Here is a 60,948-nt window from a genome sequence, read left to right on the forward strand (position 1 = left end):
AAGTGGTGGGTCTGGCAGAGTGAGCTTGCAGCCTGAGAGGGGCTGGTCCAAGGCAAGTTCACCTCCAGGGCAAATGAGTCTGAGAAAGTGCAGCAAACTCTCCAGAGGCAGTTCATTGGAGTGTGATTCTTTTTATCATTATTATCATTGACAGTGGGTACCGCTGGGGAGAGGAATAGAGCATGTGGGACTGTAAGAGGTCCATGGTATGCTATTATATTTTGTTCCACATAAATGTGGACCGTTTACATTCTTTTACATATAATATATCATGTTATTACTGTGGGGCAAAAACCATGAAAACCATAAAGGAATTCACTATAATAATTTAATGTAGCATGGTATATATTTAAGAACTAGGGAAATGAGCATGTTTCAGCTTTAGCTATGCCGTCTCATCACTGTGGGACATAGAGCAAGTCCATTTCCTCCATGGGCCTCAGTTTCCCCATCTGTACAATGAGGAAATGTCACTGTAACCTGCTTACTCTGAAGGCCTGGGACTCTGTAACCCTGAGGCTATCCTCATGTGGCCCATGTGCTTCCTCTTTCCTTAGTGCATCTTTACCCCTTCACCACTCCCAGGAGTTCAAATGGTCCCCATGGAGTGAGTGAAGGAGGAAGAGAAAAACTGTGCAGATGACTTTATGGAGGAGTTTTACTGAGAAGGAGCACAGAGAACCAGAGCTGTCATTAGAGGGAAATGTGAAGACAAAAGAGAGCCAGTATACGAGAGGCAGCCAGTACAGGTTTGGGACTTAAATGGATAGAGTGTGACACTGTAGTGGATGCTCGCTACATATTTGTTGGATTAAATTTACATTAAAGCAATCCTAGCAATGGAGATGCACAGTTGCAAAGCATGGAGAGAAGAGATGTAGTTGAAGTATTTACTTTTTAGGAAGGGATTTCAAGGGTAGTGAGGGAAATAATGTTTAATGTTTTATTTTGGACACACTAAAAATAAGATACTCATGGAATTTTCAGTAGTCTTAGAAATTTGTATTGAAAACTTGGGAGAGAGTTAGAAGCTAGAGGTAGAGATTTGGAAGACATTATTAAAGGTCATAGTTGAAGCCAGAACGAGATTATTCAGGGAGAGTGTAGTGTGAACTAAACACAAGGCAGAGAAGGGAACCTGAGAACTGAAACACTTCAGGGCCAGGAAAGGAAGAAGAACTGAAGAGGAAAGATAAACAGGAGACAGAGGGAAGGAAAGAACCATCCTCTTCATGGCTTGGAGAGGAAACATTCATCCAGGAGCTATAGTCTGCAAGAAAAGAGGGATACTGACTTGGAGTTAGTCAATGACTACAGGGAAAGGTAGAAGTTAGCAGAGTCTGATGACAGGATGGTTAAAGTTTGGTGTTTTTTAGGAAAGAGGGGAGGAGAATGATCTGCAAGTGACAATGAGTATCAGGTTCAGGAGGCGATTTGCCTCACATTCTTGTCCAAGTGTTTAAGACACATGTTTTAACTCTTAATGTTTATGAGCCTAGATTTTAGTATCATTCCCGTTATTCAGGTAAAGTAACAAGGCCAGAGAGTGAAAACTATAAATGGAAAATCTAGGACAGACGCCCAGGCAGTCTGGTGCCAGAGACTGGACTCTTACCACCATGTGGATTGCCTCCCAAGAGAAAAAAAGGAAACCATCTTGAATTAAAACAGTACTTCCATACAAATTATGTCACCCATAGATATTCATATAATGTACATAGAAATCAGGAGCCCCATTAGACAAATTGCTCAACAACACACTATGGGAATTGTTCACGGTAGGGCAGGTTATGCTAGTAAACTGATAGCCTCCAATCCTAGTAGCTTCTCATCACAAAACCTTATTTTTTTAAGTGTATTTATTTTTGAGAGAGAGAAAGAGAGAGAGAGAGAGAGAGAGAGAGAGAGAAACGTGTGGGACAGGGGCAGACAGAGAGGCAGAGAGAGAATCCCAAGCAGGCTCCATTCTGTCAGCGCAGTCCTGATGTGGGACTCAAACTCATAAACCAAGAGATCATGACCTGAGCCAAAATTAAGAGTCAGACACTTAACCTACTGAGCCACCAGGCACCCCAGAAAACCTTGCTTTTTAAAACTCATGCTTCCTGTTCCTCACAGGTCAACAGAGGTCCTGGATAATCAAAGAACTCCATCTACTTTGTACCTTCATCCTCTGGAACTCATGACGTCCTCATACTCAAAGAACAAAGCATACCAACTCTTAAATTCTTTGGTTTAGAAGCACTAAACATCATTCAAGCACTATTTATGGGCCACAGGCTAGCACTGATCACATGGCTCTTCCTAATTGCATGGGGTCAGGTCGAGGTGGAGGAGGGAGGGACTGGGAAATATAAAGAAACAAATAGGATATTTGCTGAGCACTACTGTGTGAACCACAGGGACCTTCTACTAGAGGGGCTTGGATGACTTGTTTCACATATGGCTTAAAAATCCTTGGAGGCTTGTTTTGTTGGGAAATGTTATGGCTGTTTTATTTGTGTGTGTGCCTGTGTGTTTGCAGTCATAGCTCATTGGAGACTTCACTATCTCTGCTATTTCTGTACTTTACTCTTACCATTTTATTCACTCATGCATTCATTCACTCATTCAACAACTATTTATTGAACACCTAATGTGGGGCAAAAATTTCTGCCCTCATAAAGGTGCTATTTGAATGGGATCAGATAATTGACACAATGAACATATGATGCCTGGCAAGTGGTGAAGAAAAATAAAGCAGTGAGGGGATATGAAGTGCCAGGCCTGAGAGCTGCAGTTTTCCATAGGCAGTCAGGGAAGGCCTAAGTGTAAAAGTTTTGGAGCTTTAGGGGCCAGTTATGTATGGCAGTCTGGATAGGTTAGCTAGGTTTTGTGAGATCTCTGTGGATTGGCTAATGTAAATAATTTCCTAGGTTCCAGGGCATAGAAGCTATCCTTAAGTGTCTGGTACCTGGCCCCAGGATAATTAGGACAGGTATCCTGGAGTGTTAGAGCATGGTGTTGGAAGTAGTTGGAGTACAGACTTAACCAGCTGCTCAAGAAAGAGAACTGACTGGCCTGTGACCAAAGCCTCAAAACTGGGTCAACACATCATTTTGGGGAAAAAAAACATACAACTATATTACAGAAGGTTGCAGACAAGGCCCTGAAGAAAAAGGGAATCTGATATGTTACAGAAAAAGCAATGAGGCTAGTGGGACTGAAGAAGAGGGAGTGCAGGCAAGAATGGGAGGAAATAAATTCAAGAGCTTTCGAGGGGCCATGATGTAGTGAGTTCTCTAGAGCATTGTAAAGGCCTAGACTTTGACTCAGAGCCAGAGGGTAAGCCCCTGGAGGTCTTTGAGCAGACAAGTGCCATGATCTGCCATAACATTTTAAGAAACTCTCTTGGGCTGTTGTGAGTAGAGTGTATCAGGGAGTAAAACAGAAGCAGGGTGACCAGTTTGGCTGCTCTTACAACAATCTAGGAAAGAGGTGATGGTGACTTGGACCAGGGCAGTGGCCCTGGAGGGGAAGAGAGGTGGACAGATTCAAGAGATACTCTGAATATAGAGCTGACAGGATTTGCTGGTAGGTCAGATAGTAGGATGTGAGATAGAGTCAAGGATGAACTTAAGGTTTTTGCCCTGAGCAACTGGGAGTACAGTTGACATAACTGAGATGGGGATGATGTGGCAGGCACAGGTTTGGGAATTTGAGAGTTTGAGAGTTACAAAGGGAGTTGAGAATTCATAAGCAGAACTACTGTACAATCCAGCAATTGCACTACTAGGTGTTTACCTAAAGAATACAAAAATACTGATTTGAAGGGATACATGCACCCCAATGTTTATAGCAGGATTATCTACAATAGCCCCACATTGGGCTCTGTGCTGACAGCTTAGAGCCACAGACCCTGCTTCGGATTCTGTGTCTCCTTCTCTCTCTGCCCTTTCCCCACTCATGCTCTGTCTCTATCTCTCAAAAATAAATAAACATTAAAAAAAATCATTGACTATATTCTCCATATACTACCTTTTATTGTCATGACTTATTCATTCCATATCTGGAAGCCTGCAACTCCTACTCCCCTTCACCCATTTTTGCCCAACTCCTTATCCTCCTCCCCTCTGACAACCATCTATTTGCTGTCTGTATTTAGAATTCAATTCTTTTTTTTAATGTTTATTTTTGAGAGGGAAAGAGAAACAGTGTGAGTAGGGGAGGTGCAGAGAGAGGGGGGGGCAGAATATCAGAAGCAGGATCTGTGCTGACAGCAGAGAGTCCGACGCAGGGCTCAAACTCATGAACCCCGAGATCATGAACTAAGCCAAAGGTGGATGCTTAGCCAACTGAGCCACCCAGGAACCCCTAGAATTCAAATTATTCATCAGTTTTATGAATCTTCTGTGAGTTAACACATTTTAAAAGTCATTTGCAAATCATCTCTTGGTCTTTTGCAAAGAGATGTCTATTCTAGTATTATAAAGTGTGTTCCAAAATTTTAATCAGCAGAGTCACTGCATCTTTGTGTTTCCTGTGTACTCTCTTTTCCCACAAAGGTAACTGTCCACTAGAATAAGAGAGGAAAATACTACTTGTATCCCTGAGTTTTTTTAAAATATAATTTATTGTCAAGTTAGCTAACATATAGTGTATACAGTGTGTTCTTGGTTTCAGGAGTAGATTCCCATGATTCATTGCTTAAATACAACACCCACTGCTCATTCCAAATCCCTGAGTTTTTAGTTTTCTACCTGACAATATGCAAGATTGACTTTGATAAATCAGGAGACTGGAGAGGAGGAAACTACCCAAGAAGCCATTAGAGAGACTCAGCACTGTACAGTCATATCTACCAGTCCTCCCAGTTCTGAGATCATCTTCTGCTGTTGCTTGTTATCTTCAATCCTTCTCTACCTCCTTTCCCATGGCTTTATTTCCCAGCTACTTTATGGCCTAGTGAAGCTCTCTGTCTTCATCTGTTTGGGTTCCTACAACAAAATACCACAGACTTGGTGACTTATAAACAACAGACATTTATTTTTCACAGTTCTAGAGCTGGAAGTCCAAGATCAGGGTGCCAGCATAGTTGTGGTCTGGTAAGGACCCTCTTCTGTTTGCAGAAAGTCAACTTCTTGCTGTGTCCTCACATGGTAGAAGGATGAGCTTAGCTGTCTAGAGCCTGTTTTATAAGTATAAGGACACTAATCCCAGTCCTGAGGGTTCCATCTTTATGACATAATTATTTCCCCAAAGTCCCACCTCCTAATAGCGTCACTCTGAGGATTAGGTTTCAACATATCAATTTTGCAGGGACACAAACATTCAGAACATAGCATTCTCCTTGGTATTCATTTCTCACGTACCATTTCTGTTATTTATCTGCCTGCTTGTACACATCTCTATTCTTTTTTTATGACTATAATTTACTGTCAAATTGGCTTACATACAACACCCAGTGCTCATCCCAACAAGTACCCTCCTCAATGCCCATCACCCATTTTCCCTGTCCCCCACCCCCCCATCCACCCTCAGTTTGTTCTCTGTATTTAAGAGTCTCTTGTGGTTTGCCTCCCTTCCTCTCTGTTTGTAACTATGTTTTCACTCATATGTGGATCTTGAGAAACTTAACAGAAGACCATGGGGGAAGGGAAGGGGGAAAAATAGTTCCACTTCTCTATTCTAATCCCATTTTGAATCTACAGAGGTGACTCTGAGAATTGTTGACACCATGTATGCCTTAGAGGTACTATTTTCCATTGCATGTCCCTGGCCCAATTGCCACTTTTGTATTGCTTTCAGACTGGGAATACAGACCTGAGACTAAGGATCAACTTCCCAGCAGGACATTTTTGAAGAAGATTCATTCCAGGGAGTGACAATAGAAAGACTGACAGGGAATGGTCCCTGGGACTCTGTGTTGCATGAGACTTGGGGATGTGAGGACCATTTAGAGAAACATTCAGGAAAAGTAGTCATATTGCACAAGAGCAACTTTAGGGAGGTCACTATTTATGAATGCAGTGCTTTTGAGGGAAGCTTCAGTCTGTAGTCAATTCTTGTTTCACAGTAGGGAATTACTACAGGAGAAAATCTCCTTACATGTGACACACATGGAGGGAGTCTGACACCAAATTTAAACCTGATTATTCAACAGGGCTTCTGTGCAGACAAGAAACTGTGGCAATGTAGTGAATGTGGGAAGTCATTATGTGACCATTCCACCTTCATTGGTCACTAGGGCATTCACAATGGAGAAAAACCCTTTATGTATAACAAATGTGTGAAAGCCTTCATTCAGAGCTCATCTCTTACAAAGCATCAAAGACCTCATACTGGAGACAAACCCTTTAAATGTAATTAATGTGAGAAACCCTTCAGCCAGACCTCATCACTCATTGACCAACAGAGAATCCACACAGGAAAGAAGCCTTATCAATGCAGTGAATGTGGGAAGGCATTCAACAATAGCACACACCTGACTCAGCACACATGCATACACACAGGGGAGAAGCCCTATGAGTGTCATGAGTGTGGGAAGGCCTTCAGCCACAGCACACACGTGACCCAGCATCGCAGTATCCACACTGGAGAGAGGCCTTATAAGTTCTGTGAATGTGGGAAGACCTTTAAAGATGCCTCCTCTGTCACTCATGACATTGATTCACAAAATAGGGAAACCCTATAAATAAATGTCTTGACTGGGAAAGGTTTCAATGCTCTTTCAGAGCTTGCTTAGCACAAAAGAATTCATACTGGAGACAAACCTTATCATGGTTGAATGTGGAAAAACCTTCAGCCAGAGCTCATCTCTAATAAAACACCTCAGATTTCATACATGAGAAAAGTTATTTAAATGCAGTGAATGTGACAAAACTCCTCTCTTTGGCCAGAACTCATCTCTTATTCACCATCAAGGTAGCTTATATTGGAAAGAATGACGCAATGAATGTGGAAGAGCTTTCAACCAGGGCATATACCTGACTCAGCACTTTCAAATTTATACCAGAAAAAAACTGTATGAGCGAAATAAAGGTGGGAAAGCATTAGCTTGGAACTTTACTCTTATTTTTTTTTATGTTTATTTTTAGAGAGAGAGAGAGAGAAAGACAGGGTGCCAGTGGGGGAGGGGCAGAGAGAGAGGGAGACACAGAATCCCAAGCAGGCTCCAGGCTCTGAGCTGTCAGCACAGAGCCTGATGTGGGGCTCGAACCCACAAACCATGAGATCACAACCTGGGCCGAAGTTGGATGCTTAACTGACTGAGCCAGTCAGGCGCCCCTGAGCTTGTCTCTTATTAATCACCAGTGGATCCACACTGGAGAGAAGCCCTATGAGTGCAACATTTGTAATAAGGCCTTTATCCAGAGCTCCTGCTTCACCAAACATCTCAGCATTCACACTGGAGAGAAATCCTATGGCTGTCCTGAGTGTGAGAAAACCTTCAGCAAGAGCTCATCACTTAATGAGCACCTGAGGACTCACACTGGAGAAAAGCCATAAGAGTTCTGTGAGTGTGGGAAGGCCTTCAACAAGAGCATGCACCTGACCCAGAATTACAGGATCCACACTGGAGAAAGACCCTATAAATGCAATGAATGTGGGAAGGCCTTTGTTGATACCTCATCTTTTTCTAGATGCCTCTTTGTTTCCACTGGAAAGAAATCCTATAGATGTGATGAATGTGGAAAAGCCTTTAGTAGCCCTTCAGGGCTTATTCAGCATCAAAGAATACACACAGGGAAGAAGCCCTATAGATGCGCAAAATGTGGAAAAGCTTTTAGTAGAAGTATACACCTTCTTGAACATCAGTGAATTCACACTGGAGAGAAACCCCACAAATGTAAAGAATGTGGGAAAGCCATCACTCAGAGCTCACATCTTACAAAACATCTGAGAACACACACTGGAGGGAAACCCTATAAATGTAAGGAATGTGAAAAAACCTTCAGCCAGAGTGCATCCCTTATACATCATCAGAAAATTCATACTACAGAAAAGCCCTGTGAATATTATAATTCCTTTACGGAATTGCACCAGAGTATTTACACTGGAGGCAGAGCCTATGAATGAATGTTGATGCTCAGAGGGACCATTGGATGTGAGGATTACTGAAATTAACTTTTAACATTCCTTCCCATTCTGAGATATCATTGTAGGAAATGTTGGGGTCCTCCCCTTTGCCTAAGATTGTGTTGCATGTTGTGTGGGTAAGATACCATTGCAAATATATCTCTTTCCGCTGTAAATTAGAGTGGACTGAGAATTAACATTTGTTGGGGCTTCAAAATCAAGGGATTAAATGTAAATGTAAATGTTGAGTATTAAAAGTATTATATAAGATACAGTTGGGATTTTTCAGGGCATGATGCTCTTACATATTATGTGTTTGTACTTCTGGTCCCTATAAAAGTCCCACAGTGACTGCCACTTGAGGTTTTAGGATGTGTAGGCTGGGACAGATGAAGTTATACTAACAGTGCGTAGAGTTGTGCAATGTGAAAAAGTGCGGTAAAGAACACTGAGAACTCTGAAATGAGAGAGAGAGGAAGCCATGGAGTTGGAAGGTTATGTGAGGCCATCTAATCTAGGGCTTTTCAAATGTTTTGAAGTGACATACTATATACATGTATACACATGTATATGCATGTGTGTATACATACATACATACATATGTATATATACACATATATGTGTATATACACATATACATATATGTATACATATGTATATATACATACACATATGTATATATGTATATATGTATGTATGTATTTATACACACACATAGTACATGGAAACTTGGTACATGGTAAAGTTTCAAATTAGCCAATATTAAGATAGCAAATTAGAGCTTAGGGGTTATAATGCAGTTTGTTGTTCTTGTCTTTGTTCCTTATGTAAATAATAGTCAAATAGATGTACCAACTTTCTCTTATATTCCAGATTTATTCTTATCAAGTTGAATACATAAAAGTCAAATTTCACATGTATTTTTTTGAAAATTACCTTTTGAATAAATAATTCTTCTGTGAGTCACACACATAAGTGACGTCTCTCTTTTACTTAATGTCCAAGGCAGTAAGTGTTGTCTGTATCCCAATGTAAATCTAACACCTTTGTCAACTATGGTTCTACTTTTCATTCTGAATTTATGCTTCCCCTTAGCCCACTGCTATATTTCAGTTGTCAGAATTCACCTTTCCTGACTTCCTAAAAGCCCATCTCCAAAACCTAGTTTAAATGGTTACCTTTTGGGTCCAGTCAGGAACAGAAGGTTAGGAAGAAACCTGGAGGCTTGGGAGGATTGGCAGTGAAATCCAGGTTAACGATCCTCCTTCTCTTCAAGTAGGCTTGAGCAGTTGTAAAGAGCTTCTGTTCACAGGGTCTGGGCCTACAGCACTGGTTTTGATGCTTTTAGATATCCCCTTCCAATATCAAGTTTGAACAACTTTCCTGTAGTTATCTGGCTGGCCATTAGTAGACCTAAGGCAAGAACAAGGGTGTATGACGCCCAAGATATGCTTTCTTCCATGATACGAGGCTGAGAAAAAATTCCTGGAAGGCTCCCAGGACTTCGAGAATAGTAGATATGGAGGATCCTGGAAACTGGAAAATTCATAGTCCCATGATTCTACTCATGTAATGGTCAGATTCTGTGCACAGGGCAACTAAATGAAGGAGACCCAAACTGTGATCAAAACAGTATGATACTGGCACAAAAATAGGCACATAGATAACTGGAACAAAATGGAGAGCCCAGAAATAAGCCCACACTTATATGGCCAATTAATCTATGAGAAAGGAGGCAAGGATATACAATGGAGAAAAGACAGTCTCTTCAATAAATGGTGTCGAGGAAACTGGACAGCTGCATGTAAAAGAATGAAACCAGACCACTTTCTTAACACCATACACAGCAATAAACTAGAGATGGATTATAGACCTAAACGTGAAGGCTGAAACTATAAAACACCTAAAAGAAAACATCAGCAGTAATCTCTTGGACATCGGCCTTAGCAACATATTTATTTCTCCTCAGGCAAGGGAAACAAAAGCAAAACCAAGCTTTTTTCAAAATTATTTTTAATCTTTATTTATTTTTGAGAGAGAGAGAGAGAGAGAGAGAATGAGCATGAGCAGGGGAGGGGCAGAGAGAGAAGGAGACACAGAATCTGAAGCAGGCTCCAGGCTCTGAGCTGTCAACACAGAGCCCGATCCGGGGCTCGGACTCAATGACGTGAGATCATGACCTGAGCCAAAGTCGGACGTTTAACCGACAGAGCCACCCAGGCGCTCCTAAACTGTTGGTTCTAAAAATAATTTCTCAATATCATTAAATATCCAGTTAGTGACAAGGCTTCTTCTATTGCATGAAAAACCATTCAAACCATTAGGTCAACATTAAGCAACAGTAAAAAAAAGTTTTTTAAACAGTTCGATTATTTGAATCAGAAACCAAATAAGTATCATACATTGTGATTGGTAGAGATGTCTCTTAAGTCCCTTTTAATCTGTAGGATCTTCCTTCATACTTTTCCTGTTACTTTTTCTTGTTTTACTGTGTTAAGGTTCACATAACATAATGTTTACCACTTTAATCATTTTAAAGTGTACAATCCAGGAGCATTTAGTACATTCACAAAGTTGTGCAACCATCACCTCTAATTAGCTTCAAAACATTTTCATCACCCCAAAAGGAAACGCTTACCCATTAAGCAGTCATTTTCCATTCCCCCAGTTCCCAGAATCTGGCGAACACTAATCTGTTTTGTGTCTCTCTCAAGTTGCCTCTTCTGAATATTTCATATAAATGGAATCAAACAACACGTGGTCTTTTGTGTCTGGCACCTTTCACTTAGCATAACGTCTTTAAGGTTCATGAATGTTGTAGCATACATCAGAACTTCACTCATTCTAATTGACCAAATAATATTCCACCACATGGGTATACCAAATTTGTTTACCCATTCTTCATTTGATGCAAACTTGAGCTGGTTCCATCTCTTGGCTGTTGTGAATAGTGTTTCTATAAACATTCTTGTAGAAGCTTTTGTTTAAGTGCTTGTTTTCAATTATTTTGGGTGCACACCTAGCAGTGAAATTGATGAATCATATGGTTATTCTAATTTAACACACCGGGGAATCACCAAATTGTTTGACATGATGCCTGCACCATTTTATATTTCTACCAGTAATATATGAGGGTTACAATTTCTCCACATTATTGCCAACACTTATTATTTTTATTTTTAATTAACATACAGTGTTATATTAGTTTCAGTTGTACAATATAATCATTCTATAGTTGTACACATTACCAGTGCTCATCATGGTCAGTAAGTGTACTCTTAATCCCCTTTATTTGTTTCATCTGTCCAGCCACCCACCTCCCATCTGGCAACCACCAGTTTATTCTCTGTAGTTAAGAGTCTTGTTTTTTCTTTTTCTTTTCTTTTTTACTTTGTTTATTTGCTTTGTTTCTTAAAGTTCACATATGGGTGAAATCATATGGTATTTGTCTCTCTATCTGACTTCCTTTACTTAGCATTATACCTTGCAGGCCCATTCATGTTGTTGCAGTGAAGCCTTCAATAAAGATGGGGGATATATATAAAAAAGAAGCTGTCAGAGATGTAGCATTCAATAACTTAAATACAAAATACACTAGAGTACTAGAAGGGGGACGCCTGGGTGGCTCAGTCGGTTAACTGTCTGACTTCTGATTTCGTCTCAGGACATGATCTCATGGTTTGTGAGATGGAGAACCGCACTGTGCTCTGCACTGACAGTGTGGAGCCTGCTTGGGATTCTCTCTCTCTCTATCCCTCCCTCTCTCTCTCTCAAAACAAACAAACAAACAAACAAACAAACAAACAAACATTTAAAAATACACTGGAGAGAGTCAATAGCAGATCAGAGGATGCAGAAGAACAGAATAGCAATCTGGAAGATAGAGTAATGGAAAGCAACCAAGCTGAACAGCAAAAAGAAAAAAGAGTGATAATAAATGAGAATAGGTTGAGGGAACTCAGTGACATCATCAGGCATAGTAATATTTGCATTCTGGGGATCCCAGAAGGAAAAGAGGGGGGGGGCAGGAAATTTATTTGAAGAAATTATTTTCCTCTTTAAAAAATTATAGCATTCTTAGTGTGAAGTGATGTCTCATTGTAATTTTGAATTCTATTTCCCTAAGGACTAATGATGTTGAGCATCTTTCCATGTGCTTATTGGCTGTTTGTAGATCTTATCTTTTTTGGAGAAATGTCTATATTCAAGTCTTTTGTCCATTTTTAAATGTAGTTGTCTTTTTGTTGTTGAGTTGTAAGAGTTCTTTATATAGTCTAGATACTAGATGCTTATCAGATATATGATTTGAAAATACTTTCTCCCATGCTACAGGTTGTCTTCTCCCTCTTTTGAAAGTGTCCTTTCATGCTAAAATTTTTATTAAGTCCTATTAATGCAGTTTTTCTTTTGTTGCTTGTACATTTGTTGCTATATCTAAGAAAATATTGCCAAATCCAAGGTCATGAAGATTTACCCCTGTGTTTTCTTTAAAGAGCTTTATAGTTCTAGCTATATTTAGGTCTTTGATCCATTTTGAGTGGATCTTTGTGTTCGTTGTGAGAAGAGGGTCTACCATCCTTCTTTTTGCATGTGGATACCCAGTTGTTCCAGCACCATTTGTTGAAAGGACTGTTCTTTTCCCACTGGATGGTCTTGGCACCTTTGTTGAATATCAATGGCCATATGTGTATGTGTTTGTTTTTGGACCCTCAATTCTATAGTCTACTGGTCTAAATGTCTAGACTTGTGACAGTACACACTATCTTTTTAAAAAAAATATTTATTTAAATTCAAGTTAGTTAACATGCAATGTAGTATTGGTTTCAGGAGTAGAGCCCAGTGATTCATCACTTATTTATACCACCCAGTGCTCATCCCAACAAGTGCCCTCCTTAATACCCATCACCCATTTAGCCATCTCCCTACCCACCTCCCCTCCAACAACTCTCAGTTTGTTTTCTTTCAGAGTCTCTTATGGTTTGACTCCCTTTCTGTTTTTATCTTATTTTTGCTTACCTCCCCCTATGTTCATCTGTTGTGTTTCTTAAATTACACATATGAGTGAAATCATATGATAAAGAATATGTATATTCTCTCTCTCTCTCTCTCTCTCTCTCTATATATATATATATATATATATATATATATATTCTTTAAATTAACATCCCAGGAAACAACAGATGTTGGAAGGATGTGGGGAAAGGGGAACCCTCTTACACTGTTGGTGGGAATTCAAACTGGTGCAGTCACTCTGGAAAACAGTACGGAGGTTCCTCAAAAAATTAAAAGTAGAACTACCCTATGACCCAGAAATTCCACTACTAAGTATTCATCCAAAAGATATAAAAATGCTGATTCGAAGGGGGCACATGGACCCCAATGTTTATAGCAGTGCTATCCAAAATAGCCAAATTATGGAAAGAGCCCAAATGTCCACGCTGTCTTAATTACCATAACTTTGTACTCAAGTTTTTTGTTTTCAAGTTTGTTTTGGTGTTGGAGTCCCTTACAATTCTACATGAATTTGAGGATCACATCTCCATTTCTACAAATAGGGCATTGGGATTTTGATAGGGATCACACTGACACTGCAGACGAATTTGGAGAGTGTTGCCATCTTAACAATATTACATCTTCCTGTCCATGAACCCAGGGTGTCTTTTCATTTATTTAGGTTCTCTTTAACTTCTTTCAACAATGTCTTGTTGTTTTCAGCATACAAGTCTTGCATCTCCTCAACTAACTTTACTCCCAAGTATTTTATTCTTTTTAATGCTATTGTAAATGGAAATGGAATTATTCTCTTAGTTTCCTCTTTAGACTGTTCATTGCAAGTATACGGACACACAACTGGATTTTGTGTACTGATTTTGTATTCTGGAACGTTTGTAATAGATTTCTTAGGATTTTTAAATAGATAAGATTCTGTGATCTGCAAATAGAGTTAGGTTTATTTATTCTTTTATTTTATTAAAAAATTTAATGTTTTATTTTATTTTTGAGAGAGAGAGAAAGAGAGAGAGAGAGCAGGGGGAGGGGCAGACAGAATCCGAAACGGGCTCCAGGCTCTGAGTTGTCAGCACAGAGCCTGATGTGGGGCTCAAACCCACAAACTGTGAGATCATGACCTGAGCCAAAGTCAGATGCTTAACCGACTGAGCCACCCAGGTGCCCTTAGGTTTATTTCTTCCTTTCCACATTTGATGCCTTTTATTTCTTTTCCTTTCCCAATTGCTCTGGCTAAAACTTTTCAGTACAGTGTTAAATAGAAGTGGCAGGAGTGAACATTTTGTCTTGTTTGTGGTCTTAGGGGGACACTTTCATTCTTTTACCATGGAGTGTGATATTAGCTGTGGGTTTTTCATAAATGCCCATTTTCAAGTTGGGGAAATTCCCTTATTTTTAATTTTTTAAATGTTTATTTATTTTTGAGGGAGAGAGCGTGAGCAGGGGAGGGTCAGAGAAAGAGAGGACAGAGGATCCAAAGCAGGCTCTGCGCTGACAGTAGTGAGCCCAATGCGGGGCTCGAACTCACAAACTGTGAGATCATGACCTGAGCCGAAGTCGGATGCTCAACTGACTGAGCTCAACCCAGGTGCCCCAGGGAAATTCCCTTCTAATTCTAGTTTTCTGAGTGCTTTTTACCATGCAAGAGTATTGGATTTTGTCACATGCATTTCCTGCATCATTTTGTTATAATCATGTGGTTTGTTCCCTTCATTTTATTAGTGTGGTGTGTTATATTGTTTTTCATATGTTGAACCACCCTTTACATTCCTGGGATAAATCCCACTTTACGATGATGTATAATCCTTTTATTTATTTTTTATTTTTTTTATTTAAAAAAAATTTTTTTTTCAACGTTTATTTATTTTTGGGACAGAGAGAGACAGAGCATGAACGGGGGAGGGGCAGAGAGAGAGGGAGACACAGAATCGGAAACAGGCTCCAGGCTCTGAGCCATCAGCCCAGAGCCTGACGTGGGGCTCGAACTCCCGGACCGCGAGATCGTGACCTGGCTGAAGTCGGACTGCTTAACCGACTGCGCCACCCAGGCGCCCCTGTATAATCCTTTTAATTAAAATTCTTCTAATTAAGGAAACTGCTGTTTTGTCTGCTAGTATATTTTTTTGGTGTTTTTGCATTTATATTGTTAAAGGATATTGGTCTGCACTTTTCTTGTGGTGTCCTAGTCTCACGTTGCTATCAGGGTAATGTTGGCCTCATAAAATGAGTTAGGAAGCTTCCCCCCTCTCTTCTATTCTTTGGGAAGCGTTTGAGAAGGATTTGTAGTCCTTCTTTACATTTGGTAGAATTCACCAGTGAGGCCACCAGGTCCTGAGCTTTTCTTTGTTCTGAGGTTTTTGATAATAGGTTCAATTTCTTTACTTTTTCATAGGTGTATTGAGAATTTCTATTTCTTCATCAGTCAGTTTTGCCAGTTGTGTTTCCAGGAAATTGTCCATTTCATGTAACTTATTTAAATTTGGTGCCATCTTTCATAGAATTCACTTATAATCTTTTTTTTTTTAATCTCTGTAAGGCTGATAGTAATGTTCCCAATTTTATGTCTTTTTTTTCTTGTTTTTCCCAAGGTTTATCGAGATTTAATTTACAAAAGTTGTATACATATAAGGTATACAACTTGATGATTTAATATACTTGCACATTAAAATAATCACTACATTTAAGCTGGTTAGCCTATCCACCAATGCACATAGTTACTTTTTTTTTCTTTTGCTTGTGAGTAATCTGAGTCTTCTCACTTTTCTTAGTACAGAATTAGCATTTCTTTTATTTTCTTATATTGTAGGGAGATAGCAGCTTTGTAGGCTTCCATGTGTGCCTTTCCATATAATGTCACTTGTGCTAATATGAAGATTCTGTCACCTACCAAGCACATTATTGCCAACTATATACTGAGAGTCTGGAGAAAAAAAAAAACAAAAACCCTGGGTGGACCCACAGAACCGTTGGATGTCCTGTCAGAGAGAAATGAGACAGAAGTCCATTATTGCCTAGACTTCATAAGTCCCTTTATAAGCAGAGAACTCATATTCAATATTCTTTTTTTTTTTAATGCAGGTATCCTCCTTACCACAGTGCACAATTACCTTGGTAAAATAGATAAGGGTTTTTTAGGAAAGGCTTGGCTGGGTTTTTCCACCACTTCACTCAGAGGGCTCTGTCTGGGCCTGGGGGATGACTTAGACCTGGATACTTGGTGGGAGACTACAGTTTTCCACTACAGCTGCTAACATCAGCTTTCTGCTTGCCAGCTCTCATTTTGTTTATTTTTTGTTTTCCTTATAAAAAGCAAATAACAACTCAGCTAGCTGTACACACATCTAGATCCTGGAACACTACTGTCTATAACATTGCCACAGATTCTGGTCAGTCAGATGAGACTGACCCCCACCTTGGCCTTGCTGCCCAGTAGGGTAATGATGCTCACCCTGTCCATGATAGTTTTGTGCCACCATTGGGACCCTGCCTTTTGAGAATCCTGTCTTCTCCATTGATTGCCAATTCCATGCCAGCATTGCTTGCTTCCAACAATGGTTTGCAGAGGAGAGTCAGCACTGAGTTTCTCAAAGATGCCAGTGCCACTTCACCAACACGTTCCTTATTTGAGCAGTGACTTCTCTGCCCTCCAAAGAAAGAGAGGCTGGAGGTAGGACATCTGATCTCACGTTACAAACCACAGCTAAAAACCTTCCGCCCTGGACCTTCTCGCCAATTCCTCAATTTTCCAATATTTCCATGCCATTTACTGTAGACTGTTGTTGTCCAAGCTTATATAACATGCATATTAGGCTGCTGGGTTGGCCCCTTTAAGGACATCAAACCCTGAGTCACATCTCTGTGCTCCCACGTTATTAAGTTCTCCCCCATATTGACTTATATTCTGTCCCCTGACTTGCAGGCTCAATATTCTCAAAATCCATTGGCACATATATTATCTCACTTCATGCAAGTAGAGGTGAGCCACGTCCTACAGTTTTTCTGAATGTAAGGCATTTCCCATCCAAACAAAACTTTATTTTGTTTTCCTGTGCTGTGATCTTACCTAGTCTTACCTGCCCTTGTTATTAGTCCGATAGCAATGAAAATTAGCAGAGATTAATGTTGAATAAGAGAAGCAACATCTGTTCAGGCAGCTGCCCTAGATGAGGTCTTTGCAGGCTCTCCACGAATGAGGCAGCTTCTCTCCAGTAGCAAACATTAGGGGGTTGATAATGCCCAGGTGAGGTTTCAGGAGGATTCTGGGTATTCAGTGTTCTCCTGCTGGTCACTATAGCGTGTCTCGGGGTTCCACTTTTTCTTTGTCAGATTCATACATAAATATGGAAACCTGTAAATTCTGTGCATGCCATCTCCATGCAGCTCTGCCAACCAACAGTTAGGATCAGGACCTGATATTCCACCATCTGCCTTATGACTGGAGGAGAGGAGGTCTCCTTAATCCAGTAGATTAGGGTGGGTGACAGATTGGGCTATCCCGTCAGACACACACACCCATGATAGAGAACCAGTTTAGGGCAATCTTAGAGCCACCTTAACAACTACAACTGTTTAAGCTGTAAGGTATCTCACAGTCTACACAGCCAGCCCCCAATCCAGCTGCATACCCCAAATGTGATCCTGGAGGAGAATAGATGTATGTCCTAGGCATGTCTTTCTTCTTCAGTGACTGCCTCTGGCATCAATGACACCCCAGGAGGGACCAGGTCCTTTCCCGTCATCCCCAACCAAGAGACACCCACGATCTCACAAGTACGGGAAAATCTGGGGTTCTGGTTTCACTTATAGGTCATCATTCCATGATGCCAATCTTCTTTCTGTGGCACCTGAAATTTATCCTCAGAGCGGTCTTAAACCACATCTTACTCTACTGACTCACAATGCTATGAATCAATGGACAGCTCAATGAATGAATGAATGAATGAATGAGGTAGTGAAGAAAATATTAGAATGTAGAGCCAAATATGGCTATATGAGAAAGCTGAAGTTGAGTGACACATTTGACTCAGCGACATGATGTTTATAGAGGAACTAACGTGTGTTGTTCCAGTGCACAAGGTCCACACAGAGTGTGGAGATGGTGTGTTTCCAAGTACTTTCCAGGACCATGAGAACGTCATGTGGACTAGCTCATGCAGAATGCCTCAGGAGTCATTGGTGACTCTCAGGCAGAGTCCCAAAAGGTTCTGTTGGGCCTGAAGCTTACACCATTTGGAAGGTTCTCTTCTAAAATTATGAAAACAAGTACAAAAGTGAATATTTAGGATTAGAAGAAAATTTATAATGAACCATAAAGGTGACAACTAAATTACTAAAATTCCAAAATATTATGTGTCTATCTATCTATCTATCTATCTATCTATCATCTATTCATCTATCTATATAAATATGATGAAGCAAAAGTTCAAGGTGAAAGATACAGTGGTTTTATTGTGAATCAAAACAGCTAGCTCTTGAAAATTTTACACACACACAAATCACATGGCCATGTGGACACATAACATGGGCCTGTGAGTGACAGTTGACTCTCTCTGAGAATAAAAATGCACTCAGGTGTATATTAAACCTTTAGTGTTTATTTTCACAACAAGTTTTAAAAGTAAACTAGCTTTCCCAACATTTTTTGTCTCAAAAAACTCTTGTTTCAAGTAGGATAACAATTCATGGGCTTCAGAATTTATCTTTTAGTTACATATGTTTCATTGTATTCTGACAACAGCCATATTTAGCCAAACGGATACTTTTCTGTAGCCCATTTCCAAGTTCCCAGATCCCAGTCCATCTATTGCTCAAGCAGCCTGGAATGACTTTCCAGCCTGCATAACTGTTGGAACCTGTCAGGGTTAGTCAATGAATAAGTCAAAAGAGAAAGCTTGCTTAGCTTCAGACAAACGACTGCATTTTAGGGCACACAGGTCCAGAGCAAAATGCGAGCTTTCCTACAATTTGTGCCAATCAGACGGGCTCTTAGCAGTGAGCCTGGACTCCTAGGTCTAAAATAGGTAAACGGTGTGTACGATTAGTCTAGTTGTCATCCACATGGGGATAAACCAGTATACGCAAAGGATCCAGTCAGTTAAGAAGACAGCCAGGAGCCTGTCTGTTTTAAGGAAACCATTCAGCCATTGAACAAGAGCTACTTCCGTTAAGTGGAATCTCAGGGAAATGTAGAGTTTAACAATCTTTCACAGGCTGGCAAAATGTTTACTGCACGTTGAGATTTCATTCACCCACGTGTGGACTACGTGCAAATGATCCATTAACTTTGGATTCCAGACTGCTTTTGCAAGAACCATTTGAAGGTAGTGATAATATATAGAAAACATCTCTGTCATTGGTTTCAGCTCTCAGGGCTATTTTTCCCAAACAAACAAGCATGGCAGAAAAAATTCAGGAATTATCTTAAGAAGGAACCCAATCATTTACACTCAGGTGTCACAAAAAGAATGAGAGATTGCAGATTGTTTCTGTAAGAATCTATCTTGGATTTTAAAAATGATTGTTGCTTAATGTTTGATACCAGTGCTCTTTCATGTAATAAAATAATGTGTGTGTGCTATATTAAAATATGAAGTACGGTTAAAAGCCATGTTAGGAAAACATCTGGACAGTTAACACATCCAAGCAAGTAGAGGGAAGTACAACTGTTTGCAATATTTTAACAAATTAATTTGTGAGGCATTTGGGTACTAGAAAAGATGATGACTGTGCTACCCACAAGTGCTAGAGATGGATCCAAAATGAATCCAGCATATTCCCAAGGTCTCAAATTTCCAGAACATATTTACATGCCATAGAGAGCGGAACGATCACACATTTCATACAGACAGGGTAATGAGAGGTCTTCCTGCTAAAGTGTGGGTACAGGGGGAGTTAATTAGTCTTGCTCCTTGTTGCTTATCTCTTTCTTATTTTCTTTAGGATATTTTTATCAAATAGCTCTTTTTCCCGGTAATGCACAGGTGGCCCCTGTAGGTACTTTTTTTCTGCCTCCTTGTAATCCAATCCATCAAGTGCAGCAATTGAACAAATGATTGCTTCTGGCAGAAGAACTTCCAGAACAAAACTCACTTTGTCATCCCTTACCAGATTCAGCGTTTTCTTGTCTATTTGTTTGTAGATTTCTTGTAAATGTCTTACCACCACATCCAACTGGTCTTCGTCCTCCAGGTATGTTTCAACGCAGATCACGTACCTGCTCGAATTCCTAAATGATACCAGCCACCTGGACTGTTTCCTGCCTTGGACAATGTCCAGAAGATGGTGATCGGCCCCCTTTGTTTTCACGATGAAGTCCACTAGCTTCTGGTTGGCTCGGTCCCGAGCAGCCTTCATCCGGTCAGGGAGAATTTTCTTGCAGGGCCTCTTCCCGTCCAGGGAGGTCTCCTCCTCAGAATCTTCCAGGTCGGCATAATTCACCTTTGGGAAATCAATCTCCAGATCCCTGTCTTGGATGGCTTTCCTAATTGGGTAACTGATGTCAGCACCATAATAGTCCAGGAAACTGCCTGCAAAAGAACCTCGCCTGAGCCTTTCTCTGTAGTGGGCAATCAGGGAGAAGCACCAGTTCACACTTTGCTCGTACAATTTCCTGGCTCTCTTTATTAGTTTTTCTTTCTCTTTACAATCCAGGTGCTTTAATCTTCGAAGAGGAACTCGAATGCCACTCATTTCACAGTGCATGTTTGCCTCAACCAAAAGCACCCTTGCAGTCTGCTCTGTTTGGCTGACACTCTTTACTACTGCAGGCCAAAATGGGTGATTCTGAAATTTGAACCAGACCATCATTCCTCCTTCAATGGGACAAGGCTCTTGTGGAAAACCCATGCTTGCCACTTGTCCCATTTCTTTGTTGGCATTCTTTTTAATGGGGGTGGTGGGGTTAATAGCCTTTGAGTCGACTGAAGGTTGAAGTTCTTGCAGCCCTTTCTCAAACTCTGTCACCTGCAGCTTCCTTTTTCTATTTGCCAGACCGAGTGAATAACACCGCCTCTGTTTAGGGGCACTGGAGGATGCTGCTGCACCTTCCAAGCCTGGCTTCCAGGCAACCTCTCCATGGTCCTCAACATTCCCCGAGAAGGCAGAGCTTTCAGAGGAGACAGCCAGGGTCCTTGGGTAGGTGTCATGTGCCTCTTCTTTGTGAGCTTTGGGCAAAGTGAGGTTGAAGCCTGGTGACAAAGGTGGAAGGATGCCTCCATCTTTAGCACTTGTACCCTTCTCTTTGACTGTGCGATGCAAAGACATACCTCTTGATGTGTCCCTATTTCCTTTGCCTCCTGTCTTATGATCATCTTCTGAAAGTGATGGGAACTTTGAGGACACACTGCCACTTCGCGAGGACTTTGCTCGCCTTTCCTTTAGAGTACGCGTGACCGTTGTGTGTGCGTGTGGTCGGCCTCCTGTCTTATGATCATCTTCCGAAAGTGATGGGAGCTTTGCGCACATGCTGCAGCTTCGTGAGGACTTTGCTCGCCTTTCCCTTAGTGTACGCGTGACCGTTGTGTGTGCATGTGGTCGGCCTCCTGTCTTATGATCATCTTCCAGAAGTGATGAGAACTTTGAGGACACGCTGCAGCTTCGCGAGGACTTTGCTCGCCTTTCCCTTAGAGTACGCGTGACCATTCTGTGCACGTGTGGTCGACCTCCTGTCTTATGATCATCTTTCGGAAGTGATGAGAACTTTGAGCACACGCTGCAGCTTCGCGAGGACTTTGCTCGCCTTTCCCTTAGTGTACGCGTGACCGTTGTGTGCGCGTGTGGTCGGCCTCCTGTCTTATGATCATCTTCTGAAAGTGATGGAAACTTTGAGCACACGCTGCAGCTTCGCCAGGACTTTGCTCGCCTTTCCCTTAGAGTGCGCGTGACCGTTGTGTGCACGTGTGGTTGACCTCCTGTCTTATGATCATGTTCTGAAAGTGATGAGAACTTTGAGGACACGCTGCAGCTTCGAGAGGACTTTGCTCGCCTTTCCCTTAGAGTGCGCGTGACCGTTGTGTGCGCGTGTGGTCGGCCTCCTGTCTTATGATCATCTTCTGAAAGTGATGGAAACTTTGAGCACACGCTGCAGCTTCGCGAGGACTTTGCTCGCCTTTCCCTTAGTGTACGCGTGACCGTTGTGTGCGCGTGTGGTCGGCCTCCTGTCTTATGATCATCTTCTGAAAGTGATGGAAACTTTGAGCACACGCTGCAGCTTCGCCAGGACTTTGCTCGCCTTTCCCTTAGAGTGCGCGTGTCCGTTGTGTGCACGTGTGGTTGACCTCCTGTCTTATGATCATGTTCTGAAAGTGATGAGAACTTTGAGCACACGCTGCAGCTTCGCGAGGACTTTGCTCGCCTTTCCCTTAGAGTGCGCGTGACCGTTGTGTGCACGTGTGGTCGGCCTCCTGTCTTATGAACATCTTCCGAAAGTGATGAGAACTTTGAGCACACGCTGCAGCTTCGCGAGGACTTTGCTCGCCTTTCCCTTAGAGTACACGTGACCGTTGCGTGTGCGTGTGGTTGACCTCCTGTCTTATGAACATCTTCCGAAAGTGATGAGAACTTTGAGCACACGCTGCAGCTTCGCGAGGACTTTGCTCGCCTTTCCCTTAGAGTACACGTGGCCATTGTGTGTGCGTGTGGTCGGCCTCCTGTCTTATGATCATCTTCCGAAAGTGATGGGAACTTTGAGCACATGCTGCAGCTTTGCGAGGACTTTGCTCGCCTTTCCCTTAGTGTATGCGTGATGGTTGTGTGCGCCTGTGATCGGCCACTGTCTGGGGCGTTTTTATTCTGTGAACACACCAGCAGCGATTTGAGGTTTTTTCTTTTCCTAAGACTCCTCAGTAAGGTACCTTTAGGCTTCTGGTACTTTTTACGAGCTTGCATTTGTGGTCCCCTTTGAGATGGTGTAGTGGTCTCTAGACCATCTGATGCTCTTGCTGGACCGAAATTTGCTCTCTTATTCAGGATCTCCAGTGCCACTTTAAGAGCATTTCTGTAGGCCACTTTCTGTCCTGGTGGAACACTGGCCTTTGACTGGGCCACTAGCAAGGAGGTAATGGATTCAATTTGAGACTCACTTAGGAGCTTTATGTCTGTGCTTTTCACTTTAATTTTTTTACCTACTGAGAGTATTTGAACTTCTAGAGAAAGTGCTCTTTTCCTCATATATTTTGGTGAGATCCCAGATCTGGACAAAACCTTTGCTGGCCAAATGTGGCCTTTCCAATTGCATAGGATGTACTCAGCAGCCATTATGATTTGAGTTTCCTCTCAAGACGGAATTAATAGAGGTTGAAGGGTCTGGCCGTCATACCCACAGCCATGGCAGGTGTTCCCTAAAGCAATGTTCTTCACCACACCTTTTGGCCTAGGACCACAAAGGGTTTACACCTTATGTGGCCTGTCTTTCTTCACCTGAATCTCCCAGGGTCGCTGGAGCCTGTGTTTTGAACGGACTATATTGGAGAGTACTGGAATGTGGAAAAGGAAAAGAAGAAAAGTATTAGAAAAAATACTCCTTTTGTGTGAAATTAGAACAATGTTGGTCAATGAGAATTGATAAGAGGCAAAGCAAAGAAATAGAGTGTGTATCAGACGGGGGGGGGGGGGTAAAATACACGGCAAGTATCAGGGAAAAATACAGAAGATACCAGAGGAGTTTTATAACTTGCCAAACCCAACTTCTTGCCCTGCTTGTTATGACTTCATATTAAAGAGCATCTGTGTGGGGAGGTGGGTGTCATTTTCTAGATCTCACCTGTGGTATTGGACATCCTGTGCCTTTTGTGCTCCCCCGGGTTCATTCTGGGGGAATGTTTCAGTTTTTATTTTCTGGGGTGCTGGTGCCACCCTGTGTACCCAGGGAAGCCAGGGGTGATCTCCAGCCTACAGACACTGAATGTCAGCATAATGTTGTGTTCAAGAGCACGAGCCTAGAATCCAAAGGTTCACAAAGATCATCATGGTGGTTACTGGTACCATCTTCATAAGAGTTGCTGCAGGCGTGGGCCATTGGCTGTGACCTGCACTTTTTCATTTCTCTATGGTGGTTTAAAAGGCTTCCCCCCACCCCACCCTCCCCACACCAAGCACTTAATTTGTGTAAAGAAGTGGCTGTAGAGTGAGGAGCAAAGTAAACCACACTCCAGATTCAACATGAGATGACTGCAAATGGGATGTTTAGTAAAATGGGAACGTCTTACTGAATGCCACGTAAATCCTGGGAGGTGTGGTTCTGTGAGCTGCATCTGTTGATTCATATGCTCCAACTGCGTGTCCAGCAGACCCTTTATTCTGCTCTGTGCTTCTGAGGTGCGCTGTCCTTCCAGGGATCAAATGACGTCAAATGTAGATAGATACCCAGGACGTATGCACCTCTAATGTCAATCTAGAAAATCAGAAAAGCGGACGGGAAGTTAAGCCAATGAAATGGGGACGGATTCATCATTTTCCCTTCCCCAGCTCTGGAGTGCAGGCCATTCTGAAACAGAAATGTTAGTTAAATCTCACTTATAATGTAGACATGTCTATTTTCTTCCTTCTTTTGCATTTCAAATACATCTCCACGTGAAGCTACTTAGTTTATCCTAGTCCTCCTATTTCAGAACAGTGGGAAGTACTGCTTTCATACTTTCAGTACAACCTTTGTCTGTCTTAGACACACAGATTTAATGATAGTAGTGGCTTGTGTGTGTGTGTGTGTGTGTGTGTGTGTGTGTGTAACAAAAACAGAGTCTATAAAGTAAGTGTGTTTTTGGTGTTTCTGAAGTAACGCTAAATGCATTTGTGGAGAACATAAAACGTGTAGAGAGATATATACAGGAGGCAATACATTATAGATGCTCACTCTCAGTATGATGGTGTATGGGCTTCTCACACATTTCCTATGCATCCATATACACATGCCTGGTGCATATTACCTAGGACTATATTTCTTCACTCAAGAGCACATTTGATCACTGTTTCATGTGAATGCTGATTTTTCACATAACTTTTGTGAGTCTCTTTACAATGTGGTTTTTCCCTGACATTTAAAAACTTTATTTAAATACATTTCAAACACTCAGATGTGTGTAATGCAGAAAATGCAATTGTTCTCTCAATCCCTCCCCCCCCAGAAATTCCCTGTTCATGGGTTCCGCTTTTCTGTATACACTGTACAAATATGTATAGTAATTCATTTATAGATTTTAGCTCATCCATTATCAGTTTCAAATGATATATTTCATAATACAAAATATTATTTCCCAAGAAATGTGTGTATGCACAACTTTCTTCACACATACTCATAGATATAATATGAAATGTATGACTAACTATACATACTTTGGGCATAGTCCGCACACACTTTTTCTTGCCAGACTGTACGATCATGCAGGTTTTGTGTCCTCTGCTTTAGAGAACTCAGCGTACTGGCTCTCAGAACACAAGTGTCACGTGAGGACACAGAACAAAAGGGAGAAGGAAAAACAGGTGACTCAGCCACTGCAATCTCCCTGCAGCAGGACCTGCCAGCCTGTCACACAAAACAGGAGGGCCTGAGTCACCTCAGCCCCAACCAGATCGCTACCGACCCCCAAGACACACATACACACACTTACGCACACACACTCACAGATATGTACACACACTCAGAGCAACGACGTTAGTGACCCAAGATGCCTGATATTGATGCATATAATCCATGCTTTCTGCTCTACACATGCAAGCAAATGTTTCTGCTTCCAGTGTAAATGTTGTTTTCAGCTCCTTATTTTTTTTTTAAAAATTTTTTTTTTTCAACGTTTATTTATTTTTGGGACAGAGAGAGACAGAGCATGAACGGGTGAGGGGCAGAGAGAGGGAGACACAGAAACGGAAACAGGCTCCAGGCTCTGAGCCATCAGCCCAGAGCCTGACGCGGGGCTCGAACTCACGGACCGCGAGATCGTGACCTGGCTGAAGTCGGACGCTTAACCGACTGCGCCACCCAGGCGCCCCAACAGCTCCTTATTTTGAAAATACACGTGGGAGAAAAACAACAAACAAACAAACAAACAAACAAATAAACAAACAAAGTTAGAGAGAGAGGGAGCCAAAACATAAGAGACTCTTAAAAACTGAGAACAAACTGAAGGTTGATGAGGGGTGGGAGGGAGGGGAGGGCGGGTGATGGGCATTGAGGACGGCACCTGTTGGGATGAGCACTGGGTGTTGTATGGAAACCAATTTGACAATAAATTTCGTATTTAAAAAAAAATGAAAATACACGTGGAAAATCTAAAATGCTGTTTACAATTATAAAGTAGAAAAAATGTTAAGCATCAGTAATCTGATCACCTAGGAGGAATGCTAACTGCAAATATGTGAGTCCACAGACTCTATTTGTACATATTTTATATAAGATACTAAAAAGGGTTTTAAAAACAGTACCACCGGGGCACCTGGGTGGCTCATTCAGGTAAGCATCTGACCTTGGCTCAGGTTATGATCTCACGGTTCGTGAGTTCAAGCCCTGCATCAGGCTCTGTGCTGACTGTGCAGAGCCTGCTTGGGGTTCTCTCTCCCTCTCTCTCTGCCCTTCCACTGTTTGTGCTTTCTCTCTCTCTCTCTCTCCCTCCCTCCCTCCCTCTCTCTCAAAATGAATAAATAAGCTTAGAACAAAACCCATACCACCTATTTGAATACTCTCTCATATTCACATTTGTGTATATCTATGATAAAAGTATGAAGCACTTCGATGGAGTAACTTTCACCAGACAACCAAAACAGCAATTACGGTTGTTTTTCCAATTACTAAAGCGATGCATCTTTGAGAGAGGCAATCAGAAGGGAAGGGTGTGAAATGAAAATATTAAATCCTAAGTGGCCTTCTCACCATATGCTTTGGCCCATTGTCCAAATATCTTCCATGAAGGGTTGGTACCTAATCTTGCAGAGGGTTTTCTTTTTCTTTTTCATACTAACAGAAGCTCAGCTCTCTTCTTTCCCTCTAAAGATGTATACAGGTGGGTGCATAGACAGACATGATAGAAAGAGATAATAATATTTAAGTGTTGATCCTCTTTTTGCACACCAGGGGCAATGAATTAAAATAGACTCTTGGGGTGTCTGGGTGGCTCAGTCAATTAGGCATCCAACTTCAGCTCAGGTCATGATCTCACAATTCGTGAGTTCGAGCCCTGCATCGGGCTCTGTGCTGACAGCTCGGAGCCTGGAGCCTGCTTTGGATTCTGTGTCTCCCTCTCTCTTTGTTCCTCCCCTGCTCGCACTCTTGTCTCTCTCTGTTCTCTCTCTCTCTCTCTCTCTCTCTCTCTCTCTCTCTCTCAAAAATAAACAAAAATTAAAAAAATTAAAAAAATTAGAATCTTGAATGACACGAAAGTAACTTTCCAAGTGACCCCCAATCCTCAGAGACCTTGAATATGAAAATGCATCCAGAATTTTAGTTTACTATGATCTATCAAACATGCCTGCCCAGTAAAATCACATAGAATAAGACAGAAGTGGAATGGTATAAATAGCAACTCCACAATCTATAACTTCACAGTCAATTCCAGACCATCAAGAAGTAGAGCCTTCAGATGGACCAGCTTCAATTTTTAAGTCCTGGTATACCTTTTGTTCTATTCCATTTGCTCTTTGGTTATGGAATGAAAGAGCCTGATGGCAGTGAGTATTTATTTATCCAATCAACGGCCATGAGTTTTAGAATTGTTTTGGAAGCTTTATTCTTTAACTCCTTTCCCCAGGGAGGGCTGTAATCACTTCACTTCCAAAGAAAAAGGAAAAGAAAACAACCCTCTGGAGGTGTTGTCTCAAAATGAGGGCACTTTCCTTGCTATGACTGCCCCCATCCCACTCCCCAGATGCAGGAATTCTCTCATATTTACCCCAATGCCCCATCCCTACAATTACTGCCTATTTGTTGGAGCTTCTTTCAAGCTGTAGGTTTTGTGAGTTTAAACTGTCCCCCAAATATGTATTTCCTTAAATGGATGAGTTGGCAGTTCCCCTTTTTTATTATAAAGGCACATTTTATGTCATTTCAGTTATAAAAGAAAATACATTCTTGCCTATTTTTGCACCTTTCCAGTGCCAGATGAATTCAGCATGAACTTTCACATGCAAGAGTTGTTAAGCTTTCATTGGGTTTGAATTCTATTTGTAGGACAACTGAGTGGGATCTTCAAACCTTTCCCTTATGTTGTTCACTAGTTTCATAAATTCATAGAGGTCATGCCTACTTGGAAACGTGAGCCATTTTTGTACAAACATTTAAATGGCAAATGTTACAAACTGAAAAATCATGAACTGCCCTCAGTCGTCTCAAAGAAGTGAAAAAAATAGGCTTGTTTCTCACCTACAAATGATCAGCTATGACACTAAATAGACATACACCTTCAAATCGCTGAGGTCTGCCTCCCAATTTTTCATTAACAAAGAAGGACCAACAGCGCCTAGTCTTGCAGACACACATCTTCAAGAGCTATCTACTCACAGAAGGAGAAGCAAGAGCACTTGAGCAAAGAACTATACAAAGTTCAGGGTTTCCCTCAGGGCCTTGTTTTAAGACTAAAGAGACTTATCTCCTATTCCTCTAGCAAACTCAGGTGGTTTCTTCCTTCCAGTAGGCTAACTTTCTTCCAAAGGTGTTCTGTTAACCCCTCGGGTCCCTATTACCTGCCACAAGGAAACCTCCACTACCCTCTATAACACCAATGAAATCATGCATGGCATTAGGGTTAAAAAAAAAAAAGTCAAGGGCAGCCTCCATAATTACTAGTATCTAGGCAAGTTGATGAGGTGTATATTTCAGAACCTATCGATTGCCGTGTGTCGTGCACAAGGAGAAAAATGTGCCCTCGTTCATATGATAAGTCATTGCATCGTAATTTGTCACAACGACACTGGACATATGTCAGGTCCTTGATACCCAGGGGGAAAGACTAACAAACCTATAATCTAATCTGACAAGGGCATGTTATGTATCCAACACAAAGACTGATGCACACCTTCATGTATTGACACAGGAAGAAAATTCGGACAAAAAAAAATCGAACTAGAGACCAATTAAGTACAAATAATATGCTTTACATAAAGCACATATTCACATGGAGAACAATGGTATATACTTTATCTTAGGACACAAAAGACATGTAAATGAAAGAGAAAAGTCTAGAATGGCAAACAGAAATGTCATGGCATGGTTCCACTGAAAACAGAAGAGGAAAAAGGATGGAAGTGGGTGGTGAGGGTAGACATCACTTTTCTTTCCTTTTTTTTTTTTTAAACTAGTTTTCACCCCCAGTGTAGAGCCCAACACAAGGCTTGAACTCATCGACCCTGAGACCTGAGCTGAGATCAAGAATCGGACGCTTAACCAACTGAGCTACCCAGGCTCCCCTATATCACTTTTCAAATCATGTTTTAAAATATTACAGGGAGGACACATTTATGTGTACATAGGTACCAAAAACCTTACTTTACAAGGACTCTAAGGAGATATGAAGTGAAATACTGGATGTAAGTGAACAAAAAGAAGGCAACCAAAATCGTACCATGCCGTTAGCATAGAAAACTATGAGAATATATTTGAAATGTCTTTGAGGTGTACTTTACATTGGCCAAAGGAAAAATTATTATTAAAATGTATATTTTTAACCACATAAGAGATACTGTATTGCAGTCCAAGAAGAGAGCAAAGGACTGCTGAATGTGTGAAGGAACAATCTTCCAAAATAAAGAACGATATCAGGTGGTATATTTGATGTGCCAAACTGCAAGCATAATACATTCCATCACACACACACACACGAAGACACACATACAAACAGGTCTAGGCTCATCATAGTAAAAGTTCTAGAAACCAAAGGGAAAGGAAGGGCCTTAAAAACAAAGAGGGAAAAACAAACATGACTATTAAGCAATATTCTCTTATTATTTTAATTAGAGACAGCTTGATAGAATTCTTTGGAGACCAAAAAGGAAAAAAAAAGTCAAAAAGGGAGCAATGAGACAAGAGTGCCATGATAGGAAGAGTGGGCACTTGTAGTTCTAGAAAAACCAAGGGAAGATATGGTGCTTCTGAGAAGCCATGATCTGAGGAGGAGACCTCAGAGCTTGGGCTCACACTTTGTCTTTTAGACATGCTTCTTAGTTTGTGTGTGTGTATGAGCTACTCATTGTGTGATAATACTCACAATATTATCCTCTAGGTTACACAAAGTAACATTAGATTTCCCAACCCTACCCATTTCCCTCATTTACTGACTTCAAATTTTCTCTCATTTTATGCACGCAATAATTTTACTATAAGTAGGTGTAAATGAGTAAACTTACATCTTAAGGGTTCATGGGACAATCGTTAAGCAGAGGTACATGATGAGAAATACTTGGGGACCTCTGCTTTCAAGTACTCAGGTAACAATTCCCTCGTGCAGTGGTGTCACCTTAGGACAGTAAAACGGGACTGAGGTATGACAGGTTATTCAATCACCCTAGCTCTTCACAAGAGGAGCTGCCATCCTCTCTTCTAAAACAGGAGAGATTAGAGCTCTCAATGTCCAACTAAAGACCACACGCTGGCAATGCACACACACACACACACACACACACACACACACAACTCACATTGATAGCAGACACCGACTAGTCTCGATGTTTCTACAGTTACTCCATCTCTCCAGTCTGTAAATATCCTTGTTAAATGTTTCTGTCTCCAGGAAGGAATGGCTTACCCCAGTTGTCATGGAAACCAGAATATCACCAAAATGTTCTCCCTGATGTTAGCTTTCTATGGAAACCAGGAAGTACTAATACATCCTCAGACGCAGCACGTTGATTTCACTCTCAGTCAGTTACACCCTGACCAATCCAATGAATGAATGAATGAATGAATTAATAAAATATTAGAGACAGTACTCGATGTTCTCATGGAAAAGGCATTGAGGGCAGGGGAGTTTTCACAAAATGGATTAGAGAGGAAATAAAGTAGAAAGATAACAGCTTTACACACACAGACACACACACAGACACACACACGCCCCACACTTAGGATCCAAGCCCTGTTAAGGACCTCCTTTCAACCTTCCAGGACACATGAGGCCAGGTGCATTTGTGTAGGTGGGATCCAAGGACTGTCACTCAATTTAAAATGACCCAAGAGGAGAAAACATGTGAGGATAAAGGACCTGGAGGTCAGAGGAAGGCAAACTAGAAACTCAGGTTGCAGCAGGACCAAATGACCCTGAGTCAACACTTGGACAAATGTGTATTGACAGGGTTTTCAGGACACCAGTGGTTCCTGAGAAGAGAGACAACTTCCACAAATGTCCTTGATCTAGGACATTAGGGAGGTGGAGATGAACCTCTCACATTTGGAATCTGTGCTCAGCATGTACTGCTGCAACCACACTGCCAAAGAATACTATGCTCAGAGATAGGGCTCCTGTCATCAGGGCACACAGCACATACTTCTTCTCTCATAGTCATTTATTTTAGGGGACAGAGCTGCCCTGTGGTGCAGCTTTTCCTCCTATTAATGAATTCTAGGTGATTCTTCTGTGGCCAGTCTTGGGCAGTGATGTGCTGGAAACAGGTCTTTGGGAAGGGAGAGTGCAGTTCCGATTTCCAGGGTTTTCCTATTTCCATGATGTAAATACTCCCACTATGGCCGACTTTAAGCCACCAACATGATGTCACTGAATGCTGATTTGGCGAGTGATGCCCCAAATCAGCCCTCATGAGGTGATGGATCCAGACACAGACACAGATGGCCCAGCACAGCCCTGGACCCCAGATTCTGAAGCAAGACAAAGCCCTCCCATCCCGCATGCAATCCACAAGAGAAGGGCAAGCTGGACTTTTATATAACAGTGTGCCAACTAAATAAAGGCTTTCAACATGTTCTTAGTGTAGAGGAGTGGGAGAGAGATATCAAGAGACCCCCCCCCCCCGGTGTAGCCTATGGAGTTTTGGGGGAGGGAAAATAGTGGGGTGCATTCATGGTCGATCTTCTCAAATCAGAGATACTTTCTGAAAGACGGATGTGGGTTTGAGTCTCAGCTCTGCCTCTCCTCAGCTGTGTGACTTTCACATTGTGCCCTAAGGTCTCTGTTCCCTAGTGTCCATTTTTGTCAAATCAGCTCATAGTGTCTCTGCTCTCAAAGGGTTGATTAAACTTTATGAAAGAACACTGGACGTCAGCAGTGCCCGGTGGTCATTCTGGAACCCTGGTGGGGAGGGGGGTCCCTGAGAACCTGCTGGAGGGCCAGTGAGGTCTTCCTCTCCCTACTCAGTATCAGTGAATCTGGATTTCTTGGTTGCCTTCCACTGAGACAACAGACTGTAAGAGGTGAAGAGGCAGGTAAGAAAATCGAGGCCTTTCCTATTCAGGTAGGTATTGAATAGACTTGCAAAGATGTAAAACAATGCCATACTTTTAGTACTTTTGTTTGTTTGTTTTCAAAAATATAGTAATTTTTTCAAAAACCGTATTTACATGTAAGCAATAATGAGCTGAATATTATTTTTAAATGAATGCATTAAAATAGACTGCTAAGGGGCGCCTGGGTGGCTCAGTCAGTTAAGCATCCAATTTCGGCTCAGGTCATGATCTCACAGTTGGTGAGTTTGAGCCCCATGTCGGGCTCTGTGCGGACAGCTCAGAGCCTGGAGCCTGCCTCAGATTCTGTGTCTCCCTCTCTCTCTGCCCTCCCTTGTGTCTCTCTTTAAGAAACGCTTAAAAAATTTTAAAGAAGGGGAAAAAAAAATAGACTGCTTAGTCTTTTTCAAAATACTTGAATATTTTATTAAAGTGGCCTCAAGAGCATTATTTTTGAAAAATTAAATCAAGTTAGTTAACATACACTGTAGCATTGGTTTTAAAAAGCATTATTTTTTCATTAAAAATTTAAAATATTTTATTGAATTGAAATTCATTCATTTATTTATTTATTATTTTTCAGTTTTATTTTTAGTTTAGTTTTTTTTTATATATATATTTTTAGTTAGTTAATATACAGGGCAATGTTTGTTTCAGAAGTAGAATTCAGTGATTCATCACTTCCATACAACACCCGGTGCTCATCGTAACAAGTGCCCTCCCTAATATCCATCACCCATCCAGCCCATCTCCCACCCACCTCTCTCCATCAACCCTCAGTTTGTTCTCTATCGTTCATAGTCTCTTGTGGTTTGTTTCCCTTTCTTCTCTTCTGCCTCCCTTCCCATATGTTCATCTGTTTTGTTTTGTAAATTCCACATATTAGTGGAAAAATCATATGGTATTTATCTTTCTCTAACTTATTTCGCTTAGCATAATACATTCTAACTCCAACCACGGCACTGCAAATGTCAAGGTGTCATCTTTTTTTTGATGGCCAGTTAATATTCCATTGTCACATTTTAAAGTATACTATTCGATGGCATTAGGTAAATTTTCAATGTTGTGAAATCATGACCTCTATTTTCTTAACAAAACATTTTCAGAAGTTCTAAAGGAAATCTTATACCCACCTTATACCCAGCCACACCTCATTCCCACCTGCCCCTACCTCCTGGCAACCACAACTCTACTTTCTGTCTTTATGGGTTGTCTTATTTTGAATATTTCATATGAGTCGAACCACACATAGTGTGGTCTAGCTTACTTCATGTAGAATGATGATTTTAAGGTTCATCTACATTGCAACGTTCCTTTTAATGTCTGCATAATATTCTGCTTTATGGATATTCCACCTTATGTTTACCCATTCATCTGTTGATAGAGGATTGAGTTGCTTCGACTTTTGGCTGTTTTGAATAGTGCTACTATGAACATACATGTTCATGCGTTTTTGGAATGCCTGTTTTAAATGGAGGGTGGTATATACCTCTAGGAGCAGAATTGCTGAGTCATATGCTAATTATATGTTTAAGCTTTTGAGGAACCACCAAGCTGTTTTCAACAGTGGCTGTGCCACTTTAAATTCCCACCAGCAGTGTGTGTATAAGGCTTCCAATTTCTCCACATTCTCAACAGCAATTTTGTTATTTTTCCCTTTCCCCTGAACCTTAGTTTTAGACACCCTAGTGGGTGTTAACAGCTATTGTTAGGTTTTGATTTCCAATTCCTAATGACTAATTATGTTGAGCATATTATCATGTGACTGATGGCCATTTGTATATCTTCCTTGGAGAAATATGTATTCAGATCCCTTTCCCATTTTTGCTGTTTGTTTGGTCATTTGGTTGGAGTTGTAAGGGTTCTTTATATACTCTGGTTACTAGACTCCCACTAGACATATAATTTGCCAATGTTCCCTCCCATCTTGTAGGATATCATTTCTGTCGATAGTGTCTTTTAATGCAAAAACATTTTCATTTTGATGAAGGCCAGCCTACCTATTTTTTGTTTGTTTGTTGCTTTTGGTCTAATATTTAAGAAATCCAAGGTCATGAAGGTTTACTCCTCTGTTTTATTCTAAGAATTTAAAAATTTTAGCTGTTATATTTAGGCTTTTTGTGTATGGTGTGACTATAGTGTCCAACTTCATTCATTTGTACATGGATGCACCATTGTCCCAGAGGCACTTGTTAAAGAGACTATCCTTACCCCATTGAATGGTCATCATCAGTCATCCCTCACCCAACACACTGGTGTGCTTACAAGCGCCAGTGAAATGCTGAGCATTATAAGGAAGAGAATTGCAAGCAAAACATAAATCATTGGCTTAGCATTAACCTGTTACTTGAAGTAGGCAGTATGAAAGTGTGATCAGACTGAATAAAATATTGAAGCTTTGCTTCCAAATCTTAGATGAAAGAAGTAAAATGTGTGATTAAAAACAGAAAAAAAATACAGAGCTTGTAGAAAGTAAGGCAGGTACAAAAAAGCAAAATGTCAAATGGAAAGAGTATAGGGGAAGAGAGAGAGGGAGAGAGGGGAAGGGAGAAGGACAAAAGCAAATAGTATCCCCCAATTTCGAATTGTACGGTATATCGGAGTGGTGGAATAAAGTATGAATTTCATTTCCTTCATAAATTTTATATTTTCTAAAAATTATTTTACCATGAATGTTTATTGCTTTTATAATTAGAAGGAAGACTTAACAGTAGAACTGAATTTAACTAAGAGTGCCCCATATTAAATTATTTTTGGAAAGTGGCATGTTCCTTATTAGCTAAGCTCTAGAAGGATAACTTGATAATTCATGAAATCCTCTTGGCATCACTGTATGAAACCAAAACGTGGTGTAATGATCTATAGATAGCAGCCATCCAATACCTGTGTTTTCATGTAGTCGGATGACAATTGAAATGCATCAATTTGACTTCCCCTTAAAAGTTTAATACAGATAAGTTCAAGTTTGGTGTTGGAAAAGTCAAAAGATGTTATAACTCAATCTTGGTTATTCGTGGAGCAGATACTCCACTAATGTCCTTTGTTCCTATTTCTTTTCTGTTTTTCAGATTTTTAATAGTTTCCTAACATCCATGGACTGCATTTGCAAAACAATGACAATGGTGTTAGGAAGCCACAAGATGGAGATGTTGAGCTGCCATTGTTAATGACAGGTCCTCCTTGACAAGTAACAGTGGTTCCAACCTCAGTGGGGTTGAGAGCAACCTGGAGAATTTATTTAAAATGCAGATTCCCAGGGGCGCCTGGGTGGCTCAGTCAGTTTAAGCGTCTGACTTTGGCTCAGGTCATGATCTCACAGTTCGTGGGTTCGAGCCCCGCGTCGGGCTCTGTGCTGACAGCTCAGGGCCTGGAACCTGCCTCAGATTCTGTGTCTCCTTCTCTCTCTCTCTGCCTCTCCCCCACTCACTCTCTCTCTCTCTCAAAAGTAAATAAACATAAAAAAATAAAAATAAAATAAAATGCAGATTCCCAGTGCCCACCCACATATTTGATTGGGCAGGCCTTGGATAGACCCAAGGAATCTGGACTCTAACACTCTCCTTTCTGTGATTTTGACATAGGTGATCCCACGCACCACACTTTGAGAAACTATGATGTAAATGGTAATCAAAACCATGGACCTATATGGAAACATTTAGGGAAAGGGTATAAATTGAGAAAAGAACCGAGTAAAATCAAGTCTTGAGAAACGCCATCATGTGAGGGCTCATTTGAAAAGAAGGAACTTGCAATGGTAATAAGAAGTTGCGAGAGGGGCACCTGGGTGGCTCAGTCAGTTAAGTGTCGGACTCTTGATTTTGGCTCAGATGATGATCTCACAGTTCGTGAGTTTGAGCACAGCATCGGGCTCATGCTGACAGTGCAGAGCCTGCTTGGGTTTCCCTCCTTCAATCTCTCTCTCGCTCTCTCTGTCTCTCTGCCCCTCCCCTGCTCGTGCTCTGTCTCTCAAAATAAATAAATAAACTTTTATAAAAAGAATAAAAATGCCCTGTGACATTTGACACACCCTAAATAATTCATATACTTGAAATATATTATATTTCCCATCCCAAATTTTTTAATGTTATATTTAATCTTGACGATCAAAACATTCATTTGTTAGGCTCTGAAATATATAGCAGGCACTAGTTTGCAGTCAATGTTTGATGTTCAGGAAATTGTATACCAGTGGCTAAAAATGTGGCCATAATAATGACAATATAAAAATTATTATAATATAATCACAATTGTGGTATAACTAATTATAAACATTAATATTATTGTGCTGTTATCAATATTTGAGTGCTTGCTTTATATTATTGAGTGCCCATAAGATTTTTTATGCATTATTTCACTTAATTTCATCCAAAATACTATGAGAACAATACTGCTGTTATGCCTTTAAGATAGTAAGAAAGTCACTGAGGCTTAGGGAGGTCAAGAAATTGGCTCAAAGTCTCACAGTCTGTAAGTGGGAAGGCTTCGTTTAATTTCATGCTGGACTTTGTCTCACAGTCTGTAAGTGGGAAGGCCTCGTTTAATTTCATGCTGGACTTTCAGTTCATGCTTCTAGGATTTTTGTGAGTTTCCCTTTAAGAAAACCCAATGCAGTCAAGTTTTACATTAATTTTAGAAAGGCATAGATTGCGGGGGCTTCCAGCTCCCCACCTAAGTCCTGGCTCTCCTCGTCTTCCTGGGCCCCTGTGTAGGCATCATTTCCCAGCTTTCCTTGCTGTTAGATGTGACCATGTGACTGAGATGTAGGCAATGAGGTGTCAGTGGAAATGGTGTGTGCCACTGCCAGGCCTAACTCATAAAAAAAAAAAAAAAAAATCCCCGTACCTGGCACACCTCCGTGCCCTTTTCCCCTTCTAGCAAACTGCAAAGGAGGCCACGTCCAGGGCACCCGTGGAAGTCACATGTTGGATGTGGCAGACTTTCTGACAGCCTGGGTCCCTGTAGAAGTGCATGGATAATGCCCACCATGAGGACATACTGACTTTCCCGGTAACGTTACAGGAGAAATAAACGAACTAGTTTGGAGTTATACATGTTTGGGTTTAAATGTCACAGTAATAGTGTACCACACCTGATGCAAGTTGGGTAAAAATAAATTTCAGGTATGCACTGTTCTATCATTATGAATTGCAATTGACTGCATTTCAAATAGTGGCTTAGACACATAGGAGGTTCACTTATTCCGGTTAACATGCAGTAGGAATACACTGTTCAGGGCTGGTGCTACACAAGGAGCCAGGATCTTCTCTTTTCTTGCCCCTCTGTCCTTAAATGTGACTTTTGTCTCCAAGGTCACAAGCATTGTATCTATATCGCTGGCAGGACAAAGGGTAAAGATCAAAGGGGGAAGCCAGCTGCAGCTTTCCAGTTCATGAAGCTTTCCTAGGAATGCCACCAGTGTCATCTGGGACACGTATCATGGCCAGCCCAGGGGTTGGACTGGGCCACGTGCTCACCTCTACACATAACGGGGTCAAGGTTCTGTTAGCAAGGATGAAAGGATGAAGGGTAGAATGCTTAGGTAGATGCACGGCCTGCCATAGCACTTATGTTACATTGTATTTATTAATTATCCAAATCCCTTGTGGTAGCTTCTTACAAATCCAGATTCCTGTCCTCGTGCTAGCCATAAAGAATCAGAATGTCCCTGAAAATTTGGATGGACACTACTTTCAGGTTGCTGAACTGCTGATCTTTGCTCTATCGAGGATAGCCCCTTTGTCTTTTCACCTGGTCTGGTGTCCATGAACTCTTCAATGGGTTTATCATTTCATGACGTTTAGGTGCATTCCAAAACGTTAAAGATAGTACCTTCCTCAAGTAACTTGTTTTGAAATTTACATTGAAACCGACAACTTTTTAAAGGACTCCCACATCTGCGGTCACACTCTTCAAAGACACAAACACTGCTAGAGATCATGATTTACAGCTGAAGATGAGGTTTATTTGCAGAGCAACAAAGTAACCCAAAACGGTCACAGGTGCGGGCCAGGGGAGAGCAGTGGGGCAAAATACCAAAGGTCTGGTCCTAGCTCTACTGTGAAGCTCTACAAACTTGGGTAAACATTTGTGCTCTTTGATCCTCATCCTCTTAAATTATAAACTGGCCTTACACTAATTCATCTTCCAGAGGGTTATTAAGATGATTAAATGAGCTATGGGTATGTATACTTTCGAAGGGCAGTAAAGCTTGCAGAAATGTTGTTTTTATTTGCGGGCAAACAGTAACCAATTTGAATTGTAAGTTTCAAATCTGCTCGGTGGAATCATACAGGTTTCCAGCATGATCAAGGTGAGGCACAATAGTACAGTCTCATTAGCACACAGATGATTGGATTACAGTGATTACAGTGTAGTGAGAGGAGAGAGGCAGCACAAATCACAGTATCAGGCAAAGGAAGGAGTGCCAACCAAGACTTGACAGAGAAGTTGACTGAGCTTGTTCAAAGGCCCAGTGGTGAAACAGCAATGGTGTGCTTGAGGAAACTGCAAGAAGCTCAGGATGGAGTGGATAAAAGGGAAGTTAAACGAGTCCAGATGCTAAGGGTTCTCATACATAGGGTAGACCCTCTTGTGGAGGCTCTGAGGAATTCACCGAAGGATCTTAGGCATCCTAGTATCAGCTAATATTTGAGGATTCAGAGTTAGACAGTTCTGGCTTAGAGTCTTCATTCTACTCCAAGCTGTGGTTTTTGGCACAGGATAAATGAAATGACTGGTGGACCAGGATAGGGAAGCGGAATCAGGGACAGAGTGAAACTTGACATATGATAGACATGGCATAGCTGATAGTGGGGGAAGTGTGTGCCATTCAATAAATGAGGGTGGTACAATTATTTTTTCATGGGAGGAAAAAATAAATTAGATCACTACCTGAGAGCAAGCACAAAGATCAATTCAACATGATCAAAGACTAAAAAAATGCAAGATCACACCTTAAAACATCTATAAGAAAACATAGGAGAAAACTTTTATGACCTTAGGGTTCAGACAATTTTATCTGCAAAGGCCCAGGAGGCAAGGAAACAAATAGATGAATTGGACAACATCAAAATTTAAAACATTTGGGCATCAAAGGACATTCTCAACAAAGTGTTCAGGCAATCCATGGAATTGATAACAATGATTGCAAACAATCTCTCTGATAAGAGATTAAAATGCTGAACATATAAAGAGGTCCCGCAAATCAACCACAACCACCACCACAACTACAGCAAAGGTCATCTGATTAAAAAATTGTCAAAGGACTGGAATGGACATTTCTCCAAAGAAAGTATACAAATGGCGATAAGCGCATGAAAAGAGGCTCAACATAACTAATAATTACTGAAATGCAAATCAAAACCACAAGGAGACAGCACTTCACACTCATTTGGATGCCCATTATCAAGCAAACAAAATACAAAAACAAAACAAAGACCAAAAAACCCGGAATAACAAGTGTTGGCATGGATGTGGAGAAACAGGAACAATTCCCCATTGTTGGTAGGATTGGAAACTGGTACAGTTACTATGGAAAACAGTATGGAAGAACCTCAAAAACTAAGCAATAGAGCTACCATACAATCCATCAATTCCATGGCTAGGTATATACCCAAAAGACGTGAAAGAAGAGAATCAAACAGATACAGAGTGTCAGAAAGATATTTGTGTACCTGTGCTCATACAGCACTTTCACAATAGATAAACGTGGAAACAAAGTGTCCATCCACAGATGACTGGAACCCCCCCCCCCCAAAAAAAAGTGGACTACATGGGGAAATCATCTCAGAGGTCAGCCCAGCCGCCGCCACCGCATGCTGCCCTTGGGGGCCTCGATCTGTCCTGTCCTGTCCTGTCGTGTCCTGTCCTGTCCTGACGGAGCCCGGGAGGACTCTGGGCAGGACACCACCTCATAGGTCAGCCCAGCCGCCCCCATCCCATGAGTCCTCGGGGGCCTCGTCCTGTCCTGTCTTCTGTCCTGTTGGAGCCCCCAAGGACTCCGTGGGACCATCACCTCAGATATCAGCTCAGTTGCCACAACCCCACACTGCCCACAGGGTCTTGTCCTGTCCTGTCCTGTCCTGCCGGAGCCCCGGGAGATGCCTCGGAGACGTCACCTCAGAAGTCAGCCCAGCCGCCGCCACCCCACATTGCCCTCGGGGGCCTCGTCCTCGTCCTGTCCTGTCACAGTCCTCAAGGACTCCATGGGATCACCTCAGAGGTCAGCCAAGCAACTGCCGCCCCACACCCTGCTCCCCTCGTGGCTGAGTAGACGCCCCCGCCCACCTCCCATGGCCAGACAGAGTCACCAGACCCGCCTCCCCACCCGCCTGGCCTCCCTAAGGGTCCCTATGCCCCACCCTCATCTTCTGTCTCTCTGTCCCTCCCTCCATCCCTCTACCTGCACGGCGACCTCCACACCGAGTCCTCTGGGAAGCTCCTCTGAGAGCCTCGGGAGGGCAACGAACTGCCCAGCCGTGCCTGGGCAGGAGCGTCGCTGATTGGTTGGCTAGGTGCACGTGACGGGGGCGGGACCTTCGCCGAGACACGCCCCCTGGGGGGGACTGCCCAGGACCTTGGCGTGGGCGCCAAGGGTGGAGGCCAGGGCTCGGGGTTCCCCGTTCTACCGCCGAGGACGTTTCGCAGGCCATCTTCCTGGGAAATCACAAAAGGACACCGGAGTGGGCGACAGGTGCACAAGCCTCCACCTTCCCGATGTGGGGGAATTTAACAATTCCTACTCCGTCTCCTCCCGGGGCCCTTTCCACCCACTGCTTCCGCTTGCAGAGGAATGGCCATCCTCCTGAGTGTTCTGTGTAAACCACGCCCCTCCCTTTTCTACCGCTTTTGGTTTTGTTTGGTTTTGTGGAAGACCCGTGTGTGTATCCTTGAATATCCTTGCTTCCTGGTGTGTTGCCTGGGTATTACAATAAACTGTATCGCGTTGTGCGTAGTATTCCACCACATTCTTTCTCACCCAACATGGTGTCCTAACAGTGACTATACTATTCTGTGGAGCCACAGTGCTTTCATTTTGCCTGTGGTAGCACACACCGTTGCGGAACCACTCCTCGGTTCGTTCATCCATTTTCCTGTCCATGGACACGTGGATACTTTCCACTTTAGAGCCCTAAAAATCAGTGATACTAGAAATATTCCAATGCCTGGCATCCGTGCAATATGCTTTGCAGTGTCGGAAGGAGCCAAAGAGGTTAAAGCAGTTAGTGACCTATTCCTAGGTCATAGGCTAGCTGAGTATTCAGTAGAGCAAAATTATTTCCAACGTATGTGACTCCACCAGCAGGTTGGGTTCTGATTGTTCCATATACGCACCAATACTGGGTATAATCAGATTACAATTGGCTGGGGAAGGGTGGTGGTGGGGGGAGGATGGGGATGGTGTCCGTGCTGGTGGCGTTTGCGGGGGCGGTGGCGGTGGTGGTGGCGGTGGTAATCCTCTTCAGCATTTCTCCCACACTAAGAAGAATGAGCTCTTTTTTATGCTCATTGGCCAATGCAATTTCCTTTCCCACCACATTTATCTATGTGGGTGTTATGACCTTTCTTCCACTGGGTAGGATGACTTGCTTACAGTTTTGTAGAGCTAGATATCAGTCTTTACAGCAGCGTTTCCCTCTGCCTTTTTATCGCAATAAAATAGAAACAATGCAAATTGTACCTGTTCAGCCATTTGTAGGTGTACAGCTCAGTGGCATTAAGTACATTCCCATTGTACAACCATCACTGCCATCCATCTCTCAACCTTTCTCATCTTTGCGGACTGAAACTCTGAACCCATGAAACACCTATTGCCCATTCCCTCCTCCTCCCACCCCCTGGCAACCACCACTTTACTCCCTTTCTCTATGAATTTGGGTACCTCATACGTACACCATTTGTCCTTCTGTGACTAGCATATTTCACTGAGCATAATGTCTTAATTCCCCCACATCGGGAAGGTGGAGGCTTGTGCACCTGTCGCCCACTCCGGTGTCCTTTTGTGATTTCCCAGGAAGATGGCCTGCGAAACGTCCTCGGCGGTAGAACGGGGAACCCCGAGCCCTGGCCTCCACCCTTGGCGCCGACGCCAAGGTCTTGGGCAGTCCCCCCCAGGGGGCGTGTCTCGGCGAAGGTCCCGCCCCCGTCACGTGCACCTAGCCAACCAATCAGCGACGCTCCTGCCCAGGCCCGGCTGGCTAGCTCGTCGCCATTGCGAGGCCCTCAGAGGAGCTTCGCAGAGGACTCCGTGTGGAGGTCGCTGTGCCTGTGGAGGGGTGGAGGGAGGGACAGAAAGACAGAGGATGAGGGTGGGGCGTAGGGAAGACCCTCAGGGAGGCCAGGCGGGTGGGGAGGCGGGCCCGGTAGTCCTGTCTTGCCATGGGAGGTGGCGGGGGGGTGCCTTCTCAGCCATGAGGGGACCAGGGTGTGGGGCGGCAGCGGCTTGGCTGACCTCTGTGGTGATGTCCCCATGGCGTCCACTGGAGCTGTGACAGGACAGGACAGGACAGTAGAAGACAGGACGAGGCCCCCAAGGGTCCTGCGGGGTGGCATCAGCTGGGCTGACCTCTGGGGTGATGTCCCTACAGAGACCTCTGGGCTGTGACAGGCCACGACAGGACAGGACAGGTCGAGGCCACCGAGGGCAATGTGGGATGGTGGCGGCTGGACCGACCTCTGAGGTGATGTCTCCGTGGACTCCTCTGTGGCTCTGACAGGACACGAGAGGACAGGACAGGAGAGGACAGGGTAGGATGAGACCCCAAGGACAGTGGGGTGGTGGTAGCTGGGCTGACCTCTGAGGTGGTGTCCCCACGGAGTCCTCTGGGGCTCCACAGGACATGATAGGACAGGAGGGGAAGGCATGAGGACGAGGCCCCTGAGGTCAGTGTGGGGTGGCAGGGGCTGGGCTGACCTCTCAGGTGATGTCCCCACGGAGTCCTCTGGCATTCCAACAAGACAGGACAGGACAAGATGAGTACAAGGCCCCAGAGGACACTGTGGGATGGCTGTGTCTGGGCTGACCTCTGAGTTGGTTTCCCCACGGAGTCCTCCGGTCTCCGACAGGACATGACAGGACAGGAAGAGGACGAGGCCCCTGAGGGCAGGGTGGGGTGGCGGTGGCTGGGCTGACCTCTGAGGTGATGTCTCCAGGGAGTCCTCTGGTCTCTGACAGGACATGACAGGATAGGGGGAGGATGAGGCCCCCGAGGGCAGTGTGGCACGGTGCTGGTGCCTGGGCTGACCTCTGAGTTGGTGTCCCTACGGAGTCCTCGGGGCTCCAAGAGAACAGCACAGGGCAGGACGAGACCCTGAGGGCAGTGGGGTGGCGGTGGCTGAGCTGACCTCTGAAGTGATGTCCCCATGGAGTCCTCCGGGGTTCCCAGAGAACAGGACAGGATAGGACAGGTTGAGACCCCGAGGGCAGTGGGTGGTGGTGGCTGGGCTGACCTCTGAGGTGATGTCCACGGAGTCCTCCAGGGGGCCAAGAGAACAGGGCAGGGCAGGGCGAGACCCCGAAGGCATGTGGCATGGTGGTGCCTGGGTTGAATTCTGAGGGGTGTCCCCATGGAGTCCTCCAGGGCTCCAAGAGAACAGGACAGGACAGGTTGAGAACCCGAGGGCAGTGGGGTGGCGGTGGCTGGGCCGACCTCTGAGGTGATGTCCCCACGGAGTCCTTCAGGGCTCCAATAGGACAGAACAGGACAGGTCAAGGTCCCTGAGAGCAGTGTATAGAGGTGGCAGCTCTATGGACCTCTGCATGATATCCCCACAGATATCCCACCAGGACTCCCACTGGACAGGATAGGACAGGACATGGCCCGCGAGAGCAGTGAGTGGAGGCGACAGCTGAGCTGACCTCTGCGGTGATGTTCCCATGGAGTCCTTTGGGTCTCCGATAGGACAGGACAGGACAAGACAAGGCCCCCGAGGGCAGTGCATGGTGGCAGCGGCTGTACTGACCTCTATGTTGATGTCCCCACGGAGTCCTACGGGAATCCGACAGGACAATACAGGACGAGAACAGGTTAGGATAGGATGAGGACAAGGCCCCCAAGGACAGTGGGGGGTGGTGGCAGCTGAGCTGACCTCTGAAGTGATGTCCCCACGGATTCCTCCGGGGCTCCGACAGGACAGGACAGGACAAGGACAGGACAGGATGAGGCTCTCGAGGGCAGGGCTGGCAGGGTCTGCAGGATGGGAAGCGAGCCCGACGTTCCCCTCTTCAGGACAGGGCCACACCTGGTGAGGAGGCAGCATCTGCGTCTGTCCCTCCTGCCCAGCCCGTCGCCCTGCAGGACTGCTTGGTTGTCCTGGGGTCCAGATGGCATGTCGAGGAGACCCCTGACCTAACTGTCCCCGGACAGGTGCAGAACGGTTTCTTCCCCATCCATTTGGAGAGGACACTTCTTTTGGTCACGGTCAAGTTTAGGCCTCCAGACCAGCACGTTGTCCCTTGGGGACCGAGAGCAGGGGACAGCCGCTGTGCCAACATAGGGGCAAGAATCTGGCAGAGGGTCCTGACACTCAGGTGTCCTGGGGCAGGTCGCAGCCAGGGAGAGGGGGTCACAGCCACGGGGGGCAGGGGTCTGCTGTCACCATTGTCTTTGTCCCCTCCTGGCCCAACGAGAGACAACGAGGGCACTCATGCTCTGATCTGCGCAGAGGACCCTTGCCTGGCATCGCTCATTGACCATGTCCCCATTTCTTTCACGCGTGTTTGCACTCACAAGGTGCAGGAGAGCTGTCTGTACCTGGGAAGACACCTTGGGATGGCGCCACCTCGGAGGAAGCGCCTGAGGAGAGCTGCGAAGGCCCCGGTGGAGGCTCCGGGTATGGCAGCCAATGACTTTTGGGGACAAGAGAGAAGAGACCTGAGTGGGCCGGAGGCTGTTCCTGAAGGTACACTCTATCTGACACCTTTGCAGATGCAGCGCCTGTAGATACCACCCGTGGGGCAGGTCACTGCTTCTGAGTCCTTGGCATTGTAAGCAGTAAAACACATGTGTGTGTGTAAAGCGGTTTCATGTACCGGACGTTGCCCACTCGATCCTCCCATCCCAGACCAGGATTACAGAAGCTTAGATAGCAGCACTTCTGCTCGCTCGCAGTTGCTCTTTCCAGAATGTCTCACACGTGCCGGGTGGTGTAGTCTGACCTTAACCCTGAAAGGTTTGCAACACCGTCTCCAGAGCATGGTCCTCGTCCCCCATCCAGTTTCATCTGACCTTGTGCATACGTGGTTCCTTCCTTTCATATGTCTGCCGTAAAGACTTTTGCTTGCAAGAGGCCTAAAAAACTCCACACGGCGAGGCTACCGCCCCCTGAAAACTGATCAGAATACCATACTTCCTTTTAAAATGCCTTCCACTTTTATTTCAATGCAGGAAACAATCCAGTACCGGATAAGCCCGGGGAGAGCAGTCCTTCTGCAGGAACATTTGAGGACGATGTGGGGTAATGTCTTCATAGTGTTATCACCTGCCAGCTCTAGGCAACATGGCTCATACAATTATTCTCCATAAAATCCTAGAATGACACATTTCCTCCAAAGCAAATATGATCTTTGCTTATCCTTACTCAATAATGTTCCATGTAACTTCTTCACAGGAATGAAGTCCAGAAGATGCTGGAAAGGCTTGGAGGTATGCTTAAGTGATATTTGCAGTCAAAACAATTGTTTAATCCATACAACTTTTATAAATGGGAATGTTAGTGAGTGGATTCCAAGACTGGTTTTAATGCCTTGTTCTAGTATAGAGCACTTTATACCAGTATTTATAGTGTGATTCAACTTTATAAGTTTCTTTACTGACCTTTTGAACTGTTGATGTGGAAAACTGAAAACGGTACTAACAGTCGTGAGGTAAGAATGATGCCATTATTTTATGCACGTGCACACTTAATGTACTGTGTAAGACTGTGTGAGAAAAGTTTATACTGCCTTTTCTGTGCACAGCTTAGGTGATGTATCAACGTGTATTGCCAATTTTAAATTTTCTTAATTTCGCTACCTTTCATAACTTTCCAGTGTGCTTCTCTTTGGAGTAGCAGCACAAATCGAATCCTCTAATATAACTCTTTGTTTTTATTTCCCATTAACAAACTGTGTAGTTGCAAAGTAAATAACTCTGCTAGCTAGTGAGAAGTGTCTAATCATATCCACACTCCTAAATTTTATGTTGTTCTGTCAGATGTCACTTACACCATCTGCACTATAGGACAGTACACTTAGCAGAGTCTGAGTCAATATATGGCTCTCCATAGAAATCATCCTTACAAGCAAGTATCTTTTGAAGGCTTTGCTCTATTTGGTGGCGACAAAGTGCTTGCTTTGTGAGCTGTCTAATAAACTTCTTATTATAGATGGATTCTGGGTGTATAAAATATTTTTATTGTAGTGCAGATCCTTCATGACTACTGAAAAATAACTATGGACTGTAGATCCATAAAGTCAAATCATATGCTCTGCAAAGCGTTATTTGAAGTATTCAGATTCTGTGAAATGCAGCACTTATGGATGAAAGTGTTATATAAAAAGCTCCATGAAAATATTTTTTTAAATGTTTTTGAATTCATTTATTTAAACTAGAATTTTACACCCACGACCTTTGTCTCTGTTAGTAAAATGCAGTTAAAAGCATCACTCACTAGATTGCTTGAAAAATAATTTTTTAATGTGCGATATAATTATTTTTATCCTTTTTGAGGGTCATTTTTAAGAAAATACTTTTGTGCTTTTTATAAAATGCATTCTAATGGTAACCCATCTAAATGTATCCCTTGAGTTGGAGGACATTTACCCATGTAAACGTGTCCCTTGAGTTGGAGGATATTTTATAAGTTTAGAAAAATGTGCCTGTTAGCAAATTTTCAGAAGGAAATTAAAGTCTGTCTTTGAGATTCTTTATACACATTTTGATAATGAAAAATATATTGATTATTAAGCCCTTCTCATTATCTCTAAACTAAAAGGTGACCTGCAGTTAGAAAAATTAGAATTGGGATACTAGCACTGGAAAGATTTTACAGAAAATAGTGAGCAAATCTTGCTTTTTGAAATGATGCCTGAATTATAAATTTTATTTTACTTACTTTGCTTTTTGAAGTGTAATTGACATACGACATTATATTAGTTCCAGGTATACAACATAGTGATTGGACATTTATGATGTCTGTATTATAAATTGTAAATGTACTTTGCACATCGCCAAGGCAACATTTACCCGTACTGATTTGAATATATGAAAACGAAATAACTTTCAACATTTAAATTTCAGTGAATATCTATTTTCCATACAGTTGACATTAAACAGGCTCTTCTCACAGAGAGAAAAATGTTCGAAATGGGTACAAAAGCTTCTATCAAAACCACTAACGAAACAATTGAGCATGTTTGGAAACTACAACAAGAACAAAGGTGAAGTTGTTGGACTGTTTTTGTTTTTGAGTCACGATGACATTTGTATCATTTCTTTGTATTCATTGGCACAAATAACCTAAGACAAATTCTATTATATTGAATTTTCCAGCGAAAAACATATTTTGCTCGTTTTTGTTCTAAGCAGATAAATTCCTTAGTTCTGTAACCTCACTCCTTAACAGATTCTGAGATGTATTTCCTAGAAGCCAATAGAGATGACCTTTCTTCCCTTTCAAATAACAATTGAGTTTTCTTCCTATAACATTAATTTATATTCATTCTAGACCTACACTAGCTGAACTTCAGGTAAATGTCTTAAACCATTATTCTTGTGATAGTTAACTGTATTCAGTTATGTAGAAAAGGTTAATCTTATATTGTAAATAATTTGCATATTTTAGGTAAATTGTGTTCACCGTTCTTTAAAAAAAAAAAAAAAAAAAAAAAAACATTGTTCGGGGGATATATTTAAGTGAAATATTCCTGTTTGGAAATCTTCTATGATAAATGGATATAATATCCTCATTGAATGAATCTACTTATCATATCAGAACATATATGCTATTCAGTAAGAAGAAATGAAAAGTAAACTGCTTTTAGATAAAATGAATTTTTCTGGAAAACTGATAGTACAATAAATCCTCATTAGCTTTTAAGAGGTAAGGCATGTGAGATAGCTTTTATGTTGGTCAGTTAGGAACAATACTTTTGGAATAAGAGTAAATTGTTCATGTCACCTTTCTGCTTCCCATGAGACTGCTATTTCAGCTGCTGTTATGCTATTACTGCCTTCTCCTTTTGTAGTGTAAATTGTGTCAAATCAATTTTGTTTTGAATACGGTTAATTCTTTCATGTCTTTATGAATTATGACAGTGCTCATTATTATGTTTTACAGGCAGAATCTTCATCTCAAATATTCTCAGCAGTTTCTGACTTTGTTTCGGGAGTGGAATGTAGACATGCAGAAAGCCCAGAAACAACAAGAAAAACTAGCCGTTGGTATCAGCTTTGGCTTTAAAATTGATTTATTTATTGTATCAAAGTCTCAAGTAGCAATAGGTCATGCAAAAACACAGGAGAGAATGTAGGGACCATGAGCCCAGATGGGTAAAGGTGGGTAGAAGATGTAGCGGTGGGAGACTGAATGTCCTCTCTGAATTGCTTCTGTCTATTTAGGGATACAGGAAGGTCACCAGTTAAGAGTTAGAGTGGTGGAGGAGGTGTTGCCTCTCGGGAGCAGAGAAGAAGTCCTGGAATTGTTTCCTGAGAGCAGGCCAGTGAATGGACTAGGGAAATGCCATTGCCAAGCAGCATTGTGGGTCTAACTTAGGTTGGTGTCATAGTGACCATGAATTTAAAGTGAGACCACATTGCATGGTTGTGGCAGAGCAGCTGGAGAGTTGGATTTTCCAGGGTTGGGGTTTAGCCACGCAAATTGGCGGAGTGAAAAGGGGGTAAGGTACATGTGCGAGGGCATAGGTATAATGACTGACCATGGCATTTAAAAAAATTTTTTTTTCAACGTTTATTTATTTTTGGGACAGAGAGAGACAGAGCATGAACAGGGGAGGGGCAGAGAGAGAGGGAGACAAGATCGGAAACAGGCTCCAGGCTCTGAGCCATCAGCCCAGAGCCCGACGCGGGGCTCGAACTCACGGACCGTGAGATCGTGACCTGGCTGAAGTCGGACGCTTAACCGACTGCGCCACCCAGGCGCCCCTGACCATGGCATTTAGGCCAGGAAGGAGGAAAAGGGAGAATATGAGGGTGGGGATCAGGGGCAATGAAAAGTCATAGGATCCATGGGATGTTAATCCTGAAAGAGTGTTGGACTATAGTAAGAAAGGGAGAGAACTACAAACAGGGAGGTAGAGGTTGAATATTGGGGGAAAAAATGGAGAACCAGTATAGTACAGCGGTCCAGAGCCTGGACTCTGGAACCAGTTTTTGGGATCCAATCCTGGTTGACCAGTACTAGCTGTGAAATCAGCGGCAAATTGTTTATCCCTGTGCCTCACCCAGGTTCCTCACCTATTATGGAAGGAGACATAACAAAAGCACCTGCCTCGTAGAGTTGTTTTGAGGATTAAATGAGATCGTATATAATGTTTACTTAAAATGGTTCAGAACAGTACCTGGCACACAGCTCCTATATAAGTTTTTGCTCTTATTAATATAATGTAGATGTTGCAGTCATTGGGAATGACAGAATCCAGGGTGTGACTATGTAAGTGAGTGACTGAAGTAGGGAAGAGGACAAAATTGTTGTTGGAGATCAGGTCAAGGAGCGGAAAGGCTGGGATCATCTGTGTACATACTGAAATGACCAAGAATTAATGCATGTTTTGAACGTTGTTAAGAAAAGAATATCCCCTCTGTAACTACTGTTAGGAAGGATCAGTGTATAGATTTTTGACTACTTGTAGTAAACACATTCTTGGAAGGGTCATTTGTGGGTTTTGAAATCAAGAGTTAAAACCTGTTTTCCATATTGGCAAGAAAAAAAATTTCCTACTTAATGACTACTAGGTAGGATCATCATATTGTTTTTGTGTATTAGTGGTGAACACAGTTATCTAAACTCGGTCATAAAGGTTGTTACAACAGGAAATGTTAACAAGTATTGATTTAAAGAATATTCCTTTTAAACATGATGTATAATTATGTTTCTCTAAATATTAAATGTCACCCACATTTTATCATCCTTTTCTTTTATATTTGTAGAGTATGTTTCAAGAGCAACGAAAGGTTCTTCAACAAGCTAGAGTTGTTCAGAATCAGAGACTGCAAAAAATTAAAAATTTATATGTGCAATTCTTAGAGGTATTTGGCAACATAATACATTCTTATAAAACATAACTTGTGTACAAAAGTAGGAGATAGTTTGTTTCTTCCTGAATCTATGTGGGGGAAAAAACCCAGTTAGGTTGTACATCTGAACCGTTAACCATTTTCCATTTGGAGTTCATTGCTCTGTATTTAACATAATTGGTAAATGTGTTTTGATTTTGGGGATTAATTAATACTTTTGTGGGAGTCATTTAAAACAGGGAACTGTAAGCTGGGGATTTTACCTAGAAATACATGTATCGTGTAGAAAAGTGGTACTTTATCAACACTTTAATCATAATTTTTTGTGCAACAATCAGTTCGGAGGAGATCAGCAATAAATATATAGTGGAAACTAAGAAGTCTATAAATCACTTCTACGTGCCTTTTACTTGTATTGACGGTTTCTGTTAAATATGAGTAGGCAGTGGTAATTGATGAATACTGCTTTTATTTCCAAATGCGTTACATGAGTGTTTTGTGGCATAGTTGCTTTTGGAATATTAATGACTAATAATGACTTTATATGCAAACTTAAAATCATAAGAGAAGGTCTAAATACAATATAACAGAATGAAAAAGCCAGAGGAGGACCAAACGTTTGTGAATTGAGAATGATCTGCTGTGATATTTGCACATTGACCAACTGTCCTCAGTGACACAGACCTCTTCTTCATGCAGATATATACTTATTTAGGAGGCAGTAGAATCCTGCACATTCCTCCTCTTTTTTCTTGGTGTGTGTTGGGCGGAGGGGAGGTGTCCTTTACCTCTGCAACGGTACCTTAGTATCTTTCTTCGAATTCCAACTGCTGCTCCCTAGTTCAGGATCTCATCATTCCTTGCTTATGCTACTAAAACCCTCATCTGAGTTCTCTTCTCCAGTCCATCCCTCACCATTCTGCAATATGATCTTCCAAAGCATAGACCTTCCCTCCTGAGAACCTGTCGTTAGCTTCCCATTTTAGGCCCTCAGGTATTCAAAGTCTGTGCCCCGCTTCCCCCATAACAAGGCTCCCTTTGTAGTTTTATACTTAACGTTCGTTCTTTCCTCCCACCCCTCCAGATTGGTTGCTTTCTCTGAACTAACGCACCATTACTTCCTTGTTTCTAGAATACTTTCAATTGCCTCTTCCGTTTACCTACCGAAATCTTACTCTTTTGCCAACTAAATCAGAATCAATCTTATTTTCCACTACATAGTCACGGCAAGTTGTGTTACCTTAATTGTTATAAAGTTTTTGTGTTGTTTTTTTGTTCTCACTGGAATAAGGAAGGAAGAGATCGTGTATTCATTTTTAAATTCCTCCACAGCACTTTTTATGTAGGCTGCAGTAGATCACTATTTGTTGGGTGAATAGTAAAGATTTAGAACATGTTTGTTTTTCATAACTTAAAGAGGTCGTGTCACAGATCATTTTATTCCCTCCAGTGGAATCATGCTACATTGATTATGAGTCATTATAAATGCACTGTTACATGGTGTCTAGAAAGCTTATTAGAGAGTTTTAAAATGATGGCATCTCATTCAGTGGGACTGTCAGTCTTTTTCTTTTTTTCCCTCCACCTTGACCTTAACTGTTTATTAACCCATTGTTTTGAGCCTACTACTGTTGTGCCTCTCTACTAATAATATTTGACTCAAACACAACATTTAAAAAATTTCTTAGGTGGGTATTTTGGTCTCCATGTATTAGGTATAATATCTTACTTGGAATAAATAACAGGCATCCTTTGCATATTAAGAGATGTTAGTTTTGAAATTTGCTTTTACATGTTTAGTGCGTGAGATGAAAAGTGGTGGTTTATAACTAAGCTAGGCTTTTTGTTTTAGAGTATGCAGGACTTAGAGAAGGACCATGAACATCTTCTTACTGATGAACAAAGTGAAGTTAGAGAAGAAACGACAAAGTTGCAAAACAAAATTATGATGGAAGTTGTAAGTACTTAGTGCATGTTTAATATTAAGAACTAACGAGGGATGTGAGCATTGGGGTATTTTGTTTGCTGAAGTGTATATAACAATGACCTAAATAGCATGTAAATGTTTAATATTTCCTTCCTTGAAACAGCAACAGCAAGAGCTGGCAATTGTTCAAAAGTCTCTTCAATCCCTGTTATTCTGATGACTTTGAAGAAAGAACTTGAACCTAAGTGCTATGATAGAAGCATAACATTAGCTACACTGAACCACATTGCGGTAGTTTAAAAATTGTAGTTGAAATCAGTACATCTTGTTTACCATAGCTTGCTTGTTTAGTGCAAGAATCTTTTCCTGCTAAAACCCCAAGCCCCAAACAGTTACGTGGGTAGCAGCAATTCCACAATTATATGTATTAAGCTTTCAGCCCTTCGTTAGTAATGATGACTTTGTGTACTTAACACTGTTAATTAACTTTTAGCAACAGGATGATTTAATTTGAGGCTTGGCCTCCGTGGATCTGTATCAGTCCCAAAAGGTTCAGAGCACACGTACAGAAAGAAGGTTACTTCGCTTTTCCTAAAGGAAAAATAAAATTAAAGGGTATAAAATCTCTCTTACCCGTGTGCCCGCTTGTGTTTTACTCATTAGTTTACAGAGCCAATTCTAATAAAAAAATATGATTTCAGAAAATCTACTCTACTGCCTTATAAAAATTATTAAAAGCAAACATAAGATTGTGGGGTTTTTTGGGAATAAATTAAACTGCCTAAAATCATTGGGGGCACAGAACTAGATACATAAGTGTCAGTGCTGAGACATGGGTTTGTGAAAATGTCGTTTCCACAAAGACACCAAAATGTCGTTTAATTGGTGTTGGTTCACTATTAAATGACACTTGCCCTTAGCATTGATTGAAAGTATTTCATTAATATGTACATATACCTAATGACTTATGGTTTAAGTATTTCACATGTCTCTTTAAAGATAAATTACCTATAGTGCCTTGTTTTCAAGTTTAATGTTCACTGAGTGTGTGGAACGTTGATTTTATATTTGAGAACTAACAACTTGAATAATTAATTCTTATACCTTTCTTTTTGTAATGGGCATTTTCTTTTTACATTTAATAACATAACACCATCTTCGTTTGGGCACGTTATTTAATAAACATGACATTGTTTCAGAATATATTTGGAATAAGTCAGTTAAATGCGTTTTTTTCTCAGTTCCTGAAGTTGCTTTCATGAATCATTCAAAATAAAGCATTTCCATTCGGAGGAGAGGATTTATTTTCTCCTGTCTTTCTGCATATTTTTAACGTTAATCCTGACCCCTGTATACCACCCCTCTGTTTGTTTTAAGGCTTTCCAAGTTTTAAAAAAATAAGCCCATGTGGAATCTCTTTTTCTAACTGCAACAACATATACAGGAATGAATGAGTCCTCCACCATTATCCAGTATTTGACATTATGGGGAGAATTTAATTGCTCAGCTTCACATGTTTGTAAAGAACTTTCCTGTTAAGCCAAAGCATGTGTTGGTATATGCGTCTGAAGTTCTGTTCCAAACTTCTAAGAAGGTCCTTATTTGGGAAGTTTTCCAGTAGCTACAGAGGCACAAGTAAGTACTCCAAAGGTCCTCGTGAAAGTTCTAATATTCATACTAAGCCATCTAATTTTATGTGAGAGTGCAGACACGATAATCAGTACATAATGTACTTAGTGATCAAAGAGTTGACATTTATTTCCATCCCCTGGCAACCTCAAATGAGTAAATATGTACTTGAAGCAACTTTGGCTGATATTCTAAGGGGAAGAAATATTTTGCCGTTATAACTATTTACGTATTTATACATAATTTGCCATTATATATCATCTGTGTGCATATTACAATTATATATATGTTCTAAACAGTTTTAGGTTCACAGCAAAATGGAGCAGAAGGTACAGAGATTTCTCATATACTCCCTGCCCCCACACACCCACAGTGACAAACGTAATCATTGACACATCGATATTACCCATAGTCCATGGGTTACATTTAGGTTCACTCTTGTGTTACTTTTTTCTTTCTCTTGGTGAACAGTTTTCTTACATGTCACCTGTGCTTTAGCCATTGTTTTATTTTTCATAAAAGGGAACATTTAATGTCCACTTTTTTGTGGCAGTGAAATTTTAACTCAGAATATCAGGAAAGCCACCCTAAAGCAAATGTAAAAATTCATTTTTTTCTCCCCAAAAACGGTAGGACAGGTTTCTTTTACTAAATACAAATTTCAGGAAATTGCAGCCAGTGTTTTTATTAAAAAAAACAAAAAAAAAGTTTTATTATTTTTATTTGAGGATAGTTGACACGCAATGTTACATTAGTTTGGGGTGTAGAATATAGTGATTCAACATCTCTATATGTTATGCTATGCTCACCACAAGTGTAGCTACCACCTGTCACCATACAATGCTATTGTAGTATCATTGACTGTATTCCCTATGCTGTATCTTTTATCCCCTTCACTTATTCATTCCGTAAATGGAAGCCATATCTCCCACTCTCCCTCACCCATTTTGTCCACCCACCACCCCCCCCCCAAAATGTCAGTTTATTCTCTGTATTTATAGGTCTGATTCTGCTTTTTGTTCATTTATTCATTTGTTTTGTATTTTAGATTCCAGATGTAAGTTAAATCCTAGGGAATTTGTCTTTCTCAATCGGACTTATTTCACTTAGCTTAATACCCTCTAGTATTCCATTCACGTTATTGCAAGTGGCAAGATCTCGTTCTTTTTTATGGTTGCGTAATATTCCATTGCCTGTATATACCACATCTTCTTTATTCATTCATTCATTTACCGATGGACACGGGTTGCTTCCGTATCTTGGCCATTGTAAATAACGCTGCAATAAACGTAGGGGTGCATATATGTTTTCAAATTAGCATTTTCTTTTTCTTTGGGTAAATACCCAGTAGAATTCTAGTTGGCAGACGAATGCACATATTCTCTTTTCTTCCATAGTAACTAGAGACCTTCTTTGAAAAGTAGCTGATATCAAGAAGTCACTTCCTCTAATACTGTTTGGCTCAACAATTGCACTATTACAAGCATGCACTTATGCAGTATCATGATTTAACATTTCAATTTATAGCAATCAAAGTATGCATCACCCTTTGTAGCAATCAGAGTAAGTATGGCTAAAATTATTCATGTCCAGGATTTTTTTTCTAATCCTTCAAAATGGGATATTTCAGAGACAGAGAGATTACTCTTTTGACTACAGTGGTTCACTTATCTTCAAGATTGAAATGTGTTTTGTTTTGGTGCGGGGGAGTGTTTCTGATTAATGTACAGATTGCTACCTGTGAACCTAAATGTTGACAATTAGGGTGGGAATGTCTTCTCTTCTCCTACAGCTTCTAATCAGTCACTCAGTTTGTGAACCTGATGAGGTGTTTGATGATACGATGTCTTGAAGACATTAAAATGAAAGTGTCTTGAAATTTGCAGGCAGGAAGCACCAAACATGTCATGGAGGAAACGATGCAGTAACCATTAGAAGGATGGTTGCTGCATCGTTTGAGATTATATATATATATATATATATATATATATATTCTTATTTGTCTTTCCTAGAGCAGGAGCTGTTTGCCTACTTATCTCAAAAATCAAATGATACCCTAAAATTTTTGGCTGAAAATATTATTTTAATTTTTTTAAAATTTGAGAGAGAGAAAGAGAGGGAGAGAGAGATCAAGAGGGGCAGAGAGAGAGAGAGAGAGACAGAAGATCTGAAGTGGCCTCTGCACTGACAGCAGTGAGCCCGATGTGGGGCTCGAACCCACGAACCATGAGATCATGACCCGAGCCAAAGTCAGATGCTCAACCAACTGAGCCACCCAGGTGCCCCCAAAATATTACATTTTAGAGTACTTCCTGTACATCATATTTGAACCTCGTTGGAGTTGTATGAAATAGGCAGCACATTTCACAATTACAGAAACTGAGTCACAAGAGGTAAAAGGCTAGGATGAAATGTTAAAGCTTGAAAGTCTCGGAACCCAGGTGGAAGTTCTGTGGCTTCGTTTTACAGCTGAAGAAACTGAGGAAAATGAGGGTAAGTGACTTACTGAAGGTCACTTAACAGTTATGTGTAGCCAGATTTCAATTCTACCAAACCATGTGATTCCAGAGCCTGTGTGTTTAACTATTAATCTGTAAGCAGAATCAATACTAATAAATGACGGTAAAGGTATTTGAAAATTGGAGAATTATTAAGTAGCAAATATGTAATAATAGAAGTAAAATCTTAAGTGTTTGGGCCCAGTGAAGTTCTAGCTCCAGATTTAAAAAAAAAAAAAATTCTCTTAACAAACACTAGAATATCCTTGTCGTTAAATTCTATTATTTAGTGTCCCAAGGAAAGGAACTTTAACTATAATACTCCAGCTAGATTTATTGCCAAGTGGTCTTCTAGTAAATATGATGTGAATATGATGGCATTGCTTAGCATATGCCCTTTATACCTGTCCTCCAACTTGTTTTCTTTCATATAGGTATTCTAATCAGTGGAAGTTGGTATTGAACAGCCTACACCTGTAGAACAGCCACTTTTTTTTTGTTTTTCAGAATTGCGTTTTGCCAGTGTTGTGTTTAGGGACTGCTCGCAAATAATATAGCTGAATAAACTACCTTAACTAATGAAATATACAAATCTTAGCCCAAAAGCCAGTAACTTGCTTAATGGGGAAACATTAACTAGAGACTCTACCACTAAAGTCAGAAACAAAAAGAGATGCCTAATATCTCATTACTATTTAACATTGTGGTGGAGCTATGTGCTGATGTAATTACACAAGAGACAGGAAATGCCCACACAAAATTAGAAAGAAATAATTAATGGAAAAAGCGCTATAAACAGTGGAAGATATTAGTAAAGTAACAGGCAATAAAACTAACATACAGAAACCAAAAGTTTTCATATATAGAAGGATAACCAGCTAGAAAATAAGAAGGAAGATTCCATTAATAATGGCAAAAATGAAATGCCTAGGCATACATTTGACAAGAAATAACCAAAATATAAATAAGGAAAACTACAAAACCATTCTGAAAGACACAAGAATAGACTTGGGCAGATGGAAAGATATGCCAAGCTCTTGGATCAGAAGACTCGACATCATAAAGAGTCAGCTCTTCTGCAGTAAATTTGTAAGTTTAATACAATCACAATAAAAATTCCATGAGATTTTTTTTTCTGAGGCTAGACAAGTTGGTGTTAATATAGATTTTGGGGAAACAAATGTGCACGCATAGACAGAAAAACCTTGAAAATGAACAAAGACCAATGGGGGGAGCCACCTCTACAGATACTAAAACCTATTACAAATCTATATAACAGAATAGCATAGTATTCATGCCTGAATAGAACAATTAAGCAAAAGAGAACATGTATGAATAGACTCAAATGCACATGGAAATTTGCCATACGATAAATATGGCATATCAAATCAGTGGGGGATAATGGACTTTTAAAAATGTGTCATGGCGGGGAGGGGTGTTGTAACTGAATAGCGATATGGAACCAGATAAAATTGGATCTGTTCCTTACACTGTGTATCAGAATAAATTCTAAATGGGTCAGAGGTCCAGTTGTAGAAAATGAAACCATGCAAATATTACTTTACAACCTAGGATTCTCTTATGATTTAGAAGAGTTACTAACAATTGAGAAGAGGTCAAAAACATAATAGAAGAGCACATTAAAATTGTGAATAAATAATTCACAGAAATGAGTATGAACTGGTTTTTAAATATATGAAAATGTTACTTACTCCTAGTAAGAAAAACATGTTCAGACCTTCCAATATCGTAAAGGTTTTTTTTTTTTTTTTTTTTTTTTTTTTTTTTCCCTGGAACTAGACAAGTTGGTTTTGCAGTCCATTTAGGGGGGGGAAGATTAGTACAGATGGACAGGGAAATCTTAAAAAAAAAGAAAGTTTACCTATTTATTTTGAGAGGGGGTTCAGAGAGAGAAGGAGAGTGAGAATCCCAAGCAGGCTCCATGCCCAGCTCAGAGCCCAACTCGGGACTCGATCTCAGCACCGTGAGATCATGACCCAAGCCAAAATCAAGAGTCGGTCGCTCAACTGACTGAACCACTCAGGTGCCCTGACAGGAAAATCTTGAAAAGGAATAAATAGAAACAAGGGGAGCCATTCCTACAGAGATTATTCCTCATTTATCAGACTGGAAAAATAATTGTCAACATTGATCATTAGCTTTATAGCCTGCCAAGGCCTAGAAGCAATGATTCAGTTGCAGTGAGTAACTTAGAGACTATTTTATGATCTTGAACACAAACAAGAGCTCCTTGGAGAAATAGCTGGTTCCAGATACGGGGTGGAATATAAATAATATAAGCCTGTAAAATCTTGGGAGGAAAAAATATATATATAAGCCTGGAACATCTTATAATATCCGAAAGTCAGGATGTGTGTTGAGGTTATGTCAAAAGGACACAGCAGGTGGGACACAGGGGTTCCTAATGGGCAAATGCAGAAATATGTGAGCATCAAAGGAATAATAAATGCAATGGTTTGAATCACAAATATATTGACACTCATGAGTTCATTATAATACTAAAAAAAAAAAATCCACAAATAACCCTTGCTCACTCTAAGTGATTGGAGCTAGCTCAGTCACTATCCCATCACTCTGAAAGGGATAGAACAAAGCATTAATTCTAGCTTTCTTATATGAACCATAATTTTAGGAAAATCAAATATTTACAAAGTTATGCCGTATGGTATAATTCCAGACAGTAAATGCAACCAAAGAACCCATGAAGAGTGTGTGTGTGTGTGTGTGTGTGTGTGTGTGCATGTGTGTGTGGAGGGGGGAATCACCATTTTGCAACACCTAATGAATTAATGGATCTAGGCAATAACCCTCACTGGCTGCTAAATCCATGATGTGGAGGTTGATATGTCTGATGAACATACACCATGATTTTCCTGGGACAAGTCCTGGTTTACATTGGTTGTTCTATCATCATTACTAATACTACACCTTACTTTACCCCCTCTACAAAATAGTCTCCATTTGGATGACATATGATCAACCTACGGATAGGGAACTTTGTAATGAACAAGGAGGGCTCAAAACACCTGGACCCGCTGGTCAATCTTAACATCACAATGAAAAAGAGACACAGAGACATTAAGTATCTCCTATTGGGCTGCAGATGCAATAGGAAGTACAAAGCACCATCTCTGACATATTTTTGCCATGGAGCCAAACCTGAATCTGATGATGAAGCCTCAAGTTCTGTCAGTTCAGGGTACATGCTAGTGACAGAAGAATATGTTGAGAAACACAGCAGGGGTGTGATCTGCCAGATCCAGGATTTCCAAAATTCAATGACACAATGACCTAGTCTCTTCCACAAAAAAAAAAAAAAAAAAAAAAAAAAAAAAAAAAAAAAAAAGATAAAGGAAAAGCAAGAGATGATATGTATTAAAGGAAATTTATAAAACATATTAAAGAAATGCAGTCTGGACATCCTGTTTGAATCCTGATGTAAACGAGCCCATGGTAAAAGGACACTTATGAAATTAATTGGAGAAATATGTTGACTAGATATCAGATAACATTAATGAATTTGTTATTGTGTATATTGATAGTATTTTTATTTTGTAGTGTGGGTTATGAATAAAAACATACCTAGGATTTGCTTTAAAATAATTGAGTGGAGACAGGAGCAGTAGCAGAGTTGGAGAGCGTAATATATGTGAAACAGAATGAACTGTATTTTGATAATTGTTGAAACTGGGTGACGAACATGTGAAGATTGTTATACTGTTGTATCACTTACGTGCATGTTTGACACGTTCTAAAAACACTCCTAGGGGCGCCTGGGTGGCTCAGTTGGTTAAGCGTCTGACTTCAGCTCAGGTCACGATCTCACCGTTTGTGAGTGTGAGCTCCGTATTGGGCTCTGTGCTGACAGCTCAGAGCCTGGAGCCTGCTTCAGATTGTGTGTCTCCCTCTCTCTCTGCCCCTCCCCCCCCACTCTCTCTCTCTCTCTTTCTCTCTCTCTCTCTCTCAAAAATAATAAACATTTTAAAAAATTTAAAAACACTCCCAATACCCTTATTCGATATACTCAAAACCTCAGAAAACCTCTCAGGCCTTCCCTGATCTTTTTGGCCATATGATGTACTGGGGACCATATGGGCTTTGGAGCCAGACAAACTTAGACTCAAATACTGGGTGACCTGGAACATACTACTCAACACCAACTTTGGTGATCCTCAGTGCCTGGTTTTGTAAGATAAGGATGACTTACTC

The 60,948-nt window shown here is 41.5% G+C and overlaps 2 protein-coding genes across 4 annotated transcripts; one reads left to right on the plus strand and one right to left on the minus strand.

The window, feature by feature from the left end:
- Nucleotides 1–18,597: 18,597 nt before the first annotated feature.
- On the minus strand, nucleotides 18,598–23,869 carry LOC125159377 (PWWP domain-containing DNA repair factor 3B-like). The gene is made up of 2 exons (XM_047847720.1): nucleotides 23,825–23,869; nucleotides 18,598–23,537 (listed from the first exon to the last, which is right to left on the minus strand). Exon 2 carries the CDS (start codon nucleotides 23,317–23,319, stop codon nucleotides 19,981–19,983), a length of 3,339 nt encoding a protein of 1,112 aa, XP_047703676.1. The 5' UTR covers nucleotides 23,320–23,537; nucleotides 23,825–23,869; the 3' UTR covers nucleotides 18,598–19,980.
- Nucleotides 23,870–42,613: 18,744 nt separating this feature from the next.
- Nucleotides 42,614–53,141, plus strand: LOC125159318 (synaptonemal complex protein 3-like). Of its 3 annotated transcripts, none has more exons than XM_047847528.1 (9): nucleotides 42,614–42,685; nucleotides 45,163–45,331; nucleotides 45,817–45,886; nucleotides 46,040–46,074; nucleotides 47,732–47,849; nucleotides 48,749–48,848; nucleotides 50,578–50,676; nucleotides 52,517–52,621; nucleotides 52,755–53,141. In XM_047847528.1, the coding sequence occupies exons 2-9, from the start codon at nucleotides 45,202–45,204 to the stop codon at nucleotides 52,806–52,808; spliced, it is 711 nt and encodes a 236-aa protein (XP_047703484.1). In that variant the 5' UTR covers nucleotides 42,614–42,685; nucleotides 45,163–45,201; the 3' UTR covers nucleotides 52,809–53,141. The 3 variants fall into 3 exon arrangements, with proteins under 3 accessions (XP_047703484.1, XP_047703485.1, XP_047703486.1); XM_047847529.1 differs by having other exon boundaries at nucleotides 47,759–47,849; XM_047847530.1 differs by lacking the exon at nucleotides 50,578–50,676.
- Nucleotides 53,142–60,948: the final 7,807 nt, after the last annotated feature.

The sequence above is a fragment of the Prionailurus viverrinus genome, unplaced genomic scaffold (genome assembly GCF_022837055.1).
Source record: "Prionailurus viverrinus isolate Anna unplaced genomic scaffold, UM_Priviv_1.0 scaffold_49, whole genome shotgun sequence".
NCBI lineage: Eukaryota > Metazoa > Chordata > Mammalia > Carnivora > Felidae > Prionailurus > Prionailurus viverrinus.

What these genes read in the sequence shown, in the direction of transcription:
- LOC125159377 (XM_047847720.1), bottom strand. Translation starts at nt 23,319, where the DNA reads ATGGCTGCTGAGTACATCCTATGCAATTGGAAAGGCCACATTTGGCCA.
- LOC125159318 (XM_047847528.1), top strand. Translation starts at nt 45,202, where the DNA reads ATGGCGCCACCTCGGAGGAAGCGCCTGAGGAGAGCTGCGAAGGCCCCG. An exon ending in GCCGGAGGCTGTTCCTGAAG is followed by an intron (nt 45,332 to 45,816) that starts GTACACTCTATC and finishes ATTTCAATGCAG; the next exon opens with GAAACAATCCAGTACCGGAT. An exon ending in AACAACAAGAAAAACTAGCC is followed by an intron (nt 48,849 to 50,577) that starts GTTGGTATCAGC and finishes TTATATTTGTAG; the next exon opens with AGTATGTTTCAAGAGCAACG.